Source organism: Nilaparvata lugens, chromosome 8, assembly GCF_014356525.2.
Source record: "Nilaparvata lugens isolate BPH chromosome 8, ASM1435652v1, whole genome shotgun sequence".
Taxonomy (NCBI): Eukaryota; Metazoa; Arthropoda; class Insecta; order Hemiptera; family Delphacidae; genus Nilaparvata; species Nilaparvata lugens.
In genome coordinates, this window is record NC_052511.1 from 12225107 (window position 1) to 12297195 (window position 72089).

The following is a 72089-nucleotide window of genomic DNA, read 5'->3' on the forward strand; positions in this document are numbered from 1 at the left end:
TATTTAAGATTTGAAAACTTTGTTATTCATTGCATTGCCACTCCTAAATAGACTAACAAATTGAACATGAAACACGTGAGATTGGTAGGAGCAGGCTGGTTTTTCATTTAAAGTACTTTGAAATAAGATTTAAATAATTATTTGAAATTTATGTAAGCTTTCTAATATAGAGATTATTTCAATAGAGAATAATAATTTTCTGCGCCGTATTTTGTAGCATTGTATGATTCAGTCGTTCATCTATTCAGCATCCATTCATTTATTATATTATTAATAGTATTTAATAATCTAGAATCAGACTAGATTAAAGTCTATTATTCAATAGAAGTTACGGTTTATATTCATCATGATACAGTAGGCTATATATAGGCCTACTAGACTAGATCTGGAAAAAGTGATTAGTGGATATAATATTCGTATTGGACATAACTTATTTGTGAGGATCAGACTTGATAATAAACAACACCTTTGATAAATAACAAATCAAAAATGTATTCTCATAACAAAATTTAAAGCACCTTAGAGACCATTATCATCTATATCAAAATCAAAGCAGCTACTATCAATTTCTCGAAAAGAGTTTATAAAAGAATATCTAGAAAATCTTATATATATTTTCCTGAACCAAACATACTGAGTTTTATGCTGCTCCATAGCTTTCTTTATAGTATAGAGTTCATCATTTTTCACTTTGCAAATAATATTAGATGTAATGTGCGTCATGAGTAGATCCATGTAGAAAGAATATTTACGAAGAATATTGATAGACTGCAAAGTAAAAACTTTGCAATCATTGGGAAGAATGTTTTTTGTGAGCATGTAGGACATAGCATTAAATATTGAGATATGATTGTAATGTCCACTAACACCATCCTCGTCAAAGGTTAGCACTGTATCAATATCAAGTGATTCTACTTGTTCTAGAATAACTTGAGCCACTTCATCTTTTTTCCAAACTACAGTCGGGTCATCTTGCATGAATGGATTGTTGCATAGTGTGATATGACTGTCTGGAATACCCAAAGTTTTGCAGCTATCCCAGAGTTCTTGCTTTCTTTTTGATCCCAATTTACGGAAATTACCATTGGAAAGACATAGGAGGAAGAGTTGACAGTCTCTTTTCTTGGTTAACGTTAATATCACAGGGCCGAAAAACATGCATTCATCATCAGGATGGGCGATCACTAGGAGAATTCTGCGAGAGTTCTTTACAAGTTCATTATTTACAACTTTATGAGAGAAATTGTCTTGAAAATAGTAGAATAGGAAGCATATGAGAATATGAAGAAGTATCACTAATGCACAGGTTCTAGTAGTTTCATAGAAGTAAGTAGCAGATCCTTCAATAATTTCCGAACACAGTTGATCCCAAAGCCGTTTAGTTATGCCGTAATTATTAAAAATTGATTTGAACTCATCCATTTCAATGAGATGAATTAAAAGGATACTAACACTCACATATTTTAACTATTGATTGATGAATAATGTTTTTAAAGAGAAGGCTCCAAAAAGTTGCATAGGTAGCCTACCACAAACATAACATACGATCATCAAAGAAGACTAATTTCGACAAAATGACACAGAAACTTCAACTGATTCAGTTTGAATATTGAACAAAACACAGCACTGTTCCATAATCTATTATGAAGAGAAGAACTGACTAAATTGTAATTAAAAAAAAGACTACTGTTAATTGAACATTCCTAACCTAAATTCTTCTGTCTGCCTGCTCTTTGATTCGACTATCGACTCTCGACTGCGTTGACTCTCAAGATGTAGAATTTGAGATCGATAACCGGCTAGTCTCGATACTTGAGAGCGCGGACTTTAAATGCAAGCTTATTTCAAATTAATTTTGAATTGTCTTTTGCATAAAACTAAGACGATGGAAGTAATTATTATTGAGAAATGTAAGTTTAAAATAACAATATACAATACTAGTAGCTCTGTGAACAGTAGACCTTGCGCTCAGTAAGTTACATTGACCTGCTGTTATGTTTTCCCAAAAATTAATAAATAATTTATCAATTTAAAATGTCTGGAAAAAATCCTAAATAAACATAGAGCTTTCAGTCCTATCATACCGTGACGTGTCATCCCGGAATGTGAGTGTGAGCACTGTTATCAGGTCTAGCTGCAACTGTCTACAACGTTGATGGAAAGATACATTTTCGCCACACTGCACAGAAAGCAGCTGTTTTCTAGTCCCTACGTAGATCTGGAAGACATTGTTTGCAGACGACTCTCGTCTGACGTCAGAACAGGATTCTTTCCGGCCTAGGCCGGAAAGAGTACCCTTTCCAGCCGCTAACATGGAACTAAGAAAGGTGATCAAAAAACAGCTGATCAAAAAACTTTTCATTATTTGTTTTCATTATTCAATAATTAAAACATTTATAATAATTATCATCTTATTGTCTTTTGAAAGAATAAAAAAGTATAAACTCAACCTCCCACATAATTGAACATCATCTTTTAGGTTATTTAGACAAATCAGAATAAAAAATAAAAATACTTGGACAATTTCCTGATATTCAGATTACCTCAGATTTGCTAGAGCTATCACGAAAAATAGCGTTTGCACCATGGGCAAAAATATTTTTTCCGGCTCTCAATCTTTTCTAGTCCTCAGCGTACAGCCTCGGACTTGAAAACCGATTTCAAGCCGGAAAAATCTCATTTTCTTCTCTAGGTGCGAAATATACTATATGTATTTCAAGATATTTTAGAATGTTTTTGGGTTAAATAAACACTCCCTACAGGGGGTGTTTATTCAAATATGATTATTATGGTTAACCGTTATGAGCTTAGGATTAAATAATTGAGTCCTTCGGGGGTGTTTCTTCAAGGGTACTTTTAGGGTACGGTATGTATTTCAAGATATTTTATGATGTACTTCCGAATATATCCAGGAGTGATTGATAATGCTATCAATAGCATTCCCAAGTCTGTACCTTCAAAGAGTCATGAGTTACACGGTTTTCTAATTGTGGGATTGGCATTTGGTGGAAAAAGCGTGTTTGCGCTGCAAACAGTACTTTTTACTCTTTTTCCGATGACGCTCCAGCAGTAAAATACGGACTTACAGCCACCATCCAGATGTTATTTTGAAGCTTTGGACATATTCTACAACACTGTGCAAATAATACTAGTGTTTGTCTACTCCGAATACATATACAGAGTGGAAAGTGAAATATTGTCCCCGAAAAATATGCATGCTTCAAATTTTAGAAGTTGTATAAATAATGGAAAGAGTGGTCGAAATGAGATGGTTCTCTCGAATATCATTGTTTGGTCAATTCTTAACACTTATTTGGTGGTAAAACCAATCCGATATCTCTCACAATAACTGAATAAAAAAGCTATATGAAAATGTCTGTCAATAATGACTGCCATCTTGTATTTTTCAATGATGTCGAATATTTTCATTGTTTCCATCATCAATTTTCTCATTCGTCTTGTTGTAACGAAGAGATTGAGACCATTTTCAAGTCTCTATCTCAAAGTAGTCATGAAAAAATCGATTTTATAGTTCTAGCTTGTTACCTCATGCTTATGGAAAAACGCACCAGAAATCATACAGGGTTTTCTTTGGAGGGCGGTGGAGAACTCATTTTTTGACATACAGAGCATGAAGATATATCGTTCCATGGATGAAAAAACGCTCTAAATTCCATAGATTTGAAATTTCTCTTTTTTTGGACTTTTGAAGGTTATAACTAAAAAAATATCTTGATGATTTATCATCATCACGATCCTTATTATGCTATACCTAACGAAGAAATTGAGACATCTTCCACGGCTGTTACTCAAAAATGACAACGGAATTACATTTGCGCCCGGACTATATAAATATAGAATCAGGAGGGCCATCGAAATGAAATGATTCAATTTTCAAGAAATTTTTGAGGGATCTTCCCAGTTCCCAGACCATCTCATCTTCTATGTGAAAGAGATCAAAACCTCTCTCTTGTATCACAGCTATTTTAGATATTGTAATATGAATTTTCCAAATAGTTTTGATCTCACTTCTTGGAAAAACTTTTCATTCTTTCAGTCACCTTTCCGTGTCATGTATCAGTTTCTCAATGGATTTTCAGTTACACAAACTTGTGATATTGTTGCAAATATTCGAATTCAAGCTACTAAATTATATTGCCTGAATTTTTTTGAAAAGGATGCAATTGAAACTCATTGTTCATTAATCTTTTATTTATTGGAAATATTATACAAAAGTAAAAAAAATCTACAATAAATTACTACTCACATACAAAAAGACAAAGTGTCCAAAACACATTACAAAATAAATTAGTCAGACGAGATTTGATTCTCCTTCAATAAATTATTCCAACAAGAACTGGAATTACAAATTGCAAAAGCAATTGTAATGATAAGTACTGTACCTAATTAAGTCATGGAATAATTAGATACATCATAGAAGTTCAGAGTCATGACATTATTATACTGTACAGTATTAAGCTTTTGAATGAGACGTATTATGAAATTATTGGGAACATTGCTAATCTTTTTATTCTTTAATTATGTTTTATATTCAAAGGCAATAGTATTTTGAAGTGAGGTCTGTCTATAAAGTCTTGAAATGTTGTGACTTCTCAATGAATGTAGCCTACTTTGTAGAAAAAAGATAAAATTAATCTTCAAGAGTAACAACAGAAAGACAAACATTATCAATGTTATTTTTCTAGAATATTAAAGCGTTGGAATTTTCATAGTAGAGAATAGAATAGCCTGCCTGAAGAATAGAGATTCATGTATTCGTAAATTTTCTGATAGATTGTCCAAGAGATTTATGTATTCATTTATGTATTTGTATTCATACATTCATGAATTTAATCATTTTATTTCATTTGAAAGCTTTCAGATTATTGATATTCCACAAATAGAGAATAGAACACAATTTATATCAGATTTACTGATAATGATTCTCTCATGAAGTTCTATTCATTTGAATAGAAAAATAATGATTTCCATTATCATCCTATAAGATCTGTTACACTTTTCCATTTCCTCGGAACGTTTTCTCCTGAATAATATTTTATTCGTAATGCCATTTTCTAGTTGTAAATTTTCCAGTTGAGAGTATTTACATTGCAATGGATTTGGTTATTTTTTGTGTGCTGGCTGTGGCGGGGGTTTCAGCATTGAGCGTGTGGCTGAAAGGAGTTTTTGAGAAACGAGATGCGCAATATGACTAGAGCGACGCCACACGAACTCCCTCGTCCTGTCGTGATCATCCAGACTGTCGACTCTCACCTGTCGAATCAATAAATTTGAAAAAAATTCAATTAAAAATAAATAGTTAATTGAACAAAACTGAGAAAACTGTAGGCCTATGTCTAAGATGCTCCTTTGATTAGTTTTCAAAAATTATCTGGTACATGATATTTTCAGTAGCCTACTGTTGCATCTATTGCTCGAAAGTTTGCTCTTGTTACGTATATATGATGGAAGAACGCATTTACGCACAGATATGATTTTAGCAAGCTAAGCATACCTTGTATGGAACTCTGTACGCCTGAGTTTAGTTTGATTCACTTTCAAATTGGTTAGCTCCACTTTTAAATTTCCTATCAATTTTACTTTGAAAATAATGAAAAGAAAGATGAAAAAAGAGAAAAGCTTAAAATAATTGAAATGAATGAGAACACTGTTGAATATAGTCAGTTTCACTTTTCATTTATGTACTGGAATGCAATTCTGTAGCTTCACTATAAAAAAGTAGAAATGACAACATTTTTGCCAGAGTTTTCATTTCTTATATGGAGCTGCACAGGAATTTCTACTGTTACGATAGCCTATTGTGAATGGGATAGTTAAAATCCATATAATTCATCATACTTTATATTTAAACACAGAAATTACACGAATGAGTTCTATTGAAATTTAAGAAAGTTATGGAATATCTGTAACTATAGCTTTGCACTGTTGTCTTCTCAAAACCCAACAATCTAATCTATCATAACATAATCTAAACAAATCTAATCTAATCTATTGCGTTCAATCTTTATTCTCATTGATTAAGTTTTCTTACTTTATAAAATTCGTTGAATAATTAGCAATACACTGTCATTTAATGAAAATTAGTGTATATATAAGCCAATATATATTGTAGTTGAATAATTGAATAATTGCCTTCATTAAGGGTGGAGTTAGGACTCTAGGTCCTCTCTGCCATACAACCCTAACTTACATAAATAAAAAAAACTCTAATCTATTCTAATCAACTCAATGTTTAGCTGTGTGTATACTCGTAATGTCCAATTCAAAATCATATCAAAACAAATCAGAATTTCTATTCACAACTCAAAACAATTGAGGGTCATTGAGAACCAATTGAGGGTGCCAAACCCGAAAGTTTTTCGGCGGGTGCCCAGTTAAAAAAAATACAAGTAACGAAATTAAATAAACTTGGACAAAATAAATATAAGACTTCAAAGATTTCAAGTATAAGATGAGATAAAACAAATACAAAGTGCAACATTAAAATAAGAAAAATAAATCAGATTTTTCTAGAGAATTAATAAATTAATGGGAATTATCCCATTCTCATGTACAGCTGCTTCATGTGCTTTGTGCAGTGATACAGATGGTTTGATGCTTATATAACAACTAAGTGAAATCCAAAGTACCGTACCTAAAATACCTGGACTGTAGGTACATTGGTGAAAACTAAGAAGTGAATAAAATGAACGGTAGTATGCTCATCACTTCAAAAGCTGTCCAAAGCTTCTCATCTCAATAAATAAATAGTGATTCTATTCTGATTGATTGGTGACGGGAATGGCGAACAAATGAGATGTATTTACCTGTTTGGGCTGTAAAACCCTGATTGAGTGAAGGGTAGCAGCTCCACCATGAAGTACCCTCAGGTTCAGCTTGCCTACCATTTCAGCGGTTGTAGCGGTGGCACTTCTGATTTCTTTCTTAGCACCTCTCCCAAACTGAAATGAACAAATAATTCTAGAATACAGTAGGTTGGAAATTTATTGAAACAAGTACCGTGAACATTTGGAATGTAATTGGGGCAGTAAAGGATACAAAATGAATGATCAAGAATAACTAAAATGATTCTATTCAGTCAATTTTATATATAAATAATAATTTATTTTCATATTTGTAATGATAACACATGGATAAGAAATTGACAAATTTGATAATGCATGTATAAAATAGAAATGAACGATGATTATGGTTAACTGAATGTAAAGTTTTATCTAGATGAAAGTATTCTTGACATTAATCATAGGCATATTTCTAGTAGGAATATTATCCGCTATTAATATTAACTATTTGATGAAAGCTACACTTATTCATCAGAAAATAAAAAAGTGTTGACTCACTTGAGAATGGCATCAAGTTAGTGAAATATGTTTTGAATAAAGTTTGAAAAACGGTACTTGAATTTTTCCATTTCCTGATTTCCAGCAGGAGCTATTATTTATGTAGCTTATTGAGAATTAAGATGCATTATTGATAACTTAATTAGGGTATCTATAAGTTGAAATCCATGCTACTTGGCATATCATAAAGAGTGATACATATTTCATAATAATTATAAAATTATTGTTATTGAACGAAAATCCAAATTCGCTCCATCTAGCTGTTTACCGCATAGTCAATATATGCGGTAAACAGCTACCGCATTGTCAATATATGTAGTAGCAGAAGTCTTCGGGGTGATTTACAGCATTTAATTTGGATTTTTTTATAATGATTATCAATTCATTAGCATTTTAATAAATGCAATATCTCAGTAATTTCCATCTGTAATTATAAAATGCTCTGATAATTCATCAATATTCACGATGGGGGAAAACGACTAAATTTAAAAATTTGAGCAGTACATTGGCTAATAGAAAGTTAACAAGTACTACCAAAAGATATTCATTACTTTAAGCCTTTGAATATTTCAAAATGAATCTGAAATAGCTTATTAGGTATAATTAAATTCGTTGCATAAAGTGGATTTTTGACAACATTTCAAGTCTCTTATTACGTATACTTTATGAAAGTGTATAAGTCTATTGCATGAACATCAATGAAATTCTTGTATAGATGACATCTGATTTGAAATAATGCACACTTTATTCTTTAATGAAGCCTGATTAAAATTTGAATAACTGCACTTCATTTTTCAATGGATCTTACCTCTTTTTCAACTTTGAGCACCAACGGTCCAATATTGAACTTTGTTTTGACAGTAGTGTGAGAGTTCATCACATTGACAGTGACATCGCCATCTCTCTTCAGACTGGACAAGCCGTAGAGGGTAGCCTTGGCTCTCTGCGATGTCTTTGGTTTGCTTGTTTTTGTCTTATTCTGTTGGAAAAAAAACAATTTACTAATATTACGAATAAGGATTACTGAACAAGACTCAAATTTCCAATGACGACACTAAAAATTCAATTTGAATGAGGCCAACTGCAGATTTGATGCTGAATTGAATAATATTAAAAATATTCTTTGTGAAGTCAGTAACTTTATTCTTTATTATTCTTTATTCTTTATTCTTTATTCTTTTTACAATGGAGCACAGATTGGGAGAGAAAAACTAAGAATACCTTGTACTATTTCTCTCCCAAATTTAGGTAACATTAAAAGTCCAAAATGAGGTTATGTCTTCTAGATTTCCACAGAATTTTCAGTCCAAAAATATTCATACATACCATTCTTTTGAATTTGAATGTTCCAAATACCAAAATAATAATAATAAACACTCAGTTATTTTTAAAATAGGGAAATTAATTCTTAATATTACTAGTAACTACTATAAACAAGAAATTGCTCGGCTTAAACTGAACGATAAAAATAATATAGAAAAAAGAGATACGATTAGAAGGTGACCACTGTATATTTATTTAGTAGGCTATTCAATGTCCTCTTGTGATTCCACTTTCAATAGAAATCATGATATTTCATCCAATTCACTTATTTAATGTAATTACAAACAGAAAAATTCCAGCATATTCAATACTTCAAAATCTTAAAACACAATAAAAATCTCTTTAAAATGAATAGTACTCAGGTACTCTCTATTTATATGAATCACAAACTTATTTCTATATAAATTTTTTCCACAATTCATACCGAAAAGAGCCCAACATTCTCAGACAAATCAAGGTAAATGCAATCACCGATAATATTAGCTATTTTATAGATAATATTGATAATACCTTCTGAATATTTCATTTTCCTTCCTGAAATATGTTTAGTAATAGATCTACTGCCTACTGACTATTATCCAGGATACTGCAATAGGGTCAAAAATTGAATTCATTAAAAAAAGTAAAAAGATCCATTTGAATAAAATTTTTAATAGGAAATTAATTGGTAATTTTTTCCTCATTGTAGGAAACTACAGCCTCTACAGAGAGTTCATGAAAAGCAGACAAGTATCATGCGGTTTCTTAGACACTCTATGAGCAATTTATGCTAGTGCCTCATCCATTCATCAACATTCTGCTAGAAGATCTGACAAGGAAAAACATAATTATTTATTAATTATAATTATGTTTAGTGAAGAGTTGGATAGTGATAATTTTTAATAATATATTGTTTATGAAATATGGTTCATAATTAAGATTACCCTGTTATTCTTGTTCTTGTTCTGCTTCTTCCTGCCACGTTCTGAGTGGCGTCTTGGTTCTGGAGGGATGGTCGCATTGGTGGTGGTGCCAATTTCATTCTCAATTGATTTTTCGGTCGTCATGAAGGTTGTCAAAAGTTCTGGTTCAGCTGTTGTGTTTGTCTCAACACTGTTGAATCAGACAATAAAAAATTAATGGAATAGAATAAAATACATAATTACAGTTGACTTCACACCTTGCAACATAGGATAGTAGATACATATTATGTATTGAATTGAACTTTCGGTTTTGTCTCAGCACGAAAAAACTTGCATAATGAAAAACTGAGCTGATGGTTTTCTTGAAGAGCGATCACACTGTGGAAATATATTAGGCCTAGCTCATTAAAAATCAGCAAACCAAGAATCTCCAACCATGTAAGTAAAGGTTTTCTTCATGTATTCAATCTGTATACTGTTATTTGCTCATTATTTATCAATTCATATATTATTCATTATTATTATTTTATTCATGTTCTTATTTATTAATTTATTTATTTGCTCAATGATACACAAATTGTTGTTTGGAATCAATGAAATAGACTAAATAATCATATGTGTGGTTGGCAAGGCACAGGTGACTCTGAACTGAACTCTGTCTCTGTGAAGTGTGTGTAACATGCCTTAAGTAAAACGTTTGAGTTCAATGTATTGGTTTGACTTTAAAGTAAAAATAAAATCAGTAATAATGTTCAAATAATCGTAATACTTTATTTCTTCACCGATATAACCTTCAACAGGTTATGGGCCCAGGCTGGATCTTTCGTGTGCAAGTAAAAAACTTTTTTAACCTAAATACTCTCGTGCAAGACAACAATGGAAGTTCGGAGATTCAACTCTAAAATAGTAATACCGGTGAAGTGATTGAACTCTAGTAAAAACATTAAAAGTAAAAATAAAATACCCAAAAGTAAAATCAGGTAAGGCAATCGAGTTCAAAGTAAAAATGGCTGGTTCCAGTGATTCGGACTTGGGTATGGTTGGAAAGCTATCCAACGATGAAGACTTTCAAATGTGGAAATTTAAAATTAAAATTTTGTTCGACTCTCAAGGACTTAGTGATATTGTTAATGGAAAAGAATTAAAACCAAACGACCCTAGTAAAGAAAAAGAACTTTCTATTTTCAATTTGAAGGACGCTAAAGCCAAGAAAATAATAATAACTACAATTGACTCAAAACCTTTGAACCACATTTTGAACTGTGAAACTTCATGTGAAATGTTTAAAAAACTGTGTCAAATCTACGAACGTGATGAAAAACAACAGAAATTTTCTCTAATGCAGGACTTTTTCAATTTTACACTAGAGGCTAATGAAGACATTGCTAGTTTCATCAGCCGTCTGGAAAATTTGACCCATAAATTGAAATCTGTTGGACACGAAATCGATGACGAGATGGTTATTGGCAAAATATTCAGCTCCCTGCCCAGGAAATACACCCACTTTCAAACTTAGTGGGAAGCAACCGCAATTTGTGACAGAAATCTCACAAACCTAACCTCCCGGTTGGTGAATGAAGAACGCAGACTATCTACTGATAAAGGTGATTCTGTGCAACCAGTGGTATTCAAAACATCGGAAATCCAGTGCTACAGATGCAAAAATTATGGACATATTTCCCGTGAATGCAGAAATAAAATGAAACAGAAAAGTGGTCTATTCTGTAGTATTTGCAAGAAGAATAATCATGAAGACAAAGACTGTTACTTTCGTAAAAAACAGAATGATAAGAAGAAGAACCAAGTATCCTTTTTAACTACTAATTCTAATGTAAAATACTATGACACTTTCGTAATTGACTCAGGGTCTACTTCACATATGGTAAAATCTAAATCACTATTTGATAGTTCCATTCCAATTAGTTGTAAAGTAGGAGTAGCCAAGGAAAATGAATCAATGTTTGCTCTTGAGGTAGGAAACATCAAATCAGACAAATGCAACTTAAATAATGTTTTATATGTTCCAGAACTTTCTAAAAATTTGTTATCTGTAAGTGCTATCACTGAGAACGATGGTAAGGTCTTATTTAGTGGAAATAGGGTTGAGGTGTTGAAAGACAATAAAGTCATTATGGAAGGCATAAAAAATTCGAATGGTTTGTTTGAAGTTGACTTGAAAATAATTGTTTCTAGGGATGTAATTTTTTCAAATGTTGAGCAATCTAACCAAGGTGAAAAGTATTCTGACCCCAAAGTATTCAAGATAAATCAAGGCTTTGACATTGAGGGAATCGCAAAAGGTAATGATCCAAACAATGTATTTGAAGAAATTGAAAATGATGGAGTACAAGAAACTGAAATAAATGAAGTTGAAGAAATTGAAAATAATGAAGTAGAAGAAACTGATACAAGTGAAGCTGAGGGTATTGAGATTGAAACAAATGATATTGAAGATGGAATCAATGAAGTAGAAGTAAATGAAGAAAGTGGAGAAGAAATGATGGATGAAAGTAATGAAATAAGAGGGAGAGAGAAAAGAGTGATTAAAAAACCAGTGTGGTTGAAAGACTATGAAACCAGTTATCTTAGTCTACAAGTAGATGAGCCTCTTACATTTTCTGAAGCTATGAAATCAAACAATTCTGTAAAGTGGTTGGAGGCAGTAAAAACTGAACTAAATGCTTTGAAAGAGAATAATACTTGGACAGAGGTAGATACTGTACCAGAAAACAAAGAAATTATTGATAGCAAATGGGTATTTAAAATTAAAAATGATGAGAAGGGTAACATTCAGTACAAGGCTAGATTAGTTGCTAGGGGGTTTCAACAAAAGGATAGCATAGATTTAAATGACATTTTCACAAAACCCTTGGGAAAGGAACTTTTTGTCAAGTTTAGAAATAATATTTTTTTATAATTAAGATGTTTTTGAACTATGTTAATTTTCTTATAACTTACTTTGTTTTTTGTTTTTTTGATAAATTTTTTTTTGTTATTTCATTGAGGGGGCGTGTTGTTTGGAATCAATGAAATAGACTAAATAATCATATGTGTGGTTGGCAAGGCACAGGTGACTCTGAACTGAACTCTGTCTCTGTGAAGTGTGTGTAACATGCCTTAAGTAAAACGTTTGAGTTCAATGTATTGGTTTGACTTTAAAGTAAAAATAAAATCAGTAATAATGTTCAAATAATCGTAATACTTTATTTCTTCACCGATATAACCTTCAACACAAATAATATGAATGTTCGAGGAAGGGAATATTATAATATAGTTTTCTTTATTTCATAAAACTGGAACTGTAATTGATTAAATTAATAAAATTGATTTAATTATTTTTTCAAGTCGTGAAAGTCTGTATGATGTGAGAGTCTGTATGTGAATGAAACACCCAATTTGTTATTTTATTAATATACTTTTATTCTAAGCGAAATAATAATATTGTTTCCCTTATTATTTTTTATTTTGTTTCAACTGTAGGCCTACGAAATATATTTCCGAATAATTGATGCAATGAATTTTGTGGCTGAATAGATTGATGTTATTTTCAACCAATCACTTTTCAATCAAAATAGAACAAATATCTTGTGATTTGAGTTCCACTGAATTGTAAAAACGTCATTGTCAAGAATAAAAATCATTTGATTTAAACAAAGCTTGGTTTCAATGGTTTTATTGAAATACCTATTTTTTCAAGTCTTTGAATTTTTTTCTACAAAAATAAAATTACCTACCGTACAGTATTAAAACTTGAAATTATGCGCTGGTCCTAATTGTAATAAATTGAGTTCAATTATTGCCAGTAAAAATAGTTGATTATTATGAATCTGCTTGAACTTGTGATGAACTTGTCTTAATTATATTGAAACAAAATAAAAGATAGTGAGCACTTTGTATACTTTTTCTCATTGCAACAGTAAACTTCAGATTCTAAAATATAGCTTTTTGAGAATGTGACAATGCTATCGAGACGAAATTCTTTTTCAAAGCGTACCTAGTAGATAATATTAAATCAAGATATTGCAATCAGGAACAATATTTATTGAAAATTAATAGCACTAACTTCTTCTGTTTAATTTCGACGCTATCCTTGGATCCCTCCTTGTTCTTGCGCTTGCTCTTAGTCTTGTTCTTCTTGGGCTTTGTTTTTGTCTTGACATCGGAAGCGTTCTGCAGTCGCACGTTGACCGGGTCGTAGCTCCTCCGCAGCACTCGGTTGATTCGCTCCATTATCGTGTCCACAAACCTGTTGTATTTGGCTATGTACACTGGCGGCACCATATCTTTGCTTGGCATGGCACCTACAACATGTTTCCGTCCAATCAATGAGTCAAAGTTAGACATTCCAATGGATTTCGAATAATATATTATAGTTTCATCCAAAAACTCTGTGAATCTTTTACAAAACACTCAATGAGTCAAACTTAGTCTAATAGATTTCCAATATTAGTTTCATTCTAAAATTCTGTGAATCTTTTACAAAACACTCAATGATTCAAAGTTAGTCTAATAGATTTCGAATTTTATATAGTTTCATCTCAAAATTCTCTGAATCTTATACACACCACAAAACTGATCTTTTAAAAATTCTTCTGCTTGTGCTATTCTGTATTCCATGTATATTATTTGAGAATAACAATTCAAATCTAATTGAACTCGATAGAATCGAGAATAATTTATAGGAGGGATGAGACACTTCGAATAATGTTCCATCGATCCATTCTATTGTTTCACATCTTTCTGAAATGTTGGGTGATTTCATCATTGTAGTTGAGTACACTTCAAGGTTGATTTTTACTATACTTATGAAAAAATTTAAATCATGTAAATTATCAATATATTAATTGCTTAATTGGTGCATTTAATTATCAAACCTTATTTGTTCCATTATTGCATGAAAATTCATCTTCTGGAGTTGTGGAATTGAAACTCATGTGAAATTTATTATCAAAAATTAAAGTATTCATTCTTGAATAATGATGATTTTTTTATAAGATGTGTGAGCCTTTAACTTATTGTCGTTTCTGATGGGTTGAATCTTCTTTCAAAGAGTCTCAAAGGTACTACTAGATAAATTGTTCACCTTTATCCAAGAAGACAGAAATGGAGAAAGATTTACTGAACAATTTAGTAAAAAGTGTCTACTAAACAATGTTAGTGATCAATCATCAGAGTTATGCAATATTGTGAGCTCTCATATTCAGGAGGGGTAATTCAACTAATATCTTAGATGAAATTACGGTATATAATATATCATTGCTCAATATTCAATGTGTTCTGTGTATAAAGTCTATATAATATGATGGGAGAATACAGAAACTTTACTAAAAACTTGATTCACTTTGCTATATGAAATAAAAATACTGTAGTTAATTTGTTTTCAGTTAATCAGTTAGTCATGCTATCCTTCTGTTATTCTACATACGGTTTTAGAAAACATTATTAAATAATTTTATGAATAATATTATTCCATAATTTTATAAAATATAATAACACTTGAAGGAGGGTTTGAGAATATGTTTTAAACTTGGATGATTTTCCACTATGAGGGCACAGGGTTAGTAGGTTAGACCAATAGCAAAGTCATTGTCATGGTCAAAACTGAAAAGTATATATTATATAAGGGTAAACGACCTTTAGCTTGTCGGTGAAGGTCAAGGTACCGTTCCAAAACAACATATCGGCTGCAGCAACTTTGAAAACATTCAAAACAACTGCAAGGCGTGTCTCTTACATATTTATGAGTCAAAACACCTGAATCACTGTATCTCCTCTAACATCTAAACTTATATTGTCTCTACAAGAGTTTCTTTTATATTTCTGCAAATAAAATTGCAATAATAGTCAACTTTATTTTTTCTTCAAAAAAGTCATCAAGCTTATCCAAAGTAGGCGTTATTGCAGTTCAATGTTGGTTTCTAAGGGCCATCAACGACATTGTAAAAATATGTAGCCTATCCTAAAGTAGCAGATTTTAATGGTTCTAAATTCATATTGGTAATTATGGAAAGAATATGTTCAAGTTATAAATTGCTCATAGAACCCATTTCTTTATAGTCCCATTTTAAAATCGTACTATTTATTATTTCATGCTATAAAATTATTGCTCCATGAGTGAAATTGGACTACAGCTTCAGACTGTGTCTCTCCTACTGTCTTGCCAGATAAATAATTAATTTTAGTCCTACACGGAAAATCCAATTATTTTTTTTTTAAATTGAACTTCTACTTGAACACAGTACACAGAAGAAACTCTACAAACACAATAGAAGTGAGGAATCTTTCAACTGTGATTGGCCTGGTATTTTAAACTTGGCCTGATATTTATGAATTTAAAATAATTGTTCACTTTCCAACAAAGTTCAATAGTCTAAGGGAATTCAATAATTTTTGTCTTTAGGGGACCCAAAAGTTTTGGTCATACCTCCCCCTCACCCACCATTTCAAATCCTGGCTTCGCTACTGAGTATACTGTAGCCTTGATTTAGACATATTTTTATCATGAGATTGATTAGAGCTTAGAATTAACTAATCATAAAGTGTCAACTATTTATTCCATAAGTTATCCTGCAAACGAATCTGAAGACAAATTCTAAAATCCTACATAACGGAACTATGATTTCTGGACACGAGTTAGGTTTAACTAGGCGTTAGCGTTCTTGGTGCGTTCTTTCACGATCAACTAACTGTCAGTTGATGGCGGATATATTTATATCTTGAATGTTTTCTGTATTCGATTCTGCGATTCGACAGTGATCGATTTTTTTCAATAGCCTTTGTCTGCCATGTTTGGTGTTCATATCGACACGATGGGCATGTAATTGACGCTCCAGGTGGTCCTCCTATTCATGACTGAGCATTCAAACATGAGTTCTAGAGATTATTGACATATTGTCACGTTTGTATTTTTATGGTTCAAAGAATGTCTATATTTGAAAGATTGAAATAATTCGTACAATGTCATAAGAATTATTGAATTTGTCTTGGAAGGAAAATATTGAAAAAGGTTGAAAATTCGAATTTGATTGGTAGTATGTTCAAATTATAAATATTATCTGAGTTCGTTATTAGTGATATGGATCAGATGAGAAGAGAAGAATTGAAAATATTCATCCAATATTATAAAAACGTTATGCTTTCTATCATTGGGGGACGTGAATCATATTATGATTGTACAGATGAAAATTGGTATTCCCTCAATTAATCAATTGATTAATATTGAATTAAATTGTCAGTATCAAATTATTTACATCATCTAAGTACCGCTTCTCTATCTCTTCATAGCTATTCTAACTCCAAATAATATCCGATGTTTTTGACTATTTGACAAACCATTTGAATAAATATGTTGTTCCAATTTTTCAAAACTTTCCTGTCATCAATTTGCTATTCAAATTCAATACTACCTATATATATTGATGTTTTAATGAATCAGTTATGTTAATTATTGTCCCTACAGACCAACCCAAGAACGTGAGTTTTGTAGTACTGCATGACACATGAATAGTTACTTGAAAAAACTTGCATGAAAAAGTCACACATGTCTATTGTACGGTTTTGGGGACAAATCCCAGAGGGAGAACCAGAAACCTTGTAAGAAATTTATCTTTTTTCTCGCTTGGTTTTCTTAAGAGAGCTCTAGAATATCAAAGTTTCTCTCATGTACGGAAGCCTAACCTGAGTTTCATACCCTGATTATATTACCATTTGGTTGTAATATTTTATTTATAATTTCTACAAAGAAGTACTGATGAATATAATCTTCACATGACTGCTTCCAATCCGTATAATAGGTAGTTGTCTATCAATATTTTCAAATACAAAGTAAATACACTGGTGCTGGCACTGGGAGTGATATGCAGACTGCGTCATCGAAATCCTTCGGGTTTATGGTTCAAAAACAATAATTAAAAAACAGAACTATTCTTGTGGTTGTTCCTGAAAAAATAGTGTTTGTATTTTAAATAGAGGATTATTTTATTAGAAGAAAGTCATTTTCACTTTCAAAATCCCAAAGAATTGAAAGCAACTCCATCACCAAAAGCGACCGTTGTGAATCAAGCAATAATTTATTGATAATTATGATGATGTTTCGATGGGGTAGTCCATCAAATATGAGCCTAATATGCAAATTAGATTACCAGAATATGATATACCTATGAAGCATGAGAGCTTCCCGATTCCGGCACACTGATAATAATTGATCGCCAATGGAAAAGTGATTGACTACTTTCCTACCGTGAGAATCACTTCAAACTGCCAGCATTCGTCATGAATGTAATCAATAGTTCTCATTCAAACAATGCTGACAGTAGAATAGTGTGATGCTGGTGGACACGTGCAGACGAGGTTTGTGAATCATTGAAACGGAGCTCGGAACAGAGAAAAGTAGGTCCCCCCTCCGACCAATACTAGTCCAAAGAAATTGATAGTGTAATTTCTGGCGATCGTGACCCACTGATCAGAGCAGAGCAGAGCAGAGGAAGACGGAAGACGCCCGTCGCTGTATTTTATGCAGGCTAAGTAGACCTGTCACCGGACAGAGTAAAGATAATCGGAGTCAAACGGAAAGGGTTTTTTCTAATCAAAATTGGAAATCGTCGCGCTGAACCATTACAATGGATGCTTGAGTGAGCTATGCTCTTTACAACAGCTTTGTCATCATTGTAGTTGGGGCTGTTTCTTACGAAAATTGCATTGCAACTCCTCTCGGTCTCTTTTCTCTCCTTTCTACTTCGTATTCAGCCTGTTTCTCCTCATGGTTCATTTTTTTCTCTCTGCAACCTTGTTGTCACTTTAGTATTGTGATGAGCTCTTGATTTGTTGTTGATTTTCTTCTCTTTTTATGTTATTTCTGTTCTCCTTTTACTATTTTACTCCCTCTATTTACTTCCCTCTCATGCCTACTACTCCATTATAAATAAACATTTTAATTACAATATTCATCCATTGTCACTACATTAAAATTGTTTCATCAGCATTCCTTTCCTCGCCTTTTTAGCACAGTGTTTTTCGCTCTGAATATTCTCTTCCACCCCACCTTAAGTGTCAGATTCATCACTTATTGAGATCTTATATGAAACATTTTATCTCTATTTATGTTGTAAAGTATGTCATATTTTCCCACTCGTTCTTTCTCCAATTTCGAGGATTCTTTCCTCTTCATACGAAATCGGGCTAGTTGCGTTAGCATTAGAAGTTAAGAATAATTTATTTTTGTATTATTATACAGGAAAGGAGTAATTAAATCTCACAATTTCCAATTTACTCATGCCATCCTTGTAATTCGGCTTTCTTCGGCACAGTAACTGCCGCACAGTCTCAAACTCACAAATATTTTGAATATTACAAGCCCACTTGCTGAATTTTTTACAAACACAGTGAGAAAATCGTCAATGCCAACATCTTCTCGTTTCTATCATCAATCTTTCATTTCCATTCAATCTCCAACATCTTAATTACATATTTTACAGAATATTCAACAACTGACAAAGTTGGAGCCTCTATTGTTGATAATAAAGAAGAGTTGTAGGAAAAGTTTGCAAACTCAAACAGCGATGACTTTGGTTTGAGCAGCTGTGTTTAATTAGTTGTTTTGAAGCAGCGTAATCAACTTTCTGTGGTTTGGAGCGTCCAAGAAAGATTGCTTAGCCTTATCTAACATGCAATCACGAATGGAGACTTGTGTAGAGGGAGAAGAGTAATAATGGAATGATCACACTATGAAGAAAGCATTAGAAATGAATAGAAATATTGAGTCACCGTTTGTATTTGTTTTTAATTGTTTATGTTACGAGTGGTAAATTTCCATCAGAGAAAATAGAGAATGGTGAATGGTAGAATGATGGAATTTTCATTTCCTTCATTAAGCATTCAACTACTTGAATTAAATAGCTTGCATTCAATAACTTGTTGAACGTGTTGAGAAGTATTACTAATAATCCTTCATTTTACGATAAATTTCTCTTGATGTATGAAGGCCTATATGAATCATTTAGGCCTACTGTGGGCTTAATTTCACAGGAGAGCTTTCATTCATAATTTTGTGTATCATCAAATTAATATATATTGAGTTTCTTCCTGAATACACATTTCCAATTTTATTTTTTCTCTCTCCAAACTTATTGAATCCCAGCTACACATCCTTCTCTAGCTACCAGCTCTGCATCGCAGATCCTTCATTGAGAAATCGTGTTTATCACAAGAAAGTGGGTGATTCGAAAGTGGTAATTTGACCTTCACTGCAAAATGGTTTTGTTTCTGGAAACATAATATATTATGTTGACTGTTACCTGTTAACTATAGTTATTGATTAGCCATCTCAACTCAATCACTTGTTTATGAAAGTGGTTGATTGTTGGTGTAAATTGGTAGAAGACGGTTCATTTGAGAATAAAAACTCAAACGGTGAGCTCAAACTTGCTGTGTTTATGATCTTGATAATATGCTCTATCCTGTAGACAAATTATTCTATTTGTGCTTCTTCTCATTTCTGATCATTTGTCTACTCGAAATCAATTTCAAAAGAAAACAAGCTTTTTCTCATTGGTTATGCCTATCCCACTAAATCCAGCCCCACTGCTTAATTCCCTGAATACATATGCATAAGATTTATGATATACATATGACTGCAGTAACCTTTCCCACTAGATTATTGTTGAGTGTAGAGTGTACCTCTCCATAATATTTCAGAGTAAGAAGTGGAATAAGCCTGGGCGATAGGCGTTCATAAATTAGTTGGTTGACGGATAGGACTTTACCGTTACATTCATGGAGGCATCAGAAGAGGGAGGAAGAGGATGAATGTGTGATAGAGATGGAATTATGGCGGCTACTTCATTATTGGTCATTTGTGTCACTGGGCCATCATTGGTTGGCCCACTTGGCCCATCCAAAGGCCACTCGCCCAACTTAATATTTCTGGGCTCCTTTTTCTTTTTCCTCCTCTTCTTTTTTCTTCTTCTTCTTCTTCTCTTCTTCTTCTTCTTCTTTTTCCCCATCATTATTTTTCTTATTCGTCTCTTACTTATTCATCTTCCGTCTCTCAATTTTTACTCAATCACTTTCCTTAAACATTTCTTCTCCTCTTTTTTCAAGTTTTACTTTTTCCCCTCTAAACTCTTCTCTCTCTATTAATTCCTCTTCATTCTTGTTCTTGTTCTAGTTATTGGTCTTACTTTATTTGTTCTTGATGGTTTTCCTATTCTAATTATTCTACTCAACTCTTATCTTCTCTCCTTTCCACCTCCTTTTTCCATTTTCTTCTCCTCCTTCGTGCTCCATTCTCTTTTCATCTCCTCTATTCTCTCCTTTTCTCTTTTCTCCTATCCTCTCATCTCTCCTCTTCTAATCTTTCTTCTCCACTCTTCTGTTCTCTTTCTTGTTGTTGTAGTTCTTCTTCTTCGTGTTTTTCTCCTCCCTCTTCTATCATTTTATTTCTCATCCTAGTTTTCTCCTTCTCCTTGTTCTTCTCCTCCTTCTTCTCCCTCATACTCTTATTCTCTCCCAGTCCTCCTTTTTTCCTTCCTGCTCATCTCATTTCATCATTCCAGTTTTCTTCTTATTCTCCTCCATATTCCTTTTCTCCTCCAGTCCTGATTTTTTCCCTTCCTCCTTATTTATTTCATATTCTTTCACATTCTTCTTCTTCTTCTTTTTCTTCTTCTTCTTCTTCTTCTTTTCTTCTTCTTCTCTTCTTCTTCTTCTTCTTCTTCTTCTTCTTCTTCTTCTTCTTCTTCTTCTTCTTCTTCTTCTTCTTCTTCTTCTCACTCTTTCTCATTCTAATTCCTCCCCTCCTCCTTCTTCTTTTGGCTTCCCGCTGTTCATTTATCTATTCTGTTTTTAGGTGCAGCTCTTCCGCTGCTGGCAGGGGTCTTGTCTTGTGTCTTGCTGGCTGCCGGCCGCTTCTTGTTTTCTCGGCCGCCTCCCAATTCGATAGACTTTATCAATCATTTCCCCCGGAACTTCCACTCTGCCGTTTTCCCTGTTCCTCCAATTTCAGTACACTATTTTGACAAAATAGCAAAATACTACTCTGAAACCGTGAAAGAGTGCTATTGTTCTATTTCTCTCTTCTTCTCTGATCTTCATGTTCCTATTCATTACATTTCTTCATGTTCAATCATATCTAGGTTATGGTATTATGCCACTCTCTTACTCAAGTTCATTATTTTAGATTGAGACTCTGTAGATGTTACACTTTATTATTATTATTGTATCCTTTTTCTTGTATCCATAGTCATACTAAGCAGAGAAAACTTATACAGTTTTGTTCCTTGTTTTATTCTTATGTTCAAGATTGTTTTATTCTATGGCAGTATGCAATACTCACTATCCTTCTTTCAATAGTTATTTCTTTGAAGATGTGGATGAATTGAATACATCATCGCTGCGAAATATTCTATCAAATAATCGATTCAATATAAAGCATTAGTATGAGCACTGCACTGTATTTCTACTGTCTAATTATTATAGAAAACTACAAGTAACTTTTTCATATTTTCTGAAAATTAAACATCCAAGTGGCCCTACTAGATAATCAATTCGACTCTCTACTTTGCTATTGGTCCCATACAATTAATTCATTTATTTGTGAGCTGTGAGTATTCTACAAATCATAAACAACTACAGATATTACTACTTTCTCTATCTACTCTCCTCAATTTTCAAACAATGATTTCGTTTGAAGGCAGTGTTAGACTAAGTCATGCGTTGACTGTGATTAGATGAGTGTTATGCTGTTGTATTTTAGTCTCATGGATGAAAATTTGTTGAATATGAAAACTCACTAGGTGGCTGATCTCGAAACCAAGAGATTACTGAAATTAAGAGAAACAAGACAAGTATATTATAATTCTACCTCACTTTTACTAGCTGTACGATTATAATTTGTATGTTAGTACTCCTTAAGTAATTTTAGAAGCTGAGATAATTTTGAGATCGAAAAACTTTGTTAATTAACTGTGAAATTGACAGGGTCTAGAAGTCTTGAATTCACCATATTATTCATTATTCTCAATTAATAGACTACAGTATAACCTACAATAGATTGAAATACATAATGAAAAAGCTTTTCAAATATACAGTAAGCTCAATATAACTTGGAGCATTATTTGAATTAAAAAATCTCTTGAAACTTCTCCCAGAGATATATTCAAATGCTTATTATAAAAGACTATTAACGAATTTGTTTCATAGAAGCACATTTTTCTAGTGGAAATGATTTTGAAAAACCAGAGGTTTGTATTTATCATAAATTTTCAAAGATATTTTTGTGCTAAACCATGAAATCATATCAAATACTTTGTGGAAAAGCTCTTAAACTAGATAATTTCATGAGATGCAGAAATTACTTGCTACAACTCTATTGTTCTTCCTGGTAATCGACTCGGTGGAATTGTTTATTTCCTCAGGCGCATTACTTCTTCCACCAGCTACGATTTAAGAAAACAAACATATTACAATCAATTTCAAACAAACATTGAAAAACTACGCTAATAACACACTATTCCTGATCAAGCACATTCACATTCATAAGTTTAACAAGCATGGACAGGTTGATTGGTTAGCATAGTACAAAGTTAGTAGGTATCTATCTAGTCAAGTCATATTAGTAATGATGTTAGTTATCGATATCGTGGTTTACTGGATTGTCAAAGAAGGTAACTAAGGTATAGCCTACTACATTAAGTATTGAAACGTTTATATCAGGATAGGGATATTTTTAATAGTGTACAGACAATAATTTCAAATTCATTACAAATGATAAGATTCCAATAGGGACAGGATCGTTGAATAATGAAATGGTTCAATAATTTATCTTGAAGAAATGCTTTCAGAAATGTCTCATTGAAGTTATAATGCGAACCAAAATATTTATAAATCTCTTCAACCACCATCGAATGAATTGAATTTGATCTACTTTCTCTGTTTTTATTACATATTTCTCATCCTGTTCCTTCAATAATCAAGCCCTCATCTGGATATTCCATTAGTAAAACCGTTCTCACTCAATTGCAGTCATTATTCCCGGAAACCTTTTTTCAACAAATTCCAAAAAATCTTTTAGGATTCATTTCCATTGAAAAAAGTCGATTTTCACACAAGAGATGAATTTTTATAACTTAATTGCATTTAATGTATCATTTTCGAGACTAATAAAAGCTTCCGAGGGGATAATGTTAACATTAATTAATGATTCAACAATCATATCCAACTCAGTAAACCAGAAGTTTCCACAATATTATCAGCTGATAAAAAGCACAAGCAATAAATTATTATCATCTCAATTCAAAGCCAAGACATCGAAATCAAAAATTGCAGAAAATTTCAATAGCAGAAATAAAAGACGTGCACAAGATGTGAAATTATCACACAAGAGTTAAAATTACGAAGAGACGGTTGAAAGGAATGAAGGAAGAAGATGCATGGATCAGTTTTGCGGAAAACTTAGTTCGATTCAAACATAGAGACACACATATAGGTTTCTGAGGTTTTTTCACTTACCAAGAGATCAGTAAACGTAGATCGCTTGCTGTTGTAGAAAGATGTCAATCAATCCTAGTCAGAGTCTCTCAAAGCTGTCAATCGAGTTAGGTCACTAGTGATTAGAAACAATGTACCTATGACCTTTATCAATTGAATGGCACCTCCCTGCCTCTATTGTCAAGTCGACGAGTAGAACGTCACAAGTAGTTAGAAAATTGACTTTTAGGTTGTAATAAATATAATATTCATATTTTAATAATTATTATTGGAATATACTAGTCCAATGATTTGATAGCTCCAAAGATTTTGAAGATATATACATTTCATACTGAGATTTTTAATGAATTAGAAAGTATTCAAGAGTATGATGATATATGAATATGCATGAATGATCTGAAGGATCATAAGAATCGTGTATTTCTTTCAAGGATTATAAATTGATCATGGACAAATCCATTCCAATTCGTGTTCTTTGTTGAGGTTGGAAGTTTTAGGTCAAGGTCAAGTAATAAGGTCTAGGTCAACTACCCATGGTTTTGTCGTGTGATTACTGAAAATGTAGTGTTTTCTAATCACTGCTGTCCATCATTAACAAGGTTTTTCAAGTTCAAGTTCTTTGTTGAGGTTGAAAGGTCAAGGTCAAATAATGAAGTCAAGGTCAATTACCTGAAGATTTGTTGAGTGATTACTGAGAATTTACTATTTTAACTAATCAGTGTTTGCAGTTTGTCATGAATTGTGCAGGACTTCATGGTTAAATACATGAGATATTTCAAACTCTTAACTAAGATTTTTCAAAATTAAGCTGTTGAAGTGATCCCATAGGAGTTGTAAGGTCATGTATCTTGGAGCTAGAATGCTCGATTGAAAAGGTATTCTGCTCTTATCAGTTTTCCATGTTCAAGTTTTTATTCTTGGATAGATTTATTTCAGAGAAGATCGATACAGGCAGCAGCATATATTATATCGATTATTTTAAAACTCAAATTGGCGGTTGTACAAAATCCGGTTAAATTTTTATCGTCATCAATTTCACGATAACCAATCAGAGAAGCCTCCTTTCGAAAAAGTCTTCTCTAATTGTTTATCGTGAAATTAATCACGATTAAAATTGAACCGGCTTTTGTGCAACCAGGCCAAAGTCATTCTTATTATTAATCTTCTCGGTAGAATGTATCCTTATTTCACTAATTTATTTTTCTGTTAGAATATTCGCTATGCTACGAAATTTCAAATCTCAAAAGTTGAATGTCAGATTTTTCTGCTGATGTCGATTTTCTTTTTCTCGTACTTAGTCACCTCAATTTCAAGTCAGTCAAGTAAGTTCAAAATCGTTTATCAGATTGTCTTCATGAATCATTGCAAGCGATCCTTCACCAAATACAGAATTTGGATAAATATCTATCTGCATAGAAGTGGAAAGAAAACTGAAGTGATCTACATAGTGAAATAAGAAAAGCGAGTGAAAGTTTGAAAAAGTATATTTGTGCAATAAAGGAACAAATTCAAGCCGAGTTGATTACAGAGCTAAATCTACTGAGAAGCAAATTATCGAAGATTTAAATCTCCAAGACAGTATTTTATGAAGGCATTAATGAGTTTCCAACTTTTGTTAAACTACGTCACTACAATCTAAACTAGAAGCATAGATTTGTACATGAGTATTTGCGTTATAATTTGGCGTTAAAATCTATGATATTCGCATATTCCACAAGCATAATAGCCAGTCGCTTCTATTATAGCTACAATAAATAGATTACAGTCTCATTGCTGTACAGATATTCCTCCTATACAAGAGCTATTCAACAAATTTATAATGTATCGCACTCATTGATTTGGATAAATACATTAAATAATAAAACAGTCATTTTTTCACCGAGTAGAATGGTTCAAGAAACCATCTTCAAACTTATAATTCTTATAGTTTGAATGTAAATTAAAAAAAAAAAAACTGTTCAGTTGATATCAGTGAGTGGAATTTCATGAGATTAATAACGATAATATTATTCAAATATTGATGTGTATTGCACTTATTTTTTACAGTTTGCAGCATATATACTATATTCTCAAATATTCTGATAATTTAAAATTATGACTTTTATGAACTGAGTTCAGAGTTCTACAGTTGACATTGTAACAACTAATTTCCTGATAATCGTTGTAGTCTAAGCTTGAAAAATATCTATAAATAATGAATAAATAACAATGAATAAATACTTAATCCTAATCAATGGTAATATACAACTATGATGGGATGAATTACTTCTAATGTCTTTGTCACTGGTCGGCTTATGAATGTCTTGCTTGATTTAGATCCACCTCTTCTGAGATGGAATAAAACGATGATCTATATTCAGGAACAGATATCTTGCTAAAACGTAAGATATCTGAGTGTTTTACACTGGGGTGGAAGGGCTCTCATGCTGGTAAGGAACCACTAAAAAAGTGTTTCTTGAGCATTGAAAAGGATTGAAGATTTTTTGGAATTATCATCAATTTGATTTCAGAATCGAATAAATCTAGGACTGGAGTTTTGGAAAGTGAATTGTGAACTTTTTTCTTGTGATGGTTTCGGTTAAAGAGTTTTGATAAAATTAAGATTAGTCTAGTTACACGAACATCGATTGTTGGACATACGACTTTTCGCCGTCCTTATGAATTATGTTAGATTGAACATAACTTGACAAACATATGATGTGATCATGTGTTTGTCAAGTTCCATATAAACTAGTAGAATTAATAAGGACGGCAAAAAATCATACGTCCGAAAATCGTTGTGTGTGTAACTGGCTTGAGTGGTATACTTTTTAGGGATGAGAAGAATTGAGCCAACAAGCAGACAGTTCATAAGCCACACACAGCACCCTATAAAATTCACCTACACTAGTTCTCTAGCGACGACTAGCGATCAGCTGTTTTGCTGTGAGGCCGATGCCGAATTGTCCGGCGAAGAGTTAGAGGAAGAGGAGGAAGAAGAGGTGTGTGAAGAAATTTTCTGCAACTCACGTGAACGCTTGGCTTCGATATCGATGTCGTCATCGTCCTCATCGTCATCATCGTCATCGTCATCGTCATCATCGTCATCGTCATCATCGTCGTCGTCATCGTCGGATACGGGTGCAGCGGGGGCGGGTGCGGGTGCAGGGGCTGTTTCAGGGGCAGTGACGTCAGAGGTGGTGAGTGTGACGGTGTGCAGTTGCGACTCGTCGACCGGTTCGTCGTCGTAGTTTGCCGCCTCCTGGGCGATCACCTGCTCACCGGGGGCGGAGCCGTAGTCGGCACTGTTGTAGTCGACGTTGGTGGCGGCCAGGCCCTGGATGGGTGTCGGGCCGGGGGCCGCTACTACGGGCGGTGCCGCCTGCACCACGGGGGCGACAACCGAAGGTGAGGCTGATGGCTTCTCGTCATCATCATCATCGTCGTCGTCGTCATCGTCATCTGCTCAAAAAATGATCAAAATGGATGAAGAAGAAAAAAAGATCGAAATGGATGAAGAAGAACAGACAAATGATCAATATGGATGAAGAAGTACTCCTATGCAGACATAGGAGTTAATAATTGTTCTGTTGGGGTGAGTTTTCTGGAAGATGCATGAGATTTTTCGCCTCAAAATTTCCAAGCTAACCAAGTTTATGACGATTTGGATTATTGTTTATTCATCTTGTCAATTTAGAATATCCATGATAAGTAATTGAAATTTGGAGTTTGAGTTATTGATTTGAGTGACAGACAAGGTTGCGTACAGACTTTTGCGCCACGAAAACGTTCATTCCGCATTTAATGTTTTCATCAGCTGATTGAATTTCTATTTGTACAGATACCTTACGATACAGCCTGATATCAGGTGATGGAAAGCGAAACGCGCGTGTTCGTGGCGCGTATGTCTGTTCGCAGCTGAACATAAGTTGCATTGCAAGCATAATATCCTATACTATTAAACGAGCAATATCTGTTTATATGTTTAGATATTTGGATGTTTAGAAGTTTATATGTTTGTATTTCACCGGATCTCGAAAACAGCTCTAACGATTCTCACGAAATTCAGAACATAGTAAGTTTACAATATTAAAATTAGATTGCACTAGGTCTCATCCCTGGGAAAACTCGCTGAAGTACATTAAAAGGATAATAATTATTCATCCTTTAAAAAACAGCTGATAATAATCAATTCGTCGTCTGTAGATGATGGAAGTGAGTGAGCGAGTTCATGTGTGTGGGACTGTGTCAAAATTATGACTCAGCTGTTGAACTTTTGTAATTATTCAATCAGGTACTTAGTGCCGGTTGCAAAAAAGCCGGGTTATTTTCAATCCTGATTAATTCCGGTAGATCCTTCTTTTTGAAATAAGTCATAATCTCTGATTTGGCTCACGTAAAATTAATCAGGATTAAAATTTAACCGGCTTTTGTGCAGCCGGGCCTTTGTGAGGGAAATTTTTGCATTCTTCTGGAAATCAATCTCAATTTCCTGTGATTAGATAGAATTTTACTAATACATGTGTATTACATACACATTTCTGTATGAACTATGAATATTATTATAATTTCTTCTTTCGTAATAAATTTTTTATGCTTTTGTACTCTAGATATAATAAACCATTGTTAGAAATTATGTAACCATGATTGGTATTTTTGAATACTTGATTGATAAAAAAACAATCAATAATAATTAAATCTGGAGAATTGGGAACAATGCAGGAGATGTTTTTCTTCATTACGATTCAAAAATATAGTCTATATTGAGGGGGGAAACCCCGAGTTCAAAAAAGTATTGTATTGTATCCAGACAATTACTCTTGAATTGCAGTTGTAATATCCTTTTTTGTGAATTTGAATATGTTCTACTATAATTAGTTACATTCATCCATTGGATTATCCAATAAATTGGAAGAGGCAGCTTAGGCCACGCACACACCCATCGATTTGTTCGGATGGTATTTTGCCGTCCTTATAAATTCTATTAGATTAAACAGATGTTTTCAAACAGATGATGTTTGTCAAGTTCCGTTTGATCTGATAGTGTGAAGGAAGGCAAAATGTCGTACGAACAAAAATCGATGTGTGTGTGCGGGGCCTTATGGGCATGATACTCTAGTATCTGTCCTGTCATGTATGATAATTATTGTACATGATGGTATGAATATACATTAGTATGAAGTGCGAATATAAGTGCGATATAGTGGTTAAAATGGATGTAAAAATGCGGAATCTCTCCACACGTGATTTGTCATGGAAGGTGAAATAGATAGGTGTTTTATTTTCTTTGGTTACTGCTGTTGTTAACTATTGAGCGAGTAAAATCTGAATGTGAGACAATATATGAAAGTATTCTCTATTGATGGTAATGGGCTGACACTGGTGACGTTTCCACCAACCACCTAACTAATGTTTCAGGTGGATTCCGAATCTCTAGGTAGTGATTCTGAAGCTCATAACAGCCACATAGGGTGCAAACGCAAACATAGTGTAGCGACGAAGCTTCAAACTTGAGAATGTTGGATTTAATGCAGAAATTCAAATGGGTCGAATTCGATGGGTTTTGTTAAAATTTTCTTTAAATTTGGTCTCCATAAAAAAATGAAGATGCCGCTCCACTATTCATCTTTATCCAATTACATGCATAAAATTCAATACTCTCAAGCTTGAAGCTTCACCACTCTACAATGTTTGAAGTGCCCTGAAGTGCGTACAGACGTATGCGCCACGAACATGCGCATTTCGCTTTTTATCAGCTGATGCAATGCTTGTTCTATCTGTAACTTACTGTTTCTGTACAAATTCAGATATAATAAACATACTAATATCAGCTGATAAGCGAAATGCGTGTGTTCGTGGCTCTCAATTCTGTCTTTTCCGATCTATGCCTAATAAGTCTACCTGCTGCGACAGGAAATCTGTCCTGCATGGCGTTATCTTATAATTATTCTGGACTCGAGGTATCAGTGATGAGATATCAGTATGTGATTATATGATTTTTCATTGAATTAACCAATACCCTTTTAGATTTTCCAAGGAGTATTTCTTCAATTATTGGATATGTTATAATTGCATAAAAAATCACTAGTACCCTTTTTATATTCTACAAAATACAACTAGTTGTGTGAATCTGTTCAATCAAATGAATGAATGAATCAGTCAATTTTGACACTCAAGAATGACATAAGTGCTCGGAGATAGTCGTGTTTTAAAAAATATAACATAGTGAATTTCTATATATTGAACATTCAAGTAGCCTCATTATAATACTTTATTGAATATGTTACTAGAGACTCCCTGGGTTGAAGAAGTCGCTCATGAACTGTTGTATTGATTTCTGAGATTCGCAGCTTGTAATTATACAGAGTGAGAACTATTATGGAAACAGCCAAATAAATATCTTTCACAAGTACGATATTACAGTAGTAGGTTCCATGGGAATCCTATTCCAATTGAAAAAAACTTTCTGTCGCTAAAACTTTTGTTCGCCATCTTGGATCCGTCATATGGATCCAACTCTATTTCGAATCCAGCTTCATTTTTAATCCAACTTCTTTTTTTCAAATGGGAAGGTCATGTGATATTTCATTTCGATACGGAATTTCAAAGGAAAATTAATGGCGAAATCCGCACATCGATTCCTCAAACCGTTTCAATGATCTCAATATTAGAAGGTACGGTACTAATAAATGATACAAAAATGGAGTGAATGAGTACGGTACCTATACATTGGATAATCAAGTGTTAGTGAACACTAACAAAATTTAAAGCTGATTGATCAATTCTCTCCAAAGTTTTTGTCGAACTTACAAACAGACAGAAAACGACTTTGAGCTGTAGTAAGTCAAAAGTGAGAACTTCGCTAACGCTCGTTCATTCATGTATGTTTATGAGTTTATCAATTATGAGTTTATTAAATACCTCTAGTTCCTATTTTGACTTAATTTTTGAGTGATAAATTAATTTTACTCGTGAAGCCTGATGATAGTCATCATAATTATATATCCTAGTATTCATAGCAACCATATTTTTTATGATCGTGTTTTATCACGTAGTTAGATAAAAACTTAATTTAAGTGAGTAGTGCTGGAAAACTCAAATACATCTATGGAATATATCCTCCTTTGAAATAAGAGTAGGGTACTCACTGGAACACAAATAGCCTTGACAACGTGTTATGAAAATACTCAATAGATGTCTGAAATTCAGCTTAGCAACAAGAGAATAGCTTTATGGCGGAATTCATCGAAGACTTAATAAGAGGGCTCTTTCAGATCACGTTTTCATAGTGCCGACGACAAGAATATTACCTTCAGATTTTGCAATTAACCCAATTGAAGCCTTATGAAAAAGCGGAGCTTTGCATGATCAGCGTCCAAAGAGCGTTGAATGCATGAATCCCAATCAATCCCAATTCAGAAAGTGGAGGACCCTCTTGTGTGGAAACAATCAATAAATCAATCACTTTCCATCCCTGTTCAGTTTGGTGAGTCTCTCTACAGCTATAATAGCAGCTGAAAGCACCTTTCATTGTCCTTGCTACTCTATTGTTAGAATCGTCTGTTTTTCATTCGAAAAAAAATCCATTTACGTATTGTGTTGCGGATCTTGATGAAGTTATCTTTGGAATGAAAAATATTTTCATTCTTGTTTCACAATTTTCAATGCCTTGTTAGAAGGTGAGGGTCTCAATTTCTTCCATACAGGAACAATAATAGAATTTCCAGAATGGGTTATTGTTACTGTCTGCGCTAGATGGCATTACCAACAGAAGGTCTCATCAAATTATTCTTATTTTTTTCAAAAATAGATTGAAACTTAGAAAACATTTCATATTATTGTCTAAATCTATGAAGTAAATATATTTATGAAGGAGATTTGGAATGTTCTCAATCAATATTGATCAATGACCAATCAATTCATAAATCGTGACTAATAAATGCTTTACTGTAAAAATGTTGAATTTTGGTCGATCAGTAGCCTACCTGATTTGTAAATCATCGATGTTTTGTCAAGTGATGTGTTTAATGAGACAATTAGGAAAACACTAGAATTGTTTCTACACAAAAACTTTGGTAATCGAAATCTTCACCATTGATAATGTTTTATTAGTCAATAACTTGAATAATCCTTTCATGTACGTATCAATACTATCCTGTTATCACTTCCCTATCTCCAAAATAATCTGATTTCGATTGAATTTTCAATTTCCCAGAATTTTCAATTAATCACAAAGAATCTAAGTTATTTTTAGCCCTACAGATCCCAGAAAAAATATTATGTTGATATGTCGTTTTTCAAGCCAACCCCGAGTAGTAGAATTCAGTCTGAAGCCTCCAGGATTATTTTCCCTTATCTATGGGTAGGATTGATATCGAAGTTTCAATTGGAGTGCAACTGTGGCTTAACATATGAGATAGAGCGCTCTACCTGATCTCAGATCGTAGAGCTCGAAAATACGCCTAGAGGGATTTTGAATTATACATCTAAATGGTGACAATCGGAAGATATTGTTGATCAAGAACTAAAATTCATCAAAATTGATTTTTTCTTCAAATTTCACTCATTTTCGAAGAATCATAACTCAGTACTCATTGAAGATAGAGAGTTCCGAATGATCTCATTTTATTCATAATTCTATAATATAAAAAAGGCGAAAGCAATTTTTTCTGTCCGATTACGAGATTTGGCAGAAATAGCTGAAAACTGGAAAATGAGCCGAACATACGAGGTTTTCGGGCAACTCTGTATCTAGCACAAAACATTTTGCATGAAGAAATTGGTTCTGGACTTCTCTTATGTACCAAAATAATATATTAGAAAATCAGAACTATCATATAAATTGCATGCACCAATATTTAAAGTGAGTGAACTAAGTCCTGTAGATGTGAGAAAATCCGTCGAAACACCAGACGTTCTGAGATTCTCGTGTAATTAATTTAAACGTGCAGTGTGAGGGCAGCATTTCCAGGACTATCAGACTTATGAGTTTCATGATACAGGCTTCAAACCAAGTCGTGTCACGCTGTATTAGAAAAATAAATATCATCATTATAACATATTATAACATCATAATAACTGAATGTGACAAGAGCCAAAACAGTTTTACTGCCCAGCTACAACTGTGCCAAATTTATTTCCATGTGACGAACCTGGTGAAATTTGTTCTCAAATCTCTAGGAAAATCAATATCTGAAGAATAACTTACTATCGTCTCCTTATAATCTTCGAAGCCTATTTTTTAGTTTCATTTTAGAAAGTGCATGTATGATACAAGTTGTGCTATCACGTATATCGTGTTATCTCTCATTGAGAGTACGGTACTAAATGTAACATTTATATGTTCTAGATCATGCAGTGAAGGAAAACACACAGGATGGGTAGGTTCTTGGGTCTTGATGTTTCAGTCAATCGCTTAGCTATTCATGAGCTTTTCATTCAAATGGATATTTCGAAATTTAAACTTTGAAATAATTGTTTCAAGTTCCAATGATTCACTTGTTCTCATTTTAGAGAGTAAATTTTACCTCTTTTTTCATTTCTCGTTTTTTACCTGTTCATTGAATGAACGATACATGTTCATAAATGAACGATACTATTCGATACATGATTCGCTTATATCAGAGTCATTAATTCCTGTCTTTATTGTAAAAAAATGCAAGAAGTTTTTCCCATGAATTAAAATGAATAGAATCGTCATGAATTTTAAAGATTCGCTATGAAGAAATATGGGTCTGGATTATGTTCATAGTATCATGATTCAATGAAACAAAAATTTCTCACGAATGGAAGAATTTGAGGAAAAATTATTCAGTTTCAAATTATTCATAAATGAGAATCAGCCATACTTCAGAAGAGAGAGAGAGACAATTTCTAAATCTTAATAAGTTTTCAATTTCTCCTCTTTTCAATACTGTGGGCTATTGTACTCTTAATCACATTACTTTTGTATTCCAATTACATTACAATAATTGTAATGTAATTATTGAAGAATGTAAATTGTTTCTACTGAGGAAATTTATATATTTGTGGGAGGGGGGGGGCTAGACTTGAATTTCAAGATTGAATCGATAGTTTTCTAACTCTCTGATGTGGATTCAAATTCATCGAAATCGATCATCAGATTCTTCTGAAACAGTTCGAATCAAGCCCATCAGTTTTCTTTTTTTGTATGCTACAAAAGTCCAAAGAGTACAAGAATTTGGAAGATGACAACCAACCATGATCATGCTTCACATTTACATGCTAGTGTATTATACATTGACAGAGATCGAAGGATTTGACTTAAACATTAGTTCAAACACACAAAAACATTCAATTTAAACTTATTTTTCAGATTGAAGGACACAAAATTATTCAAAAAACAAGATAATCAACATTTATCAGACTCCTGATTTTCCTCCTCCACCTTTTTCTAAGCAAAGCTAGAACTATTTTATTTGAATTATTCATTCTCAAAATGAGAAATGCAGTTTGGTGGTGAATCATCTCTAAGATTGTGCAAAAATGCAATAGGGTTGTCCCTCTACTATAATTTGGATAGATAACATTATTGATCAGAATTTTGTAGATTTGATAGTTTTTGTGAACATTGTGAATCATTTGAATATTTGATTGGACATAACTTTGTTTCTATGGATGAGGTCATATATACGGGTTTTCTTGAAGAAAAACATAGATAGTAACGTTTTGTATCATTTTCCGTGCTAAAGACTGAAACATCAAGACCCTTCAATGAGGTGTCAATAATATTTTCAAACACGGCATTATAAATCACATCGCATTTTATTCAAAATAAATAATAAAAATAAATTACATTCACATCTTAAATTATCACTTACACTTGGCATTCAACAAATAAATAGATAAATTAATAGAATCGACTGAGTTCACAATGTATCTGTGTGCGTCATAAAAGTCATTAGTTGCATAAATTATTACATTACAGTACATAGCTAAGTTTGATTTTCAGTTTCGCTTTACAGTACCACAACAATTTTAATGTAATTGCTATTTGAAAATATTATTGAGGCACGTCATGAATAATAGTGTTAAATATTGGTCTTTGGTAAAATCTCGCTCCTCAAGAAAGGATGAGTAGAGGACATCGAACGGCTTAGAGTGTTTTTGAGACATTTGTGGCGGAGGCGTCTCTCCTCTTCAAACTAAAAGCAAAACAAGAATTGTACGTTGAAACAGCCAGTATTTACAGGGCGTCATTTAACTAAGTGCAGGCATTTCAGTTTTCCAGGTTAGAAATTGATAACTGAACTTCAACCAGAAACTACATGGAAGGGTTCTTTCTATTAAAATTCAATTCTGTAATGTGTCATCACTTGATGGGTTATCTTATGAACCGAAATTTGGGAATGCATGGAAGAAATTCTCATTCAAAGCTCTAAATTGATGTCTATGGAAGCACACACCATGAATACTGGTGTTTTGGAATACTGAGAGTCAATTTGCACTAGGACGATTAACTAAATCGTTACTCGATTGGGCAAAGATTCGATTTCAAGATTGTTGAGGAACAATATTTAATTAACTGACACTATTACACTGTTACACTATTAGTTTGTAAATATGTTTTTTTATGAATAAACAAATTTGAATTTGAAAAGACTGAATTATCAAGGAATATTAGTAACAAAGAAAGTATAGCTTCGGTAAAATGTTTCCTTAGAAATAAAGGGACACATACATTACCATGAACATTTTCAATTTTCAATTCCTAACTCATGAGGTGTTACTGAAGTATTCTTCCCTATCTATCCTAAGTATAACTTCCTAGCTGTTAGCTCTACTTGCTTACTCACAGAAGCCATCCTATCGAACTTATAGGTTTTATAATGGGTTTTGAATTCAAGAATTAAAGTACAGTAAATCTAAACACTTTTGGATATTGACAACTATTCCTCTAGTATTGTATTACTCTTGAAAATGATACATTCACAGGCAAGAATTTCCCATGGAATGAAGTTCAATCATCAATTCCTGAACTGGAGGTTAGTAATTGAGGAATATGAAGTGAAATAATTGTAGGAAATGAAATGACAGAGGCAATGAAGTTGAGAATTTTCATGATGAGGTCCTATTGAAGAATAAACATACATTCACCATCTTAAATGTTCGGAAGCATTTTGACTGACAGTGAGAAGAGCATATCTTTGTGAAAATATATTTAGCTGAAATACTCAAAAGAAGATGAAAAGATATCAAGATATATACAACAAAACCTCACATTTACACTTATATTGTGTTCATATCATGCAGTACAATATTGTGATAGAATGTAAATCATTTTTTCTGATTCTACTGTAAAGGAAGTAACACAACTTTGGAAGGATGTCAAATTTACAGATGGGAATTATAAATTATATTTAATAATAATGATGATGATGTCAAATTTATTAATATTTTCCGACTAATTTCAATTTTTTTCTTGAATTTTCTGCTTGGTCAATCGTTGTGAGATGTAATGGATGATTCATGAATTGTTAATAGTTGTTTCCCAGATCGGAAAACATGTTTAATTAGTTTGAATTTCATTGAATTAGTGTTAGTTGAACCAAAAATTCATCTCAATTCACCTTTACTTGGCTTAGACTTGGTTGGATCTTCTCGCAGAGTCCCAACTAGTCCCACAATTCGTTTAACTGGCCAGAGAGATGCTGGCTTTACTCCTGCAGTAAGTTTTACTTTTTCAACTATATTCTCACCTAAACGGGAAATTTTTTTTGTTTATAATCACATCAAATCCTTTATTCACTTGTTATTTGTTTTTAGAAATTATTTACTTTGCTCCGCATTATTGTAAAATATTGTTCCTCTTTCATTAATTATTATGCATGCTTTTGTATTTCCAAGAAACAAATGTCAGAGACAGATTTTGTTATTTCTGAAAAACAAATTGTCCTCCCTACTACCTCTGGTGTATCACAAATAATAGATGATGATTTTAATGAGAGTATTTGATTATTCCAATATTTCCCAGTTATAATTCATTTATAATATGGTTTCTCGTCAAGGATTTCAATTATACTCTTCTTTATTCATGAATTCATTAGTATAAATCGTTCAGATTCAAATACTATTGTGGGTTATTCATCGGAAAATTAATTCGTGGCATCTAGAGAAGGAAGAAAGACAAAGAGCTCCCAGTTTTAGTCAGAAGTTATGTAAGAAACTATTGAAGAACACAGCTCGAGATAATCGAGATAAATAAATAATGAACAATTTTAATCATGCATCTACTAATAATCAACTTTGTTAGTAGAGACAAATAGCATGCAAATACACAAAAGCTGCAAGAGAATATTTTTGTTGGAAAAAAAATGTTGACAAAATAAATAGTTGCACAAGAGATATCGCAATTCAACAACAACAGAAACAATGAAATAACTACAAAATGAATGAATGTGTAAAAGATGAAAAAAGATTATTATCCAATAAAATTCCTTCACGGCCGAGCCCAGACTATAAGTTTTTACCGGTCCACTTTGATTGGTAAAATATTCGGTTGGCGAAGGAATCCTTGCTTCCTAGATTCGCTGATGGTCTTTATCACCGTACCGGTAAAAGCAAGTGATCTGAGCTCGGCCTAAGCTATATTTAAAAAGCAAACTTGATAGTAATATAAAGATAAGGATGACACCTTTAAAATGTGCCGAACTAGTGAAGAAAACTGAAAGCCTAGGTACGACTTGACAGGACAGCTGCATTCAAATTACGGTATGTTTAAAAGGAATAATAGTATGGAATCTTTATGGTGGATGGGACTGGGATCTTTGATTGATGGCAAATGATTCTCTAATATTTATAAATTTGTGTAAATAGTGAGATGTTCATAACAAGTTTTGATAGAAGCCTACAGCCTACAGTAGGCCATGTGAAGGCCATGTGAAGCCTCTTCACCCATAAGAACGTCCCCAATTCTTGACACATTTTAAAACTCTCCAAACTTTAATTACCTACGCGCTTCAAAAATTCAAAAGTACTTTTTAGCTGATGAAAATATCGTTACTTGTGATATACTTAGCAAGAAGTCTACACCAAAATATGTATAGTTGTGAATATTTCGGGAATCCCAATTCCCTTTCCAGTTCCCTAGCTTCAAAGTATCAACCATAATGCAACTTATTACCTCAAAGCCTTAGGAGCCGTACATTTTTTATATGATACTCATTATTTTTCCGTATCATTTTTTAGATCCAAAGTATTTAGTAACCTCGTAAACTTGTAATCTTACAATTTCTTTGTCATATTACAATTTTTTATCTTAAAGCCACAGTGGCCGTACATAATTCAAATAATTCTTTTGGCACTGAGTATTTTTCCAAATCATTTTGCTAGATTTGAAATATCTTGTAATGTTCATGTCATCTTGCAACTTGTTGCCTCAAAGCTACAGTGGGCCTACATTTCTGGAGTTGCAATAATTGGTTTGGCACTGAGTATTTTGGTCGCACTTATCGACTAACTTAATGGCTAGCTCATGACTCGCCAATAGCGACCGTACCTCCTAGGATATCGTCAAAGAACCTTTCGAAGTAGTCCTCATCATCATCGTCATCATCGTCATCGTCGCTGGCCGTGCCGTCATCGTCATCATCGTCATCATCATCGTCATCCTCGGTGATGTCCAGGTCGACATCATCGTCATCATCATCATCATCGTCGTCGTCATCGTCGTCTTCTGAGGAGCTGGCGGGTGCGGGGGCGGCAGGGGCGGCTACAGCCGCTCCCGCGTCGGGGCTGGCGGCGGCGACTACCGCCTGACGGCCGCTCGCTGCATCTGCGCTCTCTGGCGAACTGTCTGGCGAACTGATCGGCGAACTGGTCACGCCAACCGCGATCACCACCAGACACAGCAGCACCCAACGCGGCGTCATTCCTCTCCTGAAACACGCAAAATACAACATACTTTATTTTATTTATTCAATGATCAAAAACACAAATCATTAAAATGATCCAAAAAGTAGGTTATGTTCCATTCACTTTTGAATTTGAGTCCATTTTTCAGTGTGAACACTTAAAAACAAGACATTTGGGATTTGTAATAGCGACTGCACCTAGGAGACATTCAAACAAATTGAGATTGGAAATAGAATCGAGTGATTACTAATTAAAATATACAAAAACATCCACAAATTCCAATTTGAAAATGATCGATGATTCAATGATTTTAATCATTTGCATTTGATTATTTCATGTATATTTTGATTTAATTTTTTGTGTGTTTTGGAAAAAATTTTATTTAAATAATTGATTGATGATCATTGATTGATTAAAAATTATATGATTTCCTATAATGTCCTGAGAGACCTCAGAGTTTTCTGGGGAAATTGGAAATAGAAAATTAAATAGAGATGGATGATCTCTGGGGCCTTCACAAGCTTTCTAGAAAAGTAGTTTTTCTGGGGAATTGGAAGTAGAAAATTAAATAGAGATTAATTAGGAAGATCTCTGGGGCCTTCATACACTGTGATGAAAATCAGTAGTATTGTATCAAACATCTTATAGAGCATACTAGAGCAGTAGGCCTATACATAAGAGTTAGTATAGAGCAGTGTATCCTACATTGGAATATAGGAAACAGCAATATTGTCACTTGGAAATTTGTCTGAAAACGAGATTGAACTATTGTTTCAATTGAATTAACATTTAAATCTCTCGAAAGAATCATTATATCATTTTCATAATCGGTGAGAACATTTGTGGTGGGGAGTGTGGTAAGAATATGTAAATAGCTTACTGTTTAAGAGGACAACAAACTTGAATTTGAACTCTGATTCTAATGCAACATTTATCCATTTTTGAGATGAGAGAGTACAGTAGAATAAACGAGCGGGTTGATTGGATATAAATGCGAAATTGAGCAAATTGTACTTTGAATTAAATCAATTTCATGGTCACTGTCTAGAACAAGACTGATTAAACTGAACGTTATTTGTAGTAAACTATAGAATGAGTCAAGCACTGAGTGGACGATAATGAGAGAGAGTGGTCGTTGACCACATTTTTGAGGTACAGTCATTTGGCTCTCCAAACCTAGAGCTGGAACAATGCAGTCTAACAATATCATATTATGGAGCTTTATAGCACTCTAGTGGATGGAAGTAGTGTCATTCTAACCAGATAGTGTATAATGTAATTTATCATTAATGTGTTTTACATTCTATACTCTCTGGCTGTAACAAACTATATTAAACTTCATGAATTTTTGTGAGATAATTAATTGCAGTGAAAGAAATAAGTATTTTATTCTGGTACATCAGTAAATATCAAGCAAGGAAACTTTCTTTAAAAATCTGGTGTGGTACACTCACACAACTCTCCTTGCTCATTGATCTATAAGCCTCATTAACGAGGATAATTTAGGGAATAACATTATGCCGATTGGCGGCTGAATAATTAAAACTACGATTATACTATTGTTATTGTGTTCAGAGTACATTTTCCTTTGTTTGAATTATGAAATTTGAAGATTTTTTAGAAGTTGTCAAAACAGCTGTTCTTCAAATAAAATATCGACATGATTGTGCTCTTTTGAATAAACTGCTCTACCCACCTACCTCACGCACGAGAAGAAGGTTACAAAGTAAATTTCTCAAGGATGGAGTGGACCCCCTGTTAATTTCTCAGGGAGAAGACTCATGCCAGTTAATAGAGCTGATATATAACTATACAGGGTATGAATTTGAAAAAAATCGGTCAAGTCATTTTCGAGAAAATCGTGAAAAACATGGTTTTTCAGCCATTATCCGCCATTTTGAATTGAATTTTATTGAATTTCTTATTATCGGATCCTCATGGTATAAGGACCTTAAGTTTGAAATTTCAAGTCAATCGTTTAATTAGGGATGGAGTTATCGTGTTCACAGACACACACACATACACACACACACACACACACACACACACACACACACACACACCACACACACACACACACACACACACACACACACACACACACACACACAAATACACACACACACACACACACACACACAGACCAACACCCAAAAATAATGTTTTTGGATTCAGGGGACCTTGAAACGTATAGAAAACATGAAATTAGGGTACCTTAAATTTTTTTGGAAAGCAATAGGCCTACTTCCCTTACCTATGGTAATAGTGCAAGGAAAGTAAAAATCATGGAATTAATAAATTAGTTAAATTGAACTTCATTCTATGTAATATATTCATACATATAACATAAGTAATAGCTACTGTTGATACATAATTATATTGATAGTGGATGAAAACAAGAGATAAAGACGTAGGTTTGAGAAAGATCCATTCAAAAATCTACCTATTTCTAGCTACAAGCACTGAATACTTGTTATGATTCACAATAATAGAAGAGTATGATCTCGGATGAAAACCTTCCATGAAATTTTCATCATCAGTTGCGATTGAATCTTACTCGGAAACCTGTTCATAGAAGGCTACACAACATGCTATTTAAAAAATCCAAACTTCTCTGCCAGCTCAACCATCTCTAAAAATATTATGAGCAGCTTCTGAAAAGAACCCAAAAGTGTAAGCAAGAGTTTCTGAAACTGGCGTTCTCGTAATTTATTCATTATTCTCGTCTTTAGTGACCGTTGCTTCTCGCTTTAAACCGAAACAACCTTCTATGAAAGCAGCTTGGACGTTTAAATTATGAAGTAAGGCTTACACGTTATGATCAAAAATTTCGGCAAGACTTCAGAAACCTTATATACAGCATCTTTGCATTTACTTTCAGAATACTTTATTTGCTATCGTACTGGGAAATCTAGGAAATTTACTCATTTGAGCCTATCAGAACTTATTCCTTCCTGATAAATGCTCTCTATACATACAGAAAATGGAATATAATCTATACATGCTCTAATTCTCCACAAAAATGGAGAACTTATATGCATCTTCTTTCCAGAAACGTTTAGCCTATTGTATCAGGTAAATTGCCGGTTTTCATAATGAATTATTTCTATGCCAAAGTATCTTATCCATTCATCTCACTATTGGTGCAAGCATAGCTCATAGGATTATTGTAAGAAAGAAAACAGTAGATTGAAACAAATCAGATGATCATTTTATACTAACAATCTTGATAATATCTACAATGACCCCATTCCCATTCATCGCACACAATTTATTGTGAGTCTTCATCGTAACATTTTTCTAAAGGAATAGAATTGTCAAGTTATCAATGTCTGAATAGTGATTGACCTAAATATGTTTAAACGTGACAATTAACAAAAATGATTTGATGAATGTAGACAAAATCCCGCTTGAAAGTTAGTCACAAGTCAAGACAGAGTATGTATTAATGAAGATCATGCAAGTCTTTTCTTCATTATTCATGATTGAGAATAGTTTAGTGACTCTAGCTGTATAATGTTCTCTTCACAAAGAGAACATACTCTGCAAATGCAAATATTAAGAACTTTTTGACAATAATACAAAGTGCCGTATGTCTCTATGCAGTAAGACCTCGATTATAAGATCATCATCCTATCAATTTCAATACTATTGAAATAATGCCAGTCTATTCCGATGACTTCATCAAATAACTGATCAACTAACTACTTGGATTACTTTTTGTTTCACTTCTCTCAAGCACTATCTTAGCACCGAATAATATGTCAACAATCGAACATCCTTAGCTGTTTTTGACAACCATTCTAGTAACATACTATATTTTTTGTAGTTTCTTCATGAAATCTTCTACTTATATATTTTATTTTCTATAATATTAAAATTTCTTTCTATAAGAATCACAGAATGAATTATGATATTGCAAAACAAAAATGTTTCCATGTAATATTTTCAATCCCAATCTTTGATTCTCTCAAATTTGACCATAATTTTCCTCTCTATGATAACTATTATTTTATGAGATACACGTTAATGATTTTATGGTATAAAAAATATTATTAGATTAGCTATCGATTACCTATATCATATTGCAGTTGTCATGAAATTGGCCCATATCTATAATATAATAAAGGAAAGAATTGGCTTATATACGTACGGGATAGGAAGTTCACGAATCATCACGTCTGAACTATTGAACTGATTAACTTGAAATTTTGCATATTGATTCTCAATTTACCGAGGATGGCTATAGGACTATTTTTAAATTGCTCAAGATAGGTAAAGTTTTCAGTTTCATATTTCAATTATACCCTCACGAAGCACGGGTTACCTGCTAGTTGATACATATTTTAGAACCTTTCTATTGATGGAAAATGTGTGAGATTTGACGTAAAGTATTGATATTGGTTTCTAGTTAATGATTGGAAAATGAGAGGCTATAGCCGCACTTGACTTTGAATTTGAAACCGAGCGTATCGGATACAGTAAGTTGATTGAAAGCACACAATCTCGTCCGATAGAATACTGAAAATGTAGGTCTCCTCTACAAATATGTAGGTTCGTTGGTTCGACGTCGTAACAGAGCTTTCTTTAACCGGTTTACATGGATGCCGTTGCTTCATCCGGTTCCGTAAATCTCCATATAATTACCAGGTAAACATTGAACTTGGCCCCGCTTCGATTCTCGTTACTTTATCTAGTAGTCTCTGCTCGGCCCAGCTTCCTTCCTACGCTAAGTGCTTCTACTTGGTTGGGTACAGTGGGATGCGAAGCACCGGTGAAGAGGAAGAACGAAGAAGAATAGGTGGAAATGAATGAGGAAAGGAGAAGGGAAAACAGAAGGTGAATTGGAAGAGGGAGAAAGTGAGAAAGAGAGAAAGGAGAATGTGGAAGAGAAGAAGGCAGAGAAAAAGATTTAGAAAATAGAGTGGGACGAAAAGAGCAGCATAAAAATAAGAAGGAGGGGTAACAATTACAAAGAATAAGGGAGAAGAAGAAGAGGGAGTTGAAAATAATTGAGGAGTGAAAAAAGGGTAGGTGAAGAGGATGAGGGGAGTAGAATTAGAGGTGTGAGAGAAGTAGAGGAGTAGAGTAGGAGAGAAAGGAGAGAAGAGGGAGTGAATATGAATGAAAAGTGAAATGACGAAAGTAAAGGAAGAATAATTCGGGTGAAATGATGCGAAAGGCAATTGAGAAGAAGAATGAGAAGGAAAAGCAAGTAAGAAAATGACTTCCAGGTGGTACGGAAACCACCTAAAGCTGTGAGTCCTCTTATCTGTCATCATCATCCTTTTCATTACTCAAGCGAAGCCAGGAACCTATTTGGGCATCATCCTCAGCAATAGAAAAGAAGGAATGGAGAAAAAAGAATAGTAGGTGAACAAAAAAATACAACATTATGAAGAAAGACGATATGAGTAAAATTATCAAAAAGAAGGTGGAGACAAAAAGTAGAAGTAGTAGACCTAGCAATGCATGAAAGTTGAATGGGTTGAAGTATTCAGCCTCAGAGAGAGAGAAACGAAGTGGAGAAATGGAGAATGATGGCTTAGATAATGGAAGGAAAAGTAGATGAAATGGGTGGAGAGGGGAAAGAGATCATGCACCCTGTTGAAATGATATTTTTTGTGAAAAAAATAATATTTTCCTCCACCTACTGTCCAAAGTACTCACTTTACTCCCTGGAACATAATACTAACTTTTTCGCTCTCGGTACTAAAAAACGGAAAACTCCCTAGGGAGGAAAAGTAGCTCCATTTAAGACATAGGAAGCATCTCTATTTTAAAAACTTACATTGGAAATAGGTTAGAAGGTCTAAGCTCAGATGAGGAAGCATAATAGAGTAGTCATTGAGCCAACTAAATTAAATACCTCAACCAGAAATTTGATTAACATATGAAATATATTTTATGCTAAAATTACCTATTACATACTTCATATTAGTATACTAAAAAAATTAGAAATATTTTTTGATATTCCATGTTATTCAAAATACCAGCCAACAAATATTTGCCATCAACTAATCAAATTTGGAGCGCGAACCATTGTTGTCACAACTTTTCTGACAGATAGCGTATAGCGCTGTCGGCGTTGAATTGTGACTACTTCCAGCTGTTTACTTTTTAGGTTATGTTGTAACACATTGTTACTGATCAAGTAAGTTTTTAAAATTATTTTATTTGCAGTTTTTATAAAAATGTAGGTGGAGGAAAAATGTTGTGTATATCACGAGTGAAAAATGCTTTTTCTCCCTCAGGGAAATTGTTTCCCTGATCAATCTTTCCCTTCAGTGGAGAAAAATGGCATTTTTAACTCTAGATATACAAATAGCTATTTAATCATTTCCGTGAGAATTGAGTAGAAGGTGAAAATAATTATGTACAAGGAAGGTAAAATCAATCTACACAAGATGTGGTGGAAAAGTGAAGAAAGGAAGAACTGGAAGAAAAACAGGAAGGCAGAAAAAGAAATGAATAACCAATAAAGAGAAGAAGAAGTATAAAAAGTCTGCAGAGAATAGAATGGAGAAAACTGAGGGAAGCATAAAGCGGAGGGAGGGAAGATGAGAAGAAAAAGTGGATAAGATATGAAGGGAAAGGAAACTAAAACTAGTTGAAACGGAGAAACAGATAATAAGTAATGAAGGAGAAGTAACAAGAGGATACTGAAGGAATATGCAGGAAAGGGATAAGTAAAAAACGAAAAATATATAAAAATATTTTCATTTTTGTATCCAATTTATTGAAACTAGAAAAAGGAAAGAAAAGAAGTGAACACAGGAAAAGAACAAGAAGAAACATTCGAAAGCAGAAGGAGATGGCAGAGGAGAGGAGGAAAAAGTAAGACAAAAGATGATAAGGAGGAAAGTGCTAACACGGAGTCTACCGTAAGGGACATACTGGGCCAACTTTCTTTGTAGAAACTTGACCAACAACGAGATAGAAACTTGTATCCGTTGGCTTCAAAACAGAGGCAACATCGCACACACCTCTTTCTTCCTTCAAACTGGTTCATCAACCAGTTAGTGACAATCAAATATGGCACGCGGTCACTGGCGACTATTATCACTGCAAATCATGCAAATTATCCGGTTTTCATGCGTGGTCACTCAATTTCTGGAACCTGAATGTCTCATTCCAAAAACTGGAGGTTCCTCATTTTTGTGTTAGAAGAAGCTGTTTCGAAGTTCATCTTCCGGAATCAATTATTACTTCCTTGAAGAACATCAATACTCAAGAGTTGTAGCTATTATGAAAACCGTGACAGCTTTCAACCCGGATTGAACCTGGCCCACCTTGGCCTTGGAAAGGTCCCAGTTTTCATTGTTGAAGTGAAAGTATCAGGCATTCCATTCACGAACTAGTCCAGTAGTAAAACAAATCGACCGAACATTTTCCATGGGTGGAGAATCTTGAGCTATTAAATGATAATGGGATGGCAATACTTTACTTATAGGAAACCGTAATACTTTCACTCGCATTTATTACTTCTCAATGAGAATTCGAATGATTGATGATCTTTGGATTTGTGGATTTCTTTGTTAAAATTAGTGGAAACATGGTGATGTGAGAAAAATAAATAGCTCTTAATCTTTGTCTTTATCAGGAGAGAGGCTCTTGCCCAATGACGTAGGTTCAATGGCTTAATATATGGAGAACAATTATTTTAAACTTAAAGATCACATGGGGCCGGTAGAAAAATAAAATGTCTAGTTTTTCAACCCAACGATTTTATGGAAAACAATTTTTGTCTAAGTAGTCTAATAGGAGTAATCATCTTTCAAAATCAAATTCAATTAGGTTCATTGAATAAATCAATTGACATTTTTCAATTGGATTTCATATTTGAAATTGAAGTGAATTTGTTAATTTACCATGTAAATTTGAATTTAGAAGTCGATAATATCATTGAAAGATTGTAAGTATATAGAAATAAACCAGTCTAAATTTGAGATTAGAGATGATAACTCGAATTTGCGACAGACAGTTACAATTCTCATAAAATTTTGGGAGAAATATGAGCTATACACAGTGGAGATGTACGAGGAATAGTACATTATTGAAGAAAATCCAGAACACACTATTTATCCAATTAGTAAATACCTCAGTATGTGCATTATACGAGCTTACATCAAGTGATCATTCACCACATTAATTGAACCAACACTCATATAATTGTCTGGTTCAATTTCTACAAAAGTGGAGCTGTAAGCACAAAGCAACATTGAAGCCTACATCAGAAATGTTCCCGTTAACGAACAAACTTTGACGGTCGAACCACTTAATTTGCGTTCCGTTGGCACAAAGTTTCGTGCCCAACAAATAACTTTGTGAAGACTTTCTCAGTCTTCACAAACACTACTGACAAATGCGATTCTATCTATGGTTTCTCCAAGAACTTCTTGCAGTATTCAACGTGATCTACCATGAGAGGAAAGCGAAGAATCTGAAAAACTGTTACAATGCTCTTACGTCGGAAGTCTATGGAATTTAATACAAACAGAATCTTATATTGTTCAAAAAGGTTTCTCATCCATGTGCATGACATTGAAAAAAATATATAATATATATTTTGTTATATTATAACATACCAAAGTCGTTTCAACCCTCACTATTTGTATCAAAATACATAACCCTCCCTCACTCTATACTACTACTAATTCGAAGACACAACTATTATTGTGATGATACAAAAACCTAATCAGCTAGAAACTCAATATTCATAAACGGGATGAAAATATTTGATATTATGACACGATTTAATTTCCTCCCTGCTCAGTAAATTGAAGTTTATTGAATTTGCCATCACAGACGTTTCACGCAATTTTTATCTTCCTTCTTCCACTGGAGAATGAGTTGTAATAAACGCACAGTGTTCTCATTTTTCATTTTTCCTGTGTTGGTGTACCGTGTAAAGTCGTTTCTATCAAGAAAATGTATCCATTATATCATGAGATGATATCAATTGAATGATTCCGATACCTTCAATGAATTATTTTGATTCATTTTGACGGAGAAATCCTATTCGATTAGTAACTTTAACAAAACAACGATCTCGAACTCAAAACTCAATGATTTAGTTCTCATTCAATTTTAATTTTCTAAGTGAATTGAATGTATTGCTTTATCAAATGGGAGGTACCCCAATTCTAAATCAATTTTATTGCTTATAAGTTGTATGAGAACAAACGTTATTGAAGAATCAAAGTAGTCTCATATGCTGATGAATCTAAATAACATTAAATACATTAGTAATCGATAACAAACTTCTACTAGTGTTACAAAGAAAGTTATCGACAATGAGTTTTTGATAGGAGTGAGAAGTCAACTCTGATTAAGATTGACCATTGAGAGAAAGGAAATAAAAGGAATTGTTCTCCTTTTTAAATAAGTAAAGCACTAACTTTCTTACATCAAGTAGAACTCTTTTAAGAACTCCCCATGACCTTCCTTTGAGGAGCGTGAACTAACTTCTGTTTGAAGGGAAAGTTTCCTTAGAATTCAATGAGAGACTCTTCAATTATTATCATTGGTATAAGACTCACTGGGAAGAGAAATAAAGTCACTAATTAAAGTTGATCATTAGAGACAGTCTTGTCTTGAAAAAGGTATCATTAAATCCAGGTTGATTCTGAACTAACAAAACAACATAAAAAGTCTGGTTTGAGCCCAAAAACTTTGAAAATCAAAACATTTTTTGGTTTCCATTTAATTCTTGATGGAAGTTATGGTTTTAACATAAGATATGAGAAGAGTCGAAGATCAACAACACAGATTTCAAAAACCTCAGGGCCTTTGCGATATTATCTTCACAACTGATAGATACAGTACATTGAAACTACCGAAATTATGATCAATTCAAAAGGTTCGATGAATTCGATTTTACTTTGTAGAGTCTTGTACAGTAGAGTACCATCGAGATTCGAGATGTATCCGAGTAATTTTTAAAGATAACAATTTATTGACGTAACTTATAAAAGATCGGATATTTCAATTTTTATTCCGACTTCGACATTAAATATTATACATAACAGTTCACTGTCGACATTGTATTCACCTACAGTAGTTCTCATAGCTAATATTAGAAGTGAAAACAATTATTCCTCATGAAAGCTTAATGCCAGGTCATTAAACTTGAACTTGACTCTCTCACAATAAAAATGTGTAGGTTTCTGCAGAGATTACATTAATACATTTTTAGAATAACTTAAATACTGCAGTATATGCCATGAAGAATCCCATAATAGATGTTTTGCATATCCCATTGATTTGTACTTTCAAATTTTCTATATTTCTCATTTCAGCATGATTGTTATTTTAGTTTCCTTCGTGAGACAGTGCCATGCTGTCACATGAAAGATCATTGAATATCCCACTCTTCAAATTGTTCGAGCATTTTCAAACACAATTGCCAACACACTGTACTTTGACAACCATTTGAGCATCCACGTACCAGTACACATAATTAGTGAAAATTCCTTCCACAGCGTATTTGTTGTTGAATTCCCACACTTGTCAATGTTTCAACTACACTCAACAACTCAACCAGCTTCACTCTCAGCTCATTTCAATGACAATGATTCAAATTTCCAGTTCTTATCCTGGGAAGTATTTCGATAATTGTTTACACTCTTCCAAACAAAATCAGTCCAGCCTTGCCAGTTTTTTTAAAACTCCAAATATGATGATGATGATAATATCCTCGCAATAAGGAGTTGAATCTCAATAGTAGCAGTAAAACTCCACTTCGAATGCACAAAAGGAACCCAAATTGCTGAACTGTGGTGGAAAAACAATATTATTGACTGAGATTCAGTTTCTATAAAAACCTTTTATAGAAACTGGGAGTTCTAAATAAACTTTCTCTAGTAAATGAATCTATTGAACTATCGTACCCCTCCCAAAATTTATCAATTAGCTTTTATTGAAACATTATCACTTTGCAGGAGATTACTGAACAAGGAGAATTGATAGATATGGATAAGAATATAAGATAAGATATGGTTCAAGGAGGTGGATGAGGGAAAAATCATGAGAGGAGAATGGGAAAATAGAGAAGTAACAAAGTTGAATATATGAACGTTTGTGAGAAAGGATTTGGAAAGTTGAAGAACTAAGGAATAGAGGAGTAAATAGTAGAAGTTGAGGAGTTGCTGAGTGAAGAAGAAGAAGAAGAAGGAAAAGAAGAGGAAGAAAAATGAGAGGATGGAGAAAGAAAGTTGTGAAGAAAAGGTGTGGATGAAGGATCCGGTACGAAGAAGCCGGAATCTGGTGGGAGCGTCGATTGCTGAATAATATAGGTCATGTTGAGGAACATAAATTCCCAATGTTCACTATCATGTTTCATCCGAGAATTCTCTCGAGCGTGTGATGTCCATATAACTTACAATATTGAATATTGAAGGTGCAACAGACTAATGGTCTTTCCTGACTTTGAAAAGATAGGAAAGTCAGGGTATAGGTCTACTACCTTTTTACCATAACATCACAAAATGAGAGTATTGAAGAGAATAAGAGGATGATTACTGATGATTTTGAAAACTTGAAAAAAAGCATAGAAGATTAAAAACAACTAATAATTTTATTCATAAAGGGGTGGAACTTCAAGTAACTCTAAGTTGATTGGTTAGGTCAGGTTCATCTACGGTGTAAGATGGTGATATTCTTCAGCAAAGGATATTCTTCACCTAAATAAATTATACTAAATAAATAATGCTTGATCATGTATCGTTGTGAATATCGTTGTATGTTTGCTACATTTCAGAAGCACAACACTGTAGCTTCTTGAGCTGAGCAGCATTCGTGATTACCTACAACAGCACTCAAGAGTTCAATCTTAAAATACCACTCGATTCCTGTTTGCAGGTATCCCATCAACATTTTTCTACTACTACCTCATCCCTGTACAAACTTTTCATTAGAAATATTCACTAAATCCTTCGTCCTGTACTAAACTTTCACTTGATTCTACTGCAAACAACAAATGTTATTGTGGGGAAAAGCTGGGAAACTCTTGAGAGACCCTTGATCGGTTATTAAATCACAAAGAAACATAGATTCAATAGCTATTAAATCACCAAGGTATTAATCAAAAGACACTGAAAAACTATTGAGTTATCACACTTTCTGATTGATTCATGAATTATTTTACAGTTGGAACATTGTGAGGCTACAGTTATTGAAGGAGAAGCTATTGATATGTTGACCAGATTATACGTCTTCCTTTTTCAGGATGAGCAGGTTTTGTTAAGCAGGACATGAGTGGCTTGGACGTGCTCTCAAATCAAAAAGAATTTCTGTGTCATAAGTTCAAGGACATCAACGTTAACGGTGCTTGAATTCGGGGATTTATGTAGGGAAGAATATAACAATAATAATTGTCCAACCCCCTTATCATTCTTTTATCACTTCAAGAAATGAACTTCATGATCAATATATTTGTCTTATTCTTCATGAAACTATAAATCAATATCAAGAATATCCAACTGTTTCTTTATTTAGATACTTTCGAAATTGCTCTGTATTGGGCTTATTAGCCTTTTTCCAAGAAATAAATATCCTATTGGAATTCGTGGGACTCCAAAAATTGTAGAAGATTTATCTTATCAATGCATTTTTTCAACTGGATAAAAATCTTTCTCATATTCTTAGTTTATCAAAATATTATCATCTGTACATTTATGTCAACCTAGATGGAAATATATGTTTTAGCATTTATTACGTTTTTGTAGAGACCTTTTTTATAATCACGCCTTCTAGTAGTTAAAAAACTAATTATTTTTAAAGCGTTTAAGCGATCCTCCCTCTAAATATAAATTTCCCTAGCGGTGCAAGCTATGTTACATAAAGTAAATTATCCAATCATTTTTTATTGAACCTTGGAAAATATTATTGTTGGGTTTCAAACAGAAATTGCAATTATAGATGGGTCTGTGTGATTGTTGTTGAAGTATGATTATAGTTTGATTTTCAGCTCTCAGAGTATCAATACTGTTTTTGCATGGAAATTCATTGATTACCTTTTACCATACTATTTATTGTGTCTTATTTGACATGAATCAATCTGCTCGATCTCTTTATCCATTTGATTGTAGATTTGGAAAATGAGTATATTTTGAAACTATAATAATTTTTTTTCAATTGAACGTTTAATTGTTTTGTTAGGATAATGCGTGGTTTTGCCTGTTCCCTTTGTAGCCCATTGACAGTAGGAAATTTCATATGTAGCTCTTCTAAATTTCATTTTCATAATGAATAATTAAGAAATTTGTCAAGGTATGATGATATTTCATCGAGTTTTATCCATCAAAACTATTTTAAAAAAGCGCGAGTAATTTTTGGAAATTAGAAAAAATAGTAATAAATAAGTAAGTTGTTGGATGTTAAAAAATTGATAATTTTATCTTGTGTTTATCAGAATAAACCAAGGTTGTATTTTATCCTCACAAACTTTTTTCCCGTATGAAACACATTCAACACTTATATATTGTCACTTGTTCAATTCTTGTATTTTTCTTTTAAAGATATTGAAAAGTTTTTATCCGTTTACCTATTGTGATTAGCTGTGAGTTGACACGCGGAAGCTCCACTAGACAAGGAGTAACAATCGCCACCAAATGAGTTGTAAAAACAGTTGAAGAACTAACCTTTTTTATTACTAGTGAACGAACGATGTGATAGAAGACACTCCTGAACACGGCACAAGAGGTTCTTGTTCCTTTCAGCACTGGATGTAAAGTGTACTAAGATTCAAAGTGGGGAGAACCGAATATATAGGAGACCGGCGACCTGCGCAGAAACTAGATGCGCGGTAACACCTCCCCCCTCTCATCGCCTATCAACCAGCCCATCGCCACTCGAAAAGGGTACTTACCCTTTCGAAAATTTTTCGAAATTTTCCGACGTCAATTATTGCAGTCCACAATCATCCGGCGAGTGATAATATGAAAAGTGAAAATCACCAACCGAGGACGTACGCCGTATCTTTTCTTCCTGGCCTTCTTCTCGTGAAAGTGGAGAAAAAGTGGTTCACTAAGTTGGAGGTGGGTAGACCAAACTCGTTCCTCGTGTATTATCGTGAGATGTCTATGTGTCATACAATCATAACAAGTTGGTTTCCCGAATTGAGTCTTTGATCAGAATGATTCTTCAGAGATGATGATTCAGTATCGTGAGATGTCCATGTGTCATACAATGATAACAAGTTGGTTTCCCGAATTAAGTTTTTGATCAGAATGATTATTCGGAAATGATTCAGAATGATCGATTGGCAAACACAGCTTTGATATAGTAAAGTTTCTCGGCAACAGAATAACTCACTATATCCAGTTAGTAAGGACTTATTTACGAGTCTCTCCCTGTGTTAAAAGCTTGAAGTACTCTAGTAAAGTACCATGGAATAGTTCATGGAACAATAAGAAATCAATAGGAAAGAGAGAAACATGAAGGAAAAAGGATTCAAGGAAAACAGAGTATCTTCTTTATAAATAAAAATTGATTCTTGCTTTACATTGAAAAATGAAAGAGGAGGAATGGAGAGAGGAATTCAATAAATTAGAACTCCAAGTTTGAGGAAGTTAATTTTAACACGAATCAGTTTGTAAATTTTGTGTAAAGAGAAACAAGTTCGATGATCAAATGCGTGTTCCCTTCTGGCTTCCAGGTATACTAGATTCCAATAATTTATCAAATATCATCAGCTGATGAATTAGAGAGCTTTTGAGACAAAAACAGGATTGTAGTACTTGGGTGACAGTTTTGACCTCTATTAGTGAAGGCCTTAAACAATTATCAATCTATATTTCTTGGTATGAATCATGTAAGATGTGCATGATATATTGAAAAAATTTAGAGAATCATTTATGGATGAGAGTTGATTAGTAAATATTCCTTCTTAACACAAGAAACAATCGATCCTATATAATCTAACAAATATTGAAATTAATGAATAAGAAAACTTCTTAGACAAAACTCAGGATAGTACTTGGCTGATGCAAAGAATTTTTCCAGAAAAAGTAATCCTTCAAGATCAATTTAACCAATCCTTCTCAGTGAAATCAATTTGAGGCTATCAACCGATTTAAGGAGGAATCGATCAATGCCTGGTGAAGTCGAATTCAATCCTATACTGGAATGCTATTTTAAGACGTTGAAACAGTGATGATCCAGTTCTACTTTGTCTGAAATGAACATGGGAGGAGATGAACCGATTGAATGATCAACATGAACTAGTCCATAATGGAAACAATCTCCTTTCCACCGTTATATTTTCATGAGAAAGAACACAAACAATAGAATCTCACACGCAATACAGCGCCAATTGAAACAGCCAATAGATTAATATCATATCATTCCAGGAAAATGAACAATAGTAGGATATTCTTGAATTGTTGCTTGAATTGAGTGTTTTTTCTCTGAAGATTTATTTTCGTGCAGTATATTTAAGTAAGTATTTCATTGTATGAGGAGAAGATGTTGATAATAAATTATTATTGTCATAGCGAAAGTTAGCCTAGTACCAGCGAGTATAGTAGTAGTCCAGTCAATATAGACATAAAAAAGGGATGTGCTTGCAATTTATATTATTTATAATTCTGATTTTTTGATATATTATTTGAATACATGAGAGAAATCCAGAACCAATTTCTTCATGCGAAATTTCCTTGTTCTAGATTCAGAGTGGCCCAAAAACCTCGTAATTTTCGGTTCATTTTCCAGTTTTCAGCTATTTCTGCCAAATCCAGTAATCGGACAGAAAATTTTCCTCTTGCCTTCTTCTTAGATTATAAAATTGTGAATGAAATAAGATCTTTCGGAACTCTCTAATGATTTTTCAAAAATGAGTAAAATTTAAAGGAAAAATCAATTCTGATGAATTTTAGTTTTTGATCAACAATATCTTCCGATTATCACCATTTAGATGTATAATTCAAAATCCCTTTGGGCGTATTTTTGTGCTCTACAATCTGAGACACTTATAATTTTTGACACAATTCTCGAATCGTACTAAATGTCATTCTTCTCGGCTCGTTAAGGCGGTCCAAAATCATGCATCATATGTCAAATTCGGCCAAAAAATGAAAAGTTTATTGCTGAGTGTACTTAAGCACATATTACAACACCCAAAAAGTGGCCAATTTCTATATTGAAAGCTGCATATCTTGTGAAATACTTCTGATAAAATTCCCAAATCAAGTAGGATGTGAAACTTTTCCCTCTCCAAAAAATAATACTGTCGATTCCAATATCAATCGAAAGTTACAGAAGATTTTAAAATGGCGATATCAGTTTTTACATTTTTCCGTGATTTTACTGTTGATCAAGAGTTTCTAAAACGAGTCTGATACATCATAGATTGATTCCAAATTGTAGATAAATTCATCCTCTACGAGCTCAGTTGCCTAAAATCCATACTAATCACTTTTTCCTATCATAGAACTGCCAGAATTTCTAATATGAGAAAAATATCTACAACTTCCGGATTTTTTTCAACAACCAAATCTCACTTTACGAGCATATTTTTTTCATAAATCGTTTGAGCAAATGGAGGAGAATATTCTATTATACATTTCAAGATCAAGTAATGATGTTTATAATAAGGGATTACCGAGATACATAGCTTTGGCCATTTGTTGTGTTTGGGAATATGGGCTTAAGTACACTCAACAATAAATTTTTCATTTTTCGGCCAAATGTGACTTATGATGCATGATTTTGGACCGCCTTGACGAGCCGAGAAGAATCAAGTGTTGAATACTCAACCTCAGTATTGTGTGAAAAGTTATGTGTTGAAATTTTGATCCTTGACGTGTCCTTAAGCGCGTCTCTCCACTAGGAAATACTGAAATGTAGTGCATCTAACGGGTGATTCTCATAGAACATAATCTTATGAACTGATATTATTGTGCGGAATATCAACGTGAGGACAATAAAGATGGTGACCATGGTTGAAGCTAAAAATTAGGTGTTTTTCACAATACAAGGAGCATTTTTTGTCAGGTGTACCTGAAATCTATATTATATAGAGTGCTCTACCTGATCTCAGATTGTAGAGCACAAAAATACGCCCAGGGGTATTTTGAATTATAAATCTAAATGGTAACAATCGGAAGATATTGTTAATCAAAAACTAAAATTCATCAAAATTGATTTTTCCTTCAAATTGCACTCATTTTTGAAAAATCATAACTCAGTACTCATTGGAGATAGTAAGTTCCGAATGATCTCATTTTATTCAGATATTTATAATTGAAAAAAATGTGTGAAAAATCTGGAAAATTACGAGGTTTTTGTGCCACTCTGTATTTAGCACAAGGAAATTTTGCATGAAGAAATTGATTCTGAACTTTTCTCATGTATCCAAAACATATATTAAAAAATCAGAACTACAATATAAATTGCAAGCACCAATGTAAATATAGTGACTGGACTGTAGAATGTAGAATTACATTCTATACACTCTGGGTAATACTTTTTATATTGAAATTCATGATTGAAAATACTATATTTACTAATACTATTTTCCAAGTAGTGGAATACATGAACTATAGTTGCTCACATGAAATGGGGGAACATTTTCTTAAAATTTAGTTTTAATGTCATGTCAGACACTGAGTAGAGTAATAATTGAGAAGTTGATCAATTCGAAATTGTTGCTTAAATATAAGCTTCCCGTATTATGTTTTCGTAGGTACATGATGTGACTAGATTTTCAATATACATTATAAGAGATTTGGAAAGCTCAGTTACTTGAAAATGAGATGGTTTTGTAATGTTGGGGAACGGGAAATTGAACATACACCCCTCTCGCTAGTCAGCCAGCCAGTTGATAAAATAGAACAATGGCAAGATTCTCCGACAATTCGGGAACACGTCAATCATTCCAAACTCAGAGTGAGATGTCTCGTTATAGTATCGATCCACAAAGCTGAACCAATGAGTTCGAATCGGTTTAATTCAAGTGCAATTGTATTGGTGATGAAGATGATGATGTTTAGCCACGAAGAATTTGTGAATACAGTTTGATAATTGATTTCCCGTTTAGTTATTATGATTTATAGATGAGTAGAGGGAGATTTCCAATTTCTATTGATAGGATTTCTCAAGTTTTCATTTAATTTTTCTATTCCTTCCAATTGTACCATAGGCTCCATAGGCTTCTTAGCTCTCCTGATTCTCTGTTGATCTGGTTCTTCATTATTTCTCTGTCTCTGTTTTTCCCTCCTCACCTTGTCTCTCTTCCAATTAAAAGCAACAAGTTAGTAGGCACTTTGTATTTGTATACTTCCAGGATCCATTCATGTACCATCATTGTATATAATTTATTTACACTCATTGTATGTACTTCATATACACTTATTGTATATATCATTTATGTAGACTTATTGTATCCGTTACATGAGGAACAGTGAAAGCTTATTCTATTAGATCGCTATCAATTATGAATGACTGATGGAACTACAAAGCAGCCAAACTGTACAGTAGGAGGCAACCTAGCACGTGTTTCGACTGTCAATGCTGCCGCTACTGTCTCACTGTTTCTAGAACACGTAAGTAAGTACACTGGATTCATCGTAATAAGTTCAAGCTGGATTCAAGTAATAAGTCGTGAAGAAATATAAAACTTGAGACTTACCTGAGATTAACCTCACACCAGTCTACGATAAGTAGGTTTTAACGTGCAGAATGACAGCTCAACCTCAACAAGGCCTTTGTAAGTTACACAAGTCAAAAATGAAGAAAGAAAAAAGTTCAGGTACATTGTTTGATATAAATGTCGGTTTGTTGCTTAAAATAACAACTAAACTTGTCGAGAAATTATGACGTGTATCAGTATAGTCTTATCAGTGGATTAGACATTTTCCAGAGAGTAAATTTTCACAGATTTCAGCAGAATGTAACTTCCCAATATTTTCTATGGTGTCATCTCTGATTCTTAATATTCCTCATTCTTTGAGAGAGAGTTCCTATGCAGACATACACAATTTGTATGAATTTTCCTAGATCTTCATCACTGAGGAATGTAAAACATAAAAATGTAAAGTTCTAAAGAGACTTGATTATGATTAGAGAGATAATGATTTATTCAATGGTGAACAATAAGCAGAAGAGGAAAAATTGAGGTTCTCGAAAACGTAAGATGTTTCTCATCATCCAACCGTTGTAAATCAAGGATCATATCATAAGACTACCATGAAATTTTTTATTTCTTCTCTGTGTTTGAAGTGAGTAACAAACTTGCAGTAGCTCCTCATTATCCAGAATCAAGAAAGATAAATGAGTCATTTTTTCAATTACCAGCAAAAATGATCAAGGATATTCTTCACGTTTGAAGAGTTAATACCGCATTGAGTCATCAGTACTTGTTCAACAATCTCCTTGTAGATTCATCATCTATTCTACTCTAAAAAGCTTAAAGTATTTCATTCAAAAATATCTTTCAGATTCACCATCAAATTACCAGAAACGATGATTTCATAAACTAAGATTCATTTCATATAGGTACTATACCAATCAAAATTATTGGAGATCCTCAAGTTATAGAAGAATTCCTAGTACTGTAAAAGGATTGCAGTATTTCGATCAACAATATCTTCTTGCAGATTCACCATCAAATCTGAAAAATTCTTTATTCTTTATTCTTTTTCACAATGAAGCACAGATCGGGAGTGAAAAAATAAGAATACCTTATACTATTTATCTCCCAAATTTAGGTAACATTAAAAGTCCAAAATGAGTTTATGTCTTCTAGATTCCCACAAAATTTTCAGTCCAAAAATATGTATACAAACCATTCTTTTAAATTTATTGAGTCTTCACAAAAATCACCCTAAAATAACTGAGGATCTTCTCTGTGCTTCCAGTACTGCAACAAAGATTTAATATATCCTTCAACAAAATCTCCTCCTATTATCTTCTTGATTGATGGTACTAGCAACGACTGAATAATCCATGTTCCCAGCAAACCAATAACTTCTGTTTATGGGAGTGACTCACTTATAACAAGTGATACCGGTAGAAATGTGTGTCCTTGTGTTGCGGTACATAAACTATGCGTAGGCCGACGTAATAGCAGAGGTGCATCAACAGACAATACACCTCCAAACTTAACCACACTGGCCTAGATTGTTTACTTAGCACCTCAGCTCGTCACGTCACGTGACATCAAGTGAAGAATTAGTTCCAGTAGCAGCAACAGTCGAGTGTGCAAATTATAACGGGGTCCATCCTGTTACAGCCGATGCCGGTCATTTACATTCTTTGCATTTTACTTCCATATTAAACCAGAAAGAAGGCGAAATGAAAGTCAATGCCGTTACGTTATTTACTGGCTGCTTTTTGACAACATGTCAATACGTATGGTGCTCTTGAACTCGAGAATCGAAGGACATTTTTGAGTTCTTGAAATGTTCCATTGAGGTCTAGTTCATGGAAGAATAATAATCAGGGTAAGATATAGATGCGAAGAAAAATTTATGTAAAGAGACGAGAATGTTGATTTTTGAGAAAAATTTTATGAGAATAGCCCACTTGATTCAAATCTTTGATTCTACTACTGAATCAAATCAAATAAATCTATAATCTTCTCTATCCCAATACAGCAACGGATGAAATAGAATAGAATATAGAAATCTACTTGAATCCTTTTTTTCACATACATCATGGAATGAGCATACATTGGCACTGCGGCCTGTGCGTAAACTCTAGTTGAGAAATAGGTATAGTGAATTTTCATACAGTAAGAGTGATCTACTAAACGGATCACTGTGAACTTCAAATCAATTTCAAGATCAAGGTTATTCAAAATTTAATCGATCCCATCGTTGTTATAATATAAGACTGGAGATAACTGAAGAACAAAGCAGCCTCCTACCTAACATAAATATCCGCAATAGGTTATGTGGATTGCATGGTCAATCTGAAAAATATATCAATATTTCAGTTGATCAGTGGAAAGCCTAGAGCCTAGAACCTGATAATCAGAAGCCGGTCATGAAACAGTCTACAACATGTGGAGGCGAGAAAAAGGTAGTAAGCCTTCCCAGTGAATAACGTTTTTTACCAAAAAAGTTTACAAACGTATGCATGAACAAAGTGATGAAATATGATAAGGAACCTATTGCCAAGTGCTAAAGTATCAGCAAGTGATCATTCTATTCTATTGATGCGCGTTACCTACTACTTTATGGAAGTGTAACATATGACAAACAAAACAATTTACTCCTGAAAGTTGAAAACCAACTATAATAATTATCATGATGATGAATAGTAAGCTCATTGGTATTTGAGAGAATCATGACGTTACAGAAAGCAATGAGCAATATTCCAAATGAAAAAGAAATGAATAACCAGTACGAGTACAAAAGCAATGCAAAAATAGAGTCTGTGAGAAGTCGCATTCAAAGTTATGGTACCTTGACGTTCTTGTGACTAGAACAACATCTACGGATATTCATTTACTAGATTCAAACTTGATGCACGTGAAGAGTGACAATAAAGCATCTGAATTTAAAGGCGGAAAATGTGTTTATTGTCTCCTTTTTCAATACGGTAACCGTATAAAGTTTTCCTTGTATGTTTTGAACAGTCTGTTTCATTCAATATAGAAACAGTTTCATAGAATTTTTTTATATTGATTGGGTTACATTAAAAAACGTTTGTACACAGTTCATAATAGATCTGATGAAAGTCAATAAATAAATTAATAATAATTTCCTTTGTTCTTGGACAAGCCATTCAAACACAAATTAGAGTCAATAACAAAATTGTAAATCCTCTCGAGACAAGTCAGTTGATGCTAGGCCTACTCTTTATCATTATTTTTTTGTTATTTCTCATTACGTTTACGGTTAGCTAAATAATTAAGCTAGAAGTTGATAATGATTAGATCAATTTTTCCAAAATAATGGATTACTCAAATACTGAGATCTTACTTATTACTCCCAAAATACTTCAAGGCTTGTGCCTTGTTGTTTCTTTCATGTTCTATGAGTGGCTGCTTGATGAAACAAAAATTCACATTCCACAGATATCCAGTTGAGAATGAAGTTGATACTTTCTTATTATCATTATCATGGTCGATATTACAAAACATTGAATTTTGGAGCTGTAGTTTCTATATAATAAGAATATAGTTTGTCACTATAATACAACAAGAAGGAAGGAAAAAGACCAAGAAAAGGAGAAGAAGGTTGAGTATCAAGGAGGAAGGAAAGAAAAAGTCCAAGAAAAGGAGAAGAAGAATGAAAGACCGGAATGGGAGAAAGTTTTAATGATGGCTGAGCCGTCGCTGATGCTACTGAGGTCCGCTCGATGCCGCGTCTGCAAAGGAGTGGCTAATGGTATTTGTCTATTCCTTATCAAGTACTGTGTTATCCGCGAATCGCACGGGGGTATCATTATTCGCTTTTACTAGTCAGATCTCGGTTTCAATGAGCCGAAGTGCAGTGTGTAGTTTGGACGGAGGGTTTGGTCAATGAGCAGTGAGCAGTGAGCAGTGAGCAGTGAGCAGGTAGAAAGCATGTGAACCAGAACAGAGGCACACTTCACAGGTTTCCGGGTCAGTGACTGCGCCCTCTCCTTCATCCTACAACTTTCAAGGTTGCTTCAAATCCGTCATCACTTTTCCACCCATGCACACTCACATTTCGTCCTCCTCTTCGTAAGCTTCAATCCTATTCTTCAAATTCTATCCTCTTATCAATCAGACTATTTTTCTTATATTTCCCTTCCAACTGTCACATATTCTCGTGGTTTCCCGTCAACACCTCCTTAGGTTATGAAACAATATCGTCCTTTAAATTTCATCCTCTCATCAATTAGGCTGCTTCTCTTATTTCCCTTTCAACTATCACATATTTTTCAGAGTTTTCCCTCATCTCTCCTTAGTTTTCTCTTGGATATCACCTCCTTTGCTTATCTTTAACATCTTCACTTCTACCTCTTCTCCTCAGTTTTCACTTAACTCCTCCATTTTATTCAACTCATTCTTTTATCAATTATAGGCTACTTTTCTTATTTCCCTCACAAACTTTCACATATTTTTCGTGGTTCCCTTCATCTCTTTAGTTTTCTCTTAAATATCTCTCCTCCTTTATCTTATCATGAACGTTTTTCTTTAACCTCTTCTTCTTAGTTTTCTTCCAACTTCTCCGTCTTAGTATTCTCTCCAGCATATTCTTCTACACATTATCTCTTTATAAACTTTATTCTCACTCTCAAAACTTCATCCTCTAGTTAATTAATTACTTCGATACATCTTCGATTAATTACTCCTACACATCTTCAGCATCTTTTCCTGCACACAAACCTTATTTCGTCCTCTTTTTCATGAGCTTGAATGTCACTTTTCAAATGTTATCCTATTATTGATTACTTTATACTCCTTTCAACTATCGCATCTTTTTCGTGATCTCTTTATAGTCACTCTTGAAGGTCAATAAATAAATAATAATTTCATTTGTTCTCGGACAAGCCATACAAACACAAATGAGAGTTAATATCACAATTGTATATCACACTCAACTTTACAATGCTCTCTTTGACATTATATCATCTTCCACATGTCTTCCTTCCCAGATTGTTTCTCTTCTCTTCCTTGACACTGAAATATATATTTTCACTCTTCATGATTCTCGAATTGTCTTCTCCTCATTTTTTTCTGATTATGCTCCTCTCACATAATTTTCTTTCTCTTTTTATCTCTCCCATCACATCACATTACAGGAGGCTGAATTGGTTGAAGTTGAAGGAGAGGAGACAATACTTCATGTTGAGTCTTGTTTATAAGCTGATTGTCAAGGGGAGAGGTCCTCGGTATTTGAAGGAGAGATTTACACTCTTAGCTGATGAGTACTTCCTTCAAATACCTCGTCACCGCACAGTTATGTATAATAACGGCTTCAAGACTCTGGAATGATCTGCCCAATGATGTTATTTTTGCAGCAACCTTGGGTACGTTCAGGTCCATGCTTGTTGCTGTGTTGAGTGAGACTGCTTAGAGATGTTTTCATCACAATCTTTTTGTACAGTAGATGTTGTGAATACTTTTTTTATTGGAAATTTACAATAATCGTTGTGGGCCTACAATAATATTTTTGCTCGTCTTGCTGGGGTATTGGAGCGTTTGATTGACACCTGCTGATACCTATAAATCATAAAACATAATGGCATCTCATTTTCGTAGATTGTATAATTATTAGATAATTTATCCTTTTTTATTTCACTATATTGTTATGAATAATTATATGATCTTGTAGTTTATTATATGATCTTATTATTATGAGAATGTAATGAAATCATGTCATGTAACCGTGTTATCATTGAAGATAATTTGTAAAACTGTAATTATTATTGTAACCATGTTACCATAGGCGACAAGCCTAGTAACAATTGAAAAATAAAATTTATCTATCTATCTATCCCTTCGACCTTTTCTTGTACCAAAAGTTTTTTCCATACTCTCCACGTTTTATCATTTTGCTCCCATTCTACTTATTCCTCTACATGATTGTCTTTGAACTCCAATTTCTTCTCCTCAACTTTTATCTTCACCAATATATACAATATCCACTTATTACTCCCAATTTTAAATCACCAAATGTCACATTTTCCATACGCATAGTTTTTCCTCTGATCATTCACTTTTGTATCTGAATTTTGCCAGCGTTTTCCTTCTTAGTTTCTCTTCTAAAACCCTTAGTTGAAGTTTGCTAGAATTCCCATCAATTATCTTTGATACTGATTGGTAATTCTTCCCCTCTCTTTCTCCATCACTCGTATACCTCATCTAACTTTTCCAGTTTCTTCTCCTTTTCCAAAACCCAATTCCATTGCCTTCTTCTCTCACTCCTTCCGCCTTTCCACTCCTCGCTCTATTACTTCCTTTTCTTCATCGGAGACTGATGAGCTCTTTGAAGAACTCGATGTCAAAAAACTTTGACAAGACCTAAGACAATGCTGGAAACTATTGATGAGTCACACGTTTTCCCTTGTAGTTGCTGAGTGATGAGAATTGCAAGTTGTGATTTAAAAACTGAGTTCTATTTTTCTACCTCAATAGTTGATAAGGCTACTTCATTTAATTAGCAGTACTATTTTTACTTTTCAGTGTCACTTCTCTTCCAACTTTTACTTATCAACTCAATCCACTTACAATAATTTCCTATTATAGATTAGCTCACATAGATCTGTAGTTTCTTGTGTAGTCAAGTCTTCAGTAGATAAATGAATTTTACAATAAATAATAGACATTCTCGAACGCAAATTCATGCGTTCATAGATATTTTTTGTGGATGATATTTACAGTCTTTCACTTTTCGACAGACATACCACGGTTTGTCCAGTCCGTCAATCTCCCAACATACATAATAAGTGAAAATAAGACAGTGAATGAAGTCAAGAAGAGCGTCCGTCTATCAGTTGACTGAAGACTGTTAATCCAAGATAATCATCTCATAATAGCCATGTTCAATTTGAAAGCAGTAATAACTGCTTTTGGAAGAAAGTGAAACCCCATTCAGCAGAGGAGATGTGTTCCACTAAATCCCGGGACCTGTCCGTTTATAAGACATAATCATTTTCATCTGATTTTGACCTCAATTCAAAGTACTATCATTTTCGATTTTTCTCATTTGAAATTGAATCGACCACCTCTATTCCTCATGTAATGGAGAGATCTGAGATACTTAGATTATTAGGCATTATTCAAAACAATGTACATTTTTGATAGTTTGGATTTGGAAATTTGCTTCGAGAATTCAAGTGAAGTTCTCAATGAACGAAATAAGTTGATTGGAGAATTATAATAATAATTACTGATGGCGTGATAGGACATCAGGAGAAATAATATATACACTAATGTTTTTAACCAACCAAAATCCCTATTATCGAATAAATATCATTCCCGATTCCATCGGTTATGCTTATGGTACGGTTTGAACTCTTCTTAAAAAAGAACATACTCAAAATTAGACTGCTGTTTCTTCACTGTAATGTCGGTAGCTTCCCTCACTGACTTAGATTAGAATACTCTAGCTACCTGCTTATTGTTCCCCAAATCACAGCAGGTATGATATTGTTGGTGGATGATGATAATGATGTGACGTCATGCTGTTTGCGATTCATTAGATCATGAATGTATGCGAAAGTGAAATTTGATATTGCATACTTTCATTCATCCCAATTAATAAACTCAGAGTAATTTGACAGTAGTTATAAACATTTGAAAAATACATGTGAGAATAGAGTAAACAATGCAAAAAGCAATAAGTTAACAAAAATCAATTAAGAACATCATCCATATGTTGACGATATAATATCAAATTTCATTCTCAATACTCGAATATGATACGAGAGAAGTCATTGGTGAATCTAGGGTTGATGAATGCTTGATTATTCAGTGATAGTGTAAGCATAACCCTGATTTAATTTTGATAACTTAATGGTGATACCAAAGGATTCACTGTGTTCATGATCCTCCAGTTCTCATTATTGATGAGTCATGTACATTTTCAAGAAAACTCATAATCTAGGTAACTGGAATTTCTGTGCATGACTTGAAACGGATTTACTTTCGCAATGAATGTTTTGAAGCATGCCAATAACTCTCTCTCTCTCACTCGTCTCCCTCTGTTACTCCTCTTTCAATCGCTCTTTTCTTCTTTCTTACTTTCCATTTAAGTCGGGCTCTGCAAGCGAAGGCCAAATAGGCACAATGGAAACAATGAACTTGACTTTGTAATGAATGAGCGAGTAGCAAGCAGTAAGTCAGTCGGCAGTCGGCAGTAAGCACGCGCATTGCCATGAACAGTGGCAGTGGCATTCGTAGGCCTATTGCTACCTCTACGGTCAAGTACAAGCACATTCAATAACGGTGATGCTTGATCTATAAAATATTGCATTGGTAATAAAGTTTTGTAGAGAATCAAATACTCTGATTTCCAGTACATTATTAGGCCTACTCAAATATATATTTTTCCATTGATGTCACATAGATTATCATTATCAAAACTGTTACTGAAAACTTCATCACACTCAATGTTTCAATAAACTTTTCAATGCTTAGTTTCATTGAATTACGATTGTATATCTCTGATAAACTAATTCTAAATTCAGTTCAGGACTTATTTATTTTTTATTGCTATTATATCACCTAGCTAGAGACTAAAAAATTCTATTTTTACTTAAATTGATAAAAAAATAATTTTTGTTAAGGTATGACCAAATTGTTCAGCCTTCTAAATTGGTTGTTGAAATTGGACTACAATATTATTTTCCTCATATTCATAATAAAATGAAGGATGCACTGCTTTGGCACTTTCACTCTGACTCTTTTGACACTTAAGCACGTGGATTGCTTTGACGTTCGCATGCTGATGCAGTCTTGCCTCGTGTTTTTCTGCAAATATTTTTATTTCAGTGATAGATCTATTTATTTTACTGTCGCCACTCCCAGGTCGCGATGGAGATCAGAGTTACTGATGTACCAGGGAGCGTCTACACAATTTTTGATTCGATTTGCGTTTATTGAAGGTATCTGTCATCGATGGTAACTATTCTATGAACGTTTTAATAAAGACTGGATCTGCCATTTTGAATCAGCCATTATGCGGCCCAGTCGCAACCCCCAAATATAATTCCTGAGTACTTTATTCTGGAAGCGCTGAATGATGTCAACATTGGATGCTCAGGTTTAGCACCAGAGTTGAATTCCGTAAGTCCACACCGGCTCGATAATCTGCTTGTAGAGAAGCGATTTTTTATGAACTTCGATGTCCTCCTAAGTAGCCAGTACATTTTCTTGAATTTGATGTCAAGTTATTATTTTTTCTTATTTACATGTTTCTTCCATCTAAGCTTGACATCGAGCGTCATGCTTAGATACTTTGCAGTGTTGGAGTAGGGTACCTACAATATTGCCGTTGGGTGTTGGGCGATGTATTAAACTCGTCTGTTTGTACAATGAACATGAACTGTCTTTACTTCATTCAATTTTATAAGCGAGTGCTTTGAATCAGGACTTATTGCCACAGTATTGAGATCAAGAGAGCTCAATATACATGTCCTCCTAGTACTACATATACGTAAATCTTGTTCCAGGAATCGATGTGTGAGTTTCTGAGTTATGTGTTCCATTCATCATGACCCACCCTACAGGTACCGGTACTCTACATAAGTGATGTATTGAATAAAGATGGAGACTCACTGACAAGTGGGAAGAGAAATAAATAGTGAAAGAGAATGGATGATTAAAAGGCGAACACGTGCTGTGACGTAACTGGAAAGAAGGAGAAGGAGAGAAGAGGGCCGACTGGAAAGAAGGAGAAAGAGAGGAGAGGACCGAAGGAAAGATAAAACTCTCTCGAGAAATATTCCGGCCGTTTTTTTTCAAAGCAGTGCACACAGTGTCACCTTCCGCCTGATGACCCCTTGACCTACAAACCACGGCTGCCGGGCGGGTTGGCTCTTCCAGTCTGCTTCCACACGGATTATCAACTCCAAACTCGAATTCTTCGCTACAAAACATCATTTATATGTTCATACCTAACAAAGAAACAAAATTTGAGTCAAATCGAATGAAAAACCTTCCATCATCATTATCAAAACCAGGAATATGATATTATGGTTTTATATAATGAGGAACATCTCAATTCAAATATCATGTTTTTCAGAGTATATAGAATTTTATATAGTTTCAGAGATATTGAATTTTATTCTTGTTCTTTCAAACAGGGATTTATCTATTGCCTGTTCACAAACATATATTTATTTATTAATTATAATAATATCCTCTATTTCTGCTTGTACATAACTGAGTAAGTTTTACAGTCGTCATAACAATAAAATTCACAATAGCGATATACAATGAAAAGTAACATTACTTATTTTTCTTAATCATTCTAAGCATTATTTCTAATTCTAAGCATTCATGAGTTCAACGCCTTGATTCAAAAAGATGCTACAGATGCTAATGCTACAGAGCATTAGAGCTAATTTAGTTGATAATTCATTATTGGATATTAGTTTTTAAATAATCATTTAGATATTTATTTTACCCTGTGTTATCGGATAGATACGTTAAACTGTTGGTCCCGGCTGAAATGTGACAGGTCCATTGATGGTTCAAATTATATATCAAGTCGACCCGCAAGGGAAGTCCCACAAAAAAGCCATACGAATTTACTCCACTTTTCAGTTACAAATAGATAGGCTATATGTAGTTATCAATAGTACAGTTGATAATATTGTGAGTAGCCTAAATGGTTTACAGGATTCGTGATACAAGATTTTATATTTCACTCGAAACATCAAGAAGTAATGTCGTTTAGCATCGTGCTACATGAAGCATCATGCATCGTAATAAATGATGTGGTGCATTCATAAAATAGAAATTATAGTACCCTTTAAAATAAATTTGTTCACAATATAATTGTTATTGGGAATAAATAGTGAGAAAATCAGAAAAGTATAGCCCAAAGTTGACACTTTCAGATAATATTGAGTACCTAGTCCTGGAAAAATATATCACATGATGAATGATAATAAGAGAATCAACCGGGTCATAAATTTAGCTCGAAAGCTTCTCAAATAATTAGATTTCTTGAAGATGATAATAAGATTCATGAAAGTGGTAAAAAGAGTGGTAGATTTAAGAGTTTGTTCATCCATTTATTTTTATTCAAGAGGAAGTACCTTACCAATTAAATCATTCAATCGTAAATTTGTGATATAGTTGAAACTTGTTAGAAAACAATAGTATATAAAATTTTTCACATTAAGCTGGAAACTACATACTATTTGATGGAGTAAATTATTATTTGAAATCAAGTTGGAGAACGTTTGAGGACGTATTACTTGTTCAAATTGGAAATATCAACTGAGAGATGATCTGTATTTCTTTACATACGTTCAATTATTCGGTATTCTATTACAAACCTTGTTAATAACACAGAGAATATATTTTTTCATTAATCATAAGAAATTATTCAAATAAGAGTATCATTTCAACTAAAAAACTAATGCTACCGTAAATCCTCTGATGCAACCTAGGGACAAGGGCTCGATCTTCATAGGTATACCGTACTTTTTTTATTTTTCGAATGAACGATAAATATAGTGTTTTTGTTCTGGACATTCTTGATATCTATTCACGGAACATTTCTATTTGCCGCAAAGTTGAAACGGAAAAAATCTTAACAATAATATTCTTCTAGCGCCAAATCTAAATGAACGGATGTACGATAGGTAGGCTACTGTACTTAAGTAATGATTGTGCATCTTTAATGGAGAATTAAAAGATTTGATGGCATACGAGGTCAATTATTATTATTATTGAATATGGTAGTCAACTTTGAAAAAGATAAGAAATCTGAGAACGCACTCATTTCTTGTAGTTTATAGAAAAACAATTAATTTTGAGAATACAGCTACCGTTATCTACTGGTGAATTGACGAAACACTATCGCCGTGAATGGAAGATGATTTGGATAGTAGCGCTGTGTTTAGTGGAAAATTATACTCCATTATAGATTCAATAATATATTTCAATGAATCAACAATACAATTTACTGCATCTATTCTACTTTCCTTGAATAATTCCGTGTGACTGCGTAATCTGCATAATAAATTTTCGTAATATGTCCTAATTAAATATAATTCTGAAGCTTATAGACCTTTTCAAGTTTTGAAAACTGAAACATACTTCTTGATAAACTGTGTGAAATTTAATAACCTATTTCAATCATTCAAAATCATGCACTGCCATTTATACAGAGTGATCAAAAAGTCCCTCCGGAGTGAAATATATACAAAAAACATCCATCATATAGCTTGTGCTGTTATCTTGTATAGTAGAGAGTTCAGTGTGAGAGAGGGCCGACTGCGCCCTAACGTCGCTCTCTAGGAAAAATAAAGGCAGTCATTCAATTCAATTCAATCATTCAATCACTTGTCAAACGGGTTTCTAAACAGAACACAATAGGCTATGCCACCAGGCAGCTACTGCGGAGAGACTTTCTGATCATCCGGTATTTTCGTAGAAAAATTGTGAAACTCAAAACCATAATATGACTTTCCACGGTTTTCCAGGATAACTCAGAAAGTACAATGAATATTTATGATTCTTATAAGTTACAAATTATTTGTAACATCAATTAAACGATTCTTCAGAACATTCTGCATACCTACCTATACAAAAATGTTTTTGATATCTTCACCTCTTATTTAAAAACAGTTTTTTAAGGAAACTATAAATAATTATTGAAAATTTTGTCAGCTCTGAGGACGTGTAACACAGTAACAACGTGACTCTTTTCGGGTATATAGGTTTTTCAGAGGTTCTTATTCTAGAATTTCATAAAAAAAACCACGTTCTGACAGTGGTCTGATACGATTAAGTTCAAAAAAGTTTAATGTACTTTCGTTTTCTTTTTTATTGAAAACCTTATATGAGATAGATGCTTGTCTGTAATTACTATTATACACTTTTCCACTCAATTTATTACAGTATTAAACTTATTACAGCATGTCTCACTCCTCTCACATTTTCAATCATCTTGGCAACTAAACTCTTGTCGAGTTTTTCTCGAGTAAACTAATCAACTCTTTAGAATATTCAATGTTTCGAAGCTGTGGAGCTTTTTTCAAGTATGAAAACTCACAGGTATCTGCAAAATAGAGTGGGAGAATACTTTCAATTTCTTTCATTGAATACGTCTTGTACATTTTTTGTACCACATGAAAAATTACGGAAAAGATAAATGCTTTGAACGAGGGTAGATAACCATTTGATAATGCTAGATATTGTTTCGAGTATCCAAAAATGATAACGCTTGCGCTGTGATTCGAACCGGTGACCCAACTTTTGAGCCGGTTAGAGTGATTCGGCTATCGACTGGGAGTTGTGGCGTGCTCCTGTAATCCAGCTACTTGGAGGTCGGGATTTGGGACATTCGTAGTCCAGGGAGCCCTGTGCGGGTACAGGTTCGCTCGCCCGGTTGTCCGCTGAAAGCTCACCACAGTCATGACAAGGTCACGGCCACGGACCGTCCGGTCTTTAATCCGAGGCGGGCCGGACGGTCGGTGGCCGGACTTAGTCTAGTGGGGTGAAGCATCGCGATAGATCGCCGATGGCAAGTGGATCAATCATGTCCCTGGACCAACGAATGGACTGAGTTCCTTTTGATGGGCTTTAATATATTTATATATTTTTTAATCTAATACTTTTCAACACTATTCAAACTTTTTTCAACTTTATTTATCTAAAATTTGATTTATTTATTTTAAAAACTCATATATATTTTTTTCCACAATTTTATAATTTATTCTACCAATCTGTATTATTATTCTATCAAAGTTATCAAAAATAATGATTTATTTGGAAATAAGATGGGATAGGCTACTGTTTATTGGATTTTTGAACCGAAATTTCAACTACTATAAGCGCATGTAACGTGAGAAGGCCCCATTTCATTTTTGGCAAAGCTTTTCAAATGGCAGTACGATCTAGTGAGTCACTCGAGCTGGAGAACTCGCTCAAAATTCCATTGTTATTTAGCCAACTTTTCTATTATACAGAATGTCCCACCAAGGTTGTAACAGCCGTTAACCATAGATTCTACATGACATTTCTGACAAAAAATGTTCAATAAACATTTTTCCTATCGACCTTCGTTTTCGAGATATATCAATTTTCGATATTTTCAGAATATGCTTAATTAATGTAATTTTTTCTGTTGTTTGATATTTTGTAGTTTTTTATTAGGGCTTAAACTTGAGAAAAAGCTATTCTTAAAATTCAAATTGAAATTTCAAACCGTTTATCTCGGTTTTTCTCCGGGTGATTATAGTGGTTTCAATTATTCAAATACTTCTCCATTTCATAAGCTTTCCAATGAGTATAAGTTCGAAAAGGTGAGTTTCATGATAAAGTGTTCAAAACCGCTAATATCTGGAATGAACACCTTCAAAATAAGGAAATTCACAAACAGCATGCATCAAGTGGTGATCCTAAGTGTGAAAACACCTGATTATTGCATTGTTTTCTGAAGCATATAGCCTGAATCCTATATAAAATATTAATCATACACTTCTACAAGATTCAACAAAATTTATTCATAGAATAATAATTCAAAGTAGATGAATGACAGAATTAAAAAAAACTGATGGCAAT

At 33.6% G+C, this 72089-nt stretch overlaps 2 protein-coding genes across 13 annotated transcripts; both read right to left on the reverse strand.

The window, feature by feature from the left end:
* Positions 1-467: 467 nt before the first annotated feature.
* Positions 468-1571, reverse strand: LOC111043804 (N-acetylglucosaminyl-phosphatidylinositol de-N-acetylase). Its single transcript, XM_022328853.2, has one exon. The coding sequence runs from the start codon at positions 1420-1422 to the stop codon at positions 520-522; it is 903 nt and encodes a 300-aa protein (XP_022184545.2). The 5' UTR covers positions 1423-1571; the 3' UTR covers positions 468-519.
* A 2620-nt stretch (positions 1572-4191) lies between these two features.
* On the reverse strand, positions 4192-52723 carry LOC111043815 (stress response protein NST1). Of its 12 annotated transcripts, none has more exons than XM_039433950.1 (10): positions 52567-52723; positions 38568-38947; positions 27080-27511; positions 22939-23019; positions 22375-22404; positions 13650-13887; positions 9608-9776; positions 8170-8340; positions 6828-6962; positions 4192-5274 (listed from the first exon to the last, which is right to left on the reverse strand). In XM_039433950.1, the coding sequence occupies exons 2-10, from the start codon at positions 38938-38940 to the stop codon at positions 5125-5127; spliced, it is 1779 nt and encodes a 592-aa protein (XP_039289884.1). In that variant the 5' UTR covers positions 38941-38947; positions 52567-52723; the 3' UTR covers positions 4192-5124. The 12 variants fall into 12 exon arrangements, with proteins under 12 accessions (XP_039289884.1, XP_039289882.1, XP_039289883.1 ...); XM_039433948.1 differs by having other exon boundaries at positions 4192-5283; XM_039433949.1 differs by having other exon boundaries at positions 4192-5283; positions 52470-52659.
* Positions 52724-72089: the final 19366 nt, after the last annotated feature.

Bases quoted from the DNA above. Each gene is read 5' to 3' on its own strand.
- LOC111043804 (XM_022328853.2), bottom strand. From the start codon at position 1,422: ATGGATGAGTTCAAATCAATTTTTAATAATTACGGCATAACTAAACGG.
- LOC111043815 (XM_039433948.1), bottom strand. From the start codon at position 38,940: ATGACGCCGCGTTGGGTGCTGCTGTGTCTGGTGGTGATCGCGGTTGGC. The intron at 9,777-13,649 runs GTTAGTGCTATT...CTGATTCAACAG, and splicing joins GTCGAAATTAAACAGAAGAA to TGTTGAGACAAACACAACAG. The intron at 6,963-8,169 runs GTAAGATCCATT...TGTTCATTTCAG, and splicing joins TGCTCAAAGTTGAAAAAGAG to TTTGGGAGAGGTGCTAAGAA.